Source organism: Coregonus lavaretus (assembly GCF_964263955.1).
Source record: "Coregonus lavaretus genome assembly, chromosome: 4".
NCBI classification, from domain to species: domain Eukaryota; kingdom Metazoa; phylum Chordata; class Actinopteri; order Salmoniformes; family Salmonidae; genus Coregonus; species Coregonus lavaretus.
Genome location: NC_139991.1, coordinates 35,297,722 through 35,369,810, shown reverse-complemented (window position 1 = coordinate 35,369,810; position 72,089 = coordinate 35,297,722). Strand labels below are relative to the sequence as shown.

General features: G+C 44.3%; 2 protein-coding genes across 6 annotated transcripts; one reads left to right on the top strand and one right to left on the bottom strand.

The window, feature by feature from the left end:
* Positions 1–20,354: 20,354 nt before the first annotated feature.
* On the top strand, positions 20,355–43,477 carry nup54 (nucleoporin 54). Of its 5 annotated transcripts, none has more exons than XM_084158961.1 (14): positions 20,355–20,404; positions 30,201–30,302; positions 31,058–31,138; positions 32,964–33,050; positions 33,369–33,524; positions 33,794–34,014; positions 34,309–34,496; positions 34,789–34,985; positions 35,426–35,480; positions 35,595–35,688; positions 36,026–36,133; positions 41,824–41,943; positions 42,308–42,418; positions 42,767–43,477. In XM_084158961.1, the coding sequence occupies exons 1-14, from the start codon at positions 20,365–20,367 to the stop codon at positions 42,872–42,874; spliced, it is 1,668 nt and encodes a 555-aa protein (XP_084015087.1). In that variant the 5' UTR covers positions 20,355–20,364; the 3' UTR covers positions 42,875–43,477. The 5 variants fall into 5 exon arrangements, with proteins under 5 accessions (XP_084015087.1, XP_084015086.1, XP_084015088.1 ...); XM_084158960.1 differs by having other exon boundaries at positions 31,055–31,138; XM_084158962.1 differs by lacking the exon at positions 32,964–33,050 and having other exon boundaries at positions 31,055–31,138.
* Positions 43,478–44,431: 954 nt separating this feature from the next.
* Positions 44,432–52,973, bottom strand: LOC311127412 (serine/threonine-protein phosphatase with EF-hands 2-like; the record flags this gene model as incomplete). Its single annotated transcript, XM_084159260.1, has 15 exons — positions 44,432–44,637; positions 45,444–45,531; positions 45,628–45,791; positions 46,260–46,366; positions 47,241–47,383; positions 47,594–47,779; positions 48,130–48,486; positions 48,835–48,984; positions 49,653–49,689; positions 51,414–51,580; positions 51,704–51,750; positions 51,865–51,979; positions 52,210–52,385; positions 52,638–52,692; positions 52,848–52,973. 15 exons carry the CDS (start codon positions 52,971–52,973, stop codon positions 44,432–44,434), a joined length of 2,124 nt encoding a protein of 707 aa, XP_084015386.1.
* Between the last annotated feature and the right edge of the window lie 19,116 nt (positions 52,974–72,089).

Here is a 72,089-nt window from a genome sequence, read left to right as displayed (position 1 = left end):
ATCTACTGAAGATAATAGCGGACGATATTGCCACTCCTATTTGCCAAATCTTCAATTTAAGACTTGAGTAAAGCCAGAGTGTCTATGTATGCGGATGACTCAACACTATACAAATCAGCTACTACAGCGACTGAAATGACTGCAACACATAACAAAGAGCTGCAGTTAATTTCAGAATGGGTGGCAAGGAATAAGTTAGTCCTACATATTTCAAAAACTAAAATCATTGTATTTGGGACAAATCATTCACTAAACCCTAAACCTCAACTAAATCTTGTAATAAATAAGGTGGAAATTGAGCAAGTTGAGGTGACTAAACTATTTGGAGTAACTGTCATTGTCAAAACATATTGATACAACAATAGCTAAGATGGGGAGAATAATAAAGCACTGCTCTACCTTCTTAAGTGTGTGCCCCCAGTCTTGGAGGGATGCAAAAGTAATTCCGCTACCTAAGAATAGTAAAGCCCCCTTAACTGGCTCAAAAAGCCAACCAAACAGCCTGTTACCAACCAAAAAATGGTGTTTGACCAGGTACAATGCTATTTTACTGTAAACAAATTGGCAACAACCTTTCGGCATGCTTATAGGGAATGGCATTCAACAAGCACAGCACTTACACATGACTGATGATTGGCTGAGAGAAAATTATGATAGAAAGATTGTGGGGGCTGTTTTGTTAGACTTCAGAGTTAAACCCTAAACCTCAACTACATCTTGTAATAAATAATGTGGAAATTTAACAAGTTGAGGTGACTAAACTGCTTGCTGTAACCCTGGATTGTAAGCTGTCATGGTGAAAAAATGTTGATACAACAGTAGCTAAAATGGGTAGAAGTCTGTCCATAATAAAGCGTTACTCTGCCTTTTTAACAACACTATCAACAAGGCAGGTCCTACAGGTTCTAGTATTGTCGCACCTGGACTAATGTTCAGTAGTGTGGTCAGGTGCCACAAAGAGGGACCTCGGAAAATTACAATTGGCTCAGAACAGGGCAGCACGGCTGGCCCTTAAATGTACAGTGGGGAAAAAAAGTATTTAGTCAGCCACCAATTGTGCAAGTTCTACCACTTAAAAAGATGAGAGAGGCCTGTAATTTTCATCATAGGTACACGTCAACTATGACAGACAAATTGAGAAAAAAAAATCCAGAAAATCACATTGTAGGATTTTTAATGAATTTATTTGCAAATTATGGTGGAAAATAAGTATTTGGTCACCTACAAACAAGCAAGATTTCTGGCTCTCACAGACCTGTAACTTCTTCTTTAAGAGGCTCCTCTGTCCTCCACTCGTTACCTGTATTAATGGCACCTGTTTGAACTTGTTATCAGTATAAAAGACACCTGTCCACAACCTCAAACAGTCACACTCCAAACTCTACTATGGCCAAGACCAAAGAGCTGTCAAAGGACACCAGAAACAAAATTGTAGACCTGCACCAGGCTGGGAAGACTGAATCTGCAATAGGTAAGCAGCTTGGTTTGAAGAAATCAACTGTGGGAGCAATTATTAGGAAATGGAAGACATACAAGACCACTGATAATCTCCCTCGATCTGGGGCTCCACGCAAGCCAGTACATGTCCAGGCCCGTCTGAAGTTTGCTAGAGTGCATTTGGATGATCCAGAAGAGGATTGGGAGAATGTCATATGGTCAGATGAAACCAAAATAGAATTCGTCGTGTTTGGAGGACAAAGAATGCTGAGTTGCATCCAAAGAACACCATACCTACTGTGAAGCATGGGGGTGGAAACATCATGCTTTGGGGCTGTTTTTCTGCAAAGGGACCAGGACGACTGATCCGTGTAAAGGAAAGAATTAATGGGGCCATGAATCATGAGATTTTGAGTGAAAACCTCCTTCCATCAGCAAGGGCATTGAAGATGAAACGTGGCTGGGTCTTTCAGCATGACAATGATCCCAAACACACCGCCCGGGCAACGAAGGAGTGGCTTCGTAAGAAGCATTTCAAGGTCCTGGAGTGGCCTAGCCAGTCTCCAGATCTCAACCCCATAGAAAATCTTTGGAGGGAGTTGAAAGTCCGTGTTGCCCAGCGACAGCTCCAAAACATCACTGCTCTAGAGGAGATCTGCATGGAGGAATGGGCCAAAATACCAGCAACAGTGTGTGAAAACCTTGTGAAGACTTACAGAAAACGTTTGACCTGTGTCATTGCCAACAAAGGGTATATAACAAAGTATTGAGAAACTTTTGTTATTGACCAAATACTTATTTTCCACCATAATTTGCAAATAAATTCATTAAAAATCCTACAATGTGATTTTCTGGATTTTTCTTTCTCATTTTGTCTGTCATAGTTGACGTGTACCTATGATGAAAATTACAGGCCTCTCTCATCTTTTTAAGTGGGAGAACTTGCACAATTGGTGGCTGACTAAATACTTTTTTCCCCCACTGTAGATGGAGAGCTAACATTAATAAATCTCTCATGGCTCAAAGTGGAGGAGAGATTGACTTCATCATTACTTGTTTTTGAAAGAAGTGTTGACATGCTGAATGCACCGAGGTGTCTGTTTAAACTACTAGCACACAGATCGGACACCCCTGCATACCCCACAACACATGCCACCAAAGGTCTCTTCACAATCCCCAAGTCAAGAACAGACTATGGGAGGCGCACAGTACTACAAAGAGCCATGGCTACATGGAACTACATTCCACGTCAGGTAACTGATGCAAGATAAACAAACAGATAAAAATGTACCTTATGGAACAGCGAGGACTGTGAAGAGACACAAACTCACAGACACAAACTCACAGACACACATACACATGATAAGACACGCACTCTACACACACGTACACATATATTTTGTATTGTAGATATGTGATAGAAGAGTAGTGGCCTGAGAGAACACAATGTGTTGTGAAAAGTGTTATGAAATGTAATGTCATGTAATATTTTAAATTTTATATAACTGCCTTAATGTTGCGGACCCCAGGAAGAGTAGCTGCTGCAAATACAAATACAACGACTCAGCTGTGAAGTGGTAGGCCACACAAGCTCACAGAACGGGACCGGCGAGTGCTGAAGTGTGCAGCGCGTAAAAATCCTCTGTCCTCGGTTGCAACACTCACTACCGAGTTCCAAATTGCCTTTGGAAGCAACGTCAGCACAAGAAGTGTATTCGTCGGGAGCTTCATGAAATGGGTTTCCATGGCTGAGCAGCCGCACACAAGCCTAAGATCACCTTGCGCAATGCCAAGCGTCGGCTGGAGTGGTGATAAGCTTGCCGCCATTGGACTCTGGAGCAGTTTATAAGCGTTCTCTGGAGTGATGAATCACACTTCACTATCTGGTAGTCCGACGGACAAATCTGGGTTTGGCAGATGCCAGGAGAACGCTACCTGCCCCATAGCATAGTGCCAACTGTAAAGTTTGGTGGAGGAGGAATAATGGTCTGGGGCTGTTTTTCATGGTTTGGGCTAGGCCCCTTAGTTCCAGTGAAGAGAAATCTTAACGCTACAGCATAGAATGATATTCTAGACGATTCTGTGCTTCCAACTTTGTGGCAACAGTTTGGGGAAGGCCCTTTCCTGTTTCAGCATGACAATGCCTCAGTGCACAAAGCGAGGTCCATACAGAAATGGTTTGTCGAGATTGTGTGGAAGAACTTGACTGGCCTGCACAGAGCCCTGACCTCAACCCCATCGAACACCTTTGGGATGAATTGGAATGCCGACTGCGAGCCAGGCCTAATTGCCCAACATCAGTGTCCGCTCTCACTAATGCTCTTGTGGCTGAATAGAAGCAAGTCCCCGCAGCAATGTTCCAACATCTACTGGAAAACCTTGCCAGAAGAGTGGAGGCTGTTATAGCAGAAAGTGGGGACCAACTCCATATTAATGCCCACGATTTTGGAATGAGATGTTCAACGAGCAGGTGTCCACATACTCTTGTCCATGTATTTCCCGGGCCCAGTCTCACAGAAGAAGGTACTAAATGACGAGTCAGTCAAGGAAGGAGAAGTGGACTCATCAATGGTCCCATCTGGCTGAAACCATGCTCCAGACAATACAACTACCAGCATGCATTGCCCATCTGGACTCCTGCTTGGCCGATGTGGACGGAAATGCACTCCCTCTGTCAAGAGAGAAACACTCATTAGTCCAACAATAATCATTTCGACAGTTGTGAGGGTGAGTGAGTGTGAACTGTTATTAAGTTGTGAGGAAGACTATTATCCCAGTCACTGTGGAAAGCAGATAGGATTCTCCACCAAAGAACATCAGTCATGACACAGCACAAACAAGCTTGCAGGAGAGAGAACTTTGGCCACTAGGAACCAATTCAATCCAACTCCACATTTGCTTTAATTTAGGCAGTTGTAGCTTATATTAACTGTTTTAGAGTACATGTAATTAGGGTAGTGCAAGTACAACTTCAAAGAAAAACAAAATCAACTAAATAATTTCAACGACTCATGTTGAAAGAATAAATAACTTACCACAATTTGTCCTGCAGTTAGGTGGGATAGGTGTCCTTTTTGAGGAATTAATGAACCCTGAAACAGTTTATAGATCATCACAAGATGTTTACTAGCATTTACATATCAAATTGATTTAGCTAAAGTACCATTAGCCCTTGATCATGACTCTCAGTTCCATTACATTACATGTAAAGTAATTGGACGAAGGAGTCCTCTGTAGGGGGGTTTTGTTAAGAGCCCCGACACGGAGTCTGAACATTAACTCGCATTGCTTGCAGTACGGTTTTGGAAGGATAAGGACCTTATCTTTCATGTCGGCGAGAAATAACTTTAAAAAACACTAAGGTTAAATGTATACACACCTTTATAGGGTTAGGGTTCCCACATGGACATATTTCCATGTTACAAAGCTTGTTTACGGAAAACAGATGGAAGACAGAGCGAACTACCATCGCTAATTAGCTATCTGCGTCTCCGAACACCTGTGTGTAAATGAAAGACAGACGCCACAAACGTGTTATCACTGAAGAATACTGTAGGCTGCAACTGTGTTAAAACCGGTAAAAACATTTAACAGGAAGTGTGTGTTTTGCATTTGTGAAATTATTTTGATGTGATATGGAAGTATAAGGATTTATGTTTCTAGAACCGTACTGTAATTGAGAATCAATTCACATTTAGATTAAGTATTTGGCTGTTTTGGTTTCCAGAGACAATTTGCCCTATAAACAGAGCATGTAAGGTCCTTGGACTAATGAGTAACGTTAGGCTCCTTTAGTCCAATATTGGGCTAGCGCCTTCCAATATTGGGCTAGCAGCCTTCTTCCGTTACACACAGGAGCAGGCTGGATAGCTAATTAGCCAGGTGGTCCATCTGTCTTCCGTAAACACAAGCTGTAACATGGAGATATGGCCGTGTGGGAACAATAACCCTAACCTTATAAAGGTGTGTATCAATTTAACCATAAAAAAAAAAAAGTTATTTCTCACCGATATGAAAGATAAGGTCCTTATTCTTCCAAAACCGTACCGCAAGCAATGCGTGTTAATGTTCAGGCCGCGCGTCAGGGCTCTTAACAAAACCCCCGTACAGAAGACTCCTACGTCCAATGACTCTTATATGTGTAATGTCATGGTATTGAGAGTCATGATTAAGGGCTAGAAGGCCGCCAGAAACGTATCATCACTGAACAATACTGTCGGCTGCAAAAGCTGGTTAAAACGTGAAAAAGTGTATATTTTGAATTTGTGAAATTATTTTGTTGTGATATGAAAGTAAAGGGCTTTATGTTTCTAGAACCATATCGCAATTGAGAATCGATTCAGGTTTATATGGAGTATTTGGCTGGTTTGGCTGCCAGAGCCAGTCTACTTCTGAAAATAACATATAATGTCCTTGGACCTTAAGGACTAATGGTAGGCTCAAGAATACATCTTGAGCTAAAGTACCATAGGCTACACATGTTGAACTCTGAAGACGCTGGCTTACTATTCTTCTATGGCATGCCGCCACCTGCTGTACAGGTGGTAAACAAAAATATATATACATTGTAGGAAAGGAGGGAAAAAAACGACATAAGAAATACAAAAACATCCCACTCCTTCAGTCACATTCCAATTCAAGTCACATACCTACACAGGCTCAGGGGCCTGTGAGGGCAAAGCATCCTTTGACAGGATTTCTTGCAATGCCTCGGCTGTAAACTCATTGAGTCCCAAAACGCGGCCTGCTGCACTCACAATGATTCCAATTTTCTCTGATTTGTTCTTTGTTTGTGCCGTGCAGTTTATGACTATTGCAATAAATGCTACAAAGTCCACCTTTTTCACATGTAATATATCAGGATCCCTTGATTGCCGATAACCATTCACTGGTGCAATCGCAATTACCATTGCATCTTTAACACAACTCGCTCCTTCCACTCTTCTCACTGCCTCCAGATAGGAGACATGCAGGACAGCCCTTATTCTCGCCACCTCAGTCTCCTTCACCCAACACTGGCTTACTCACCTTTGAACACAATGACAAATCTTCTTCTTCTATAGTATTATGGCGCTCTGCAAACACAAGTTATAGGTGCATGCCGCCACCTAACAATGGTATATCTGCCTCATGGGTCCAATGTATACGGCATCAGGGGTGTATTCATTAGATAGATTCAGTTTCAATGTCAACGGGTGCTGAAGGTGGGTGTGGTGTATGAATCAGGCGCAGGACGCAGAGGCTCAGTCCAAAGGCTTTAGTGCAATATTCACAAAAGACATAAGCACAAGAAGCCCGAAGGCGAATACACGGCGCACACAGGCGACAAAACAAACGGCGCACTAACATGTGCAAAATAACCTCTCCAAAACACTGGAGGGAAAATAGTAGCTCCAACACGAAACAGCAGAGCAATCACACACAAAGACACACACAACCAACGAGAACTAAATAGGACACTAACGAGGACTAACAAGACACAGGTGTACAACATGAAGACAAAACCAAACGAACATGAAACATAGATCAGTGGCAGCTAGTACTCCGGGGACGACGACCGCCGAAGCCTGCCCGAACAGGAGGAGGAGCAGCCTCGGCCGAAACCGTGACAGTACCCCCCCCCTTGACGCGCGGCTCCAGCCGTGCGCCGACCCCGGCCTCGGGGACGACCAGGAGGACGCGGAGCAGGGCGCGCGGGATGGTCCCGGTGGAACTCCGACAGGAGAGATGGGTCTAGGATGTCCCTCCGCGGCACCCAGCACCGCTCCTCCGGGCCGTACCCCTCCCACTCCACGAGATACTGGAGACCCCCCATCCGGCGTCTGGAGTCCAAGATGGACCGAACGGTGTACGCCGGAGCCCCCTCGATGTCCAGTCGGGGCGGAGGAGTCTCTCCTATCTCATTGTCCTGGAGTGGACCAGCTACCACCGGCCTGAGAAGAGACACATGGAACGAGGGGTTAATATTCTTATACTCAACAGGTAGATGTAACCTATAACACACCTCGTTCAATCTTCTCAGGACTTTAAAGGGCCCCACAAACCGCCGACCCAGCTTCCGGCAGGGCAGGCGGAGGGGTAGGTTTCTGGTAGAGAGCCAGACTCGATCTCCGGGTGCGTACACCGGCCCCTCACTGCGGTGGAGATCGGCGCTCGCCTTGTGACGAAGGACGGCCCGCTGCAGGTGGACGTGGGCAGCGTTCCACGTCTCTTCCGAGCGCCTCATCCAATCATCCACCGCAGGGGCCTCGATCTGGCTCTGCTGCCACGGTGCCAGAACCGGCTGGTAACCTAATACACATTGGAAGGGGGTTAGGTTGGTAGAGGAGTGGCGGAGAGAGTTCTGGGCCATCTCGGCCCAGGGGAGGTACCTTGACCACTCCTCAGGCCGGTCCTGGCAATACGACCTCAGAAACCTACCCACATCCTGGTTGACACGTTCTACCTGCCCGTTACTCTCCGGGTGGTACCCTGAGGTAAGGCTAACCGAGACCCCCAAACGCTCCATGAACGCTCTCCAAACACGGGAGGTAAACTGGGGGCCTCGATCAGACACTATATCCTCGGGCACCCCGTAATGCCGGAAGACGTGGGTAAATAGGGCCTCAGCGGTCTGTAGGGCAGTAGGAAGACCCGACATAGGGAGAAGACGACAGGCCTTAGAGAACCGGTCCACAACGACCAGGATGGTGGTATTCCCCTGAGAGAGGGGATGGTCTTGTCACAAAATCCACCGAGAGGTGGGACCATGGTCGTTGTGGAACGGGCAGGGGTTGTAACTTACCCCTGGGCAGATGTCGGGGCGCCTTACACTGGGCGCACACCGAGCAGGAGGAGACATAAACCCTCACATCCCTAGCCAAAGTAGGCCACCAGTATTTAGTGCTAAGGCAATGCACTGTCCGGCCAATACCCGGATGTCCAGAGGAGGGGGACGTGTGAGCCCAGTAAATGAGTCGATCCCGAATCTCGAGCGGAACGTACCTCCGACCCTCAGGACACTGTGGAGGGCTGGGGTCGGTACGCAACGCTCGCTCGATTTCGGCATCGACCTCCCATACCACCGGTGCCACAAGGCAAGACTCCGGTAGTATGGGAGTAGGCTCAACGGACCTCTCCTCCTTGTCATACCGCCGGGACAGCGCATCTGCCTTACCATTCTGGGACCCAGGGATGTACGTGATTTTAAATACGAACCTGGTGAGAAACATACTCCATCGAGCCTGGCGAGGGTTCAGTCTCCTCGCTGCCCGGATGTACTCCAGGTTCCGATGGTCAGTCAAAATGAGGAAAGGGTGTTGAGCCCCCTCAAGCCAATGCCTCCACACCTTAAGGGCTTGAACTACAGCTAACAGCTCCCTGTCCCCAACGTCATAGTTACGCTCCGCCGGGCTGAGCTTTTTAGAATAAAAAGCACAGGGGCGGAGTTTAGGTGGCGTGCCAGACCGTTGAGAGAGAACGGCCCCTATACCTGCCTCAGACGCGTCCACCTCAACCTGAAAGGGTAATGCGGGATCTGGATGCGCCAGCACCGGAGCCGACGTAAACAGGTCCTTCAGTCTCCCAAAGGCCCTGTCCGCATCAGCTGACCACTGCAGGCGCACCGGACCCCCCTTCAGAAGGGACGTGATGGGAGCTGCCACCTGTCCAAAACCCCGGATAAACCTCCGGTAGTAATTCGCAAAGCCCAAGAACTGCTGCACCTCCTTTACAGTAGTTGGGGTTTGCCAATTACGCACAGCGGACACACGATCCACCTCCATTCTCACCCCCGACGCGGACAACCGATAACCCAAAAAGGAGACCGACTCCTGGAAAAACAGACATTTCTCTGCCTTGACATATAGGTCGTGCTCCAACAGCCTCCTCAATACACGACGCACCAGGGTTACATGCTCAGCTCGGGTAGACGAGTACACCAGAATATCATCAATGTACACGACCACCCCTTGTCCCTGCATATCCCGGAAAATGTCATCTACGAAGGATTGGAAGACTGATGGAGCATTCATCAACCCATATGGCATGACCAGATACTCGAAATGACCTGACGTGGTACTAAACGCTGTCTTCCATTCGTCGCCCTCCCTTATGCGCACCAAGTTATACGCGCTCCTGAGATCCAATTTTGTGAAAAACCGCGCTCCATGCAATGACTCCGTCATGGTCGCAATCAGAGGGAGTGGATAACTGTATTTCACAGTAATCTGATTGAGACCACGGTAATCAATGCACGGGCGCAACCCTCCATCTTTCTTCTTCACAAAAAAGAAGCTTGAGGAGGCGGGAGAAGTGGAGGGCCGAATGTATCCCTGTCTCAAAGATTCGGCTATGTAAGTCTCCATAGCTTTTCTCTCCTCTTGAGACAAAGGATACACATGGCTCCGTGGGAGCGCTGCTCCTGCCTGGAGATCAATCGCACAATCCCCCTGTCTATGAGGAGGCAACTGTGTCGCCCTAGTTTTACTAAACACGAGAGCTAAATCCCCATATTCAGGCGGAATGTGCAGTGCGGGCACTTGGTTTGGACTTTCCACCGAAGTCGCCCCCACGGAAACACCCAGACATCGCCCCTCGCACTGAGCAGACCACCCATCGAGAGCCCTCTGTTGCCACGAAATAGCAGGGTTATGGGTGCTTAACCAGGGAATTCCCAGCACCACCGGGTACGCAGGAGAGTCGATCAGATACAGCTGTATAGTCTCTTCATGACCCCCCTGCGCACACATCCTAAGTGGCGCTGTGATCTCCCTAATCAGCCCCGACCCCAACGGGCGGCTATCTAAGGCATGAACGGGAAAAGGGTTTTCAACAGGTAGGAGAGGGATCCCTAAATCTAAACAATACTTCCGATCAACAAAATTCCCAGCTGCGCCTGAATCTACTAGTGCCTTATGCTGGGAATGAGGTGCAACCTGTGGAAAACAAACAGGTATACAAAAGTGCGCAACAGAAAGCTCTGGGTAAGTGGGACGTCTACTCACCTGGGAGGCCCCCCCAGTGCGTGGCCTGTTGTCTTCTCCCCCGGAGAACCCTCCCCAGCACCTGGCCGCAGTGTGCCCTCCACGACCGCACTTGGTGCAGGAGACAGGCCCCCTCGGGCTCCTCCTCCTCCTTTCTCTAGCGCCGGCACCCCCGAGCTCCATAGGGCTCGGCTCGGAGGTGCCGGAGGGCGGAATGGAAGGACCCCCCTCGGGACGTCCACGGGTGGCCAGCAGGGTGTCCAGACGGATGGACATATCGACCAACTGGTCGAAGGTAAGATGGGTATCCCTGCAGGCCAACTCACGTTGAACGTCCTCCCGTAGGCTACATCGAAAATGGTCGATGAGGGCCCGTTCATTCTCTAAAGCAAACGCCTGTGCGCTCCTCCTCCCCTGTCTCAGGTGGACTAGACGCTCCCCCGCCGCTTTGCCCTCAGGTGGATGGTCGAACACGGCCTTGAAGCGACGGGAGAACTCGGCGTAGGAGATGGTGTGGGCGTCCATCTTCCTCCACTCGGCGTTAGCCCACTCCAACGCCTTGCCCGTGAGACAGGAGATGAGGTCGGAAACGCTCTCGTGTCCCGAGGGCACCGGGTGTACAGTGGCCAGGTAGAGCTCCACCTGCAGGAGGAACCCCTGACACCCGGCAGCTGTTCCGTCATCGGGAGCGAGAGCCGAATCCCCCTGGGTTCCGAACCTGGGACTGGTGGACCGGCCGATGGGGTGGGCAGGGTAGGTGGAGGTGTGGGTACCCTGCTGGCCTCCCATCGGTGCAAGGTGTTGATTACGTCCTGTAGAGCGGTCTCCAGTTGTCTTATCTGGCCATCTTGCCCACGGATATGCTCCTCGAGCGACACAGGCGTCACTGCCGATCCTGCTGATTCCATTAAGGTGTGTGATTCTGTCAACGGGTGCTGAAGGTGGGTGTGGTGTATGAATCAGGCGCAGGACGCAGAGGCTCAGTCCAAAGGCTTTAGTGCAATATTCACAAAAGACATAAGCACAAGAAGCCCGAAGGCGAATACACGGCGCACACAGGCGACAAAACAAACGGCGCACTAACATGTGCAAAATAACCTCTCCAAAACACTGGAGGGAAAATAGTAGCTCCAACACGAAACAGCAGAGCAATCACACACAAAGACACACACAACCAACGAGAACTAAATAGGACACTAACGAGGACTAACAAGACACAGGTGTACAACATCAAGACAAAACCAAACGAACATGAAACATAGATCGGTGGCAGCTAGTACTCCGGGACGACGACCGCCGAAGCCTGCCCGAACCAGGAGGAGGAGCAGCCTCGGCCGAAACCGTGACATTCAAAACGTTCGTTTGTTGCAAAACATTTTGCAACGGAAAACGTTTATTCCAAACAGAAAACATTCTGCAACGAAAATTAGTTTATATTGGACAAATTCAGGTAGGTTCCTCCCCATCTCGTTCCGTTTGCTCTGTTTGCTTCTGTTTGGTTTCTACATTAAATGGTAAACGGTATCCATTGCAAAACATTTTGCAACAGACCAAATGATTTGCAACAGAATCTGACAAATTAACGTTGTCTAGATGGCATACAGCATTTACTTTTCATAGCAGGTTAGGAGAACTTACGCAGCAGGTTAGGATAATTAACGTAGCAGGTTAGGATAATTAAGTTAAGGTAAGGGGTAGGGTTAGCTAAAATGCAAAACAAAAGCTGTATCCCTTCTAGACATGACCACTAATGAATACACCCCAGGTGAGGTGTAGAAGATGTGGCTTTTTAATTGACCAAGAGATAGTGTAGCCTATGTTTTATGATGATGCAATCTAGATGTTCAATTTCAAATATTGAAATTATAGCATTGAATTGATGTCTGATAAAAACTAGATGTTAAAACTATCTAAACTGAACATTTAATTCACAGGGGAGATTGTGACAGCTGGTTAAATGGCGTCCCTTGAGAAGGCAAGCACAAGATGTTGTCACGAATGTCAGTGTAATGCGATGGAAGAAGTCAGGCGCAGGACACAGAACTCTAAGAAACGTACTTTACTAAACGAAGTAAAGAACACAGAAAACCTCCACACAGGGAGGAACTAACCCGCTCACCAACGACACACGTAACAATAAACAATAACACACAAATTCCAAATGAGAGACAGGGGTAAATATAGGGAATACAATCAAACATAATGGGGAACAGGTGTAAACAATAAAGACTAAACTAGACAAACACCGAAACATCGAGCGGCAGCAGCTAGTACTCCGGGGACGACGAACGCCGAAGCCTGCCCGAGCAAGGAGGAGGAGCAGCCTCGGCTGAATCCGTGACAGTACCCCCCCCCCCCCCCCCTTGACGCGCGGCTCCAGCCGTGCGCTGACCACGGCCTCGGGGACGGCCAGGAGGACGCGGAGCAGGGCGAGTCGGATGACTCCGGTGGAAATCCCTCAACAGGGAGGGATCTAGGATGTCCCTCCTAGGGACCCAGCACCGTTCCTCCGGACCGTACCCCTCCCACTCCACGAGATACTGCAGACCCCCATCCGACGCCTCGAATCCACGATGGAACGGACTGAGTACGCCGGAGCCCCCTCGATGTCTAGTGGGGGCAGAGGAGCCTCTCGTATCTCATTCTCCTGGAGTGGACCAGCTACCACCGGCCTGAGGAGAGACACATGGAACGAGGGGTTAATGTGGTAATTAATGGGCAGTTGTAACCTATAACACACCTCGTTCAATCTCCTCAGGACTTTAAATGGCACCACAAACCGCCGACCCAGCTTCCGGCAGGGCAGGCGAAGGGGCAGGTTTCGGGTCGAGAGCCAGACCCGATCTCACGGTGCATAAACCGGACCCTCACTGCGGTGGCGATCGGCGCTCGCCTTTTGCCGTCTGATAGCCCGCTGCAGATGGACATGCGCAGTGTTCCATGTTTCCTCCGAGCGCCGAAACCACTCATCCACCGCAGGAGCTTCGATCTGGCTCTGATGCCAGGGTGCCAGGACCGGCTGATAACCCAACACACACTGAAAAGGCGTAAGATTAGTAGAGGAGTGGCGGAGTGAGTTTTGGGCTATCTCTGCCCAGGGGATATACCCCGACCACTCCTCCTGCCGGTCCTGGCAATAGGACCTCAAAAACCTACCCACATCCTGGTTTACTCTCTCCACCTGCCCATTACTCTCAGGGTGAAAACCTGAGGTAAGGCTAATCGAGACCCCCAAATGTTCCATAAACGCCCTCCAAACTCTAGAGGTGAACTGCGGACCCCGATCAGACACTATGTCCTCAGGCACCCCGTAGTGCCGGAAAACGTGAGTAAACAGGGCGTCAGCCGTTTGTAGGGCTGTAGGAAGACCTGGCATAGGAATTAGACGGCAGGCCTTAGAAAACCGATCCACAACGACCAAGATCGTGGTATTCCCCTGGGAGGGGGGAAGGTCCGTGACAAAATCCACCGATAGGTGAGACCACGGCCGTTGTGGAACGGGTAGAGGTTGTAACTTCCCTCTGGGCAGGTGTCTAGGCGCCTTACACTGGGCGCACACCGAGCAGGAAGAAACGTAAACCCTCACGTCCCTAGCTAAGGTGGGCCACCAGTACTTCCCGCTAAGGCAGTGCACCGTCCGACCAATACCAGGATGACCAGAGGAGGGTGATATGTGAGCCCAATATATCAGTCGATCATGGACCTCGAGCGGCACGTACCTCCGCCCCTCTGGACACTCTGGGGGAGTAGGGTCGGCACGTAACGCCCGCTCGATTTCCGCATCGACCTCCCACACCACCGGTGCCACTAGACAAGACTCCGGAAGTATGGGAGTGGGCTCAATGGACCTCTCCTCTGTGTCATATCGTCGGGACAGGGCGTCTGCCTTAGCGTTCTGTGACCCTGGTATATAAGTGAGGTTAAATACAAACCGGGCAAGAAACATGGCCCACCTAGCCTGACGAGGGTTCAGTCTCCTCACTGCCCGGATGTACTCCAGGTTACGATGGTCAGTCAGAATGAGAAAAGGGTGTTTAGCCCCCTCAAGCCAATGTCTCCACACCTTCAGGGCTTGAACCACTGCTAGCAGCTCCCTGTCCCCCACGTCATAATTGCGTTCCGCCGGACTGAGCTTCTTAGAATAGAAAGCACAGGGGCGGAGTTTTGGAGGCGTGCCCGAGCGCTGAGACAGTATAGCACCGATCTCCGCCTCGGACGCATCCACCTCAACTTGGAACGCCAAAGAGGGATCCGGATGTGCCAGCACCGGAACCGAGGTGAACAGGTCCTTCAGATGTCTAAACGCCCTGTCCGCCTCAGCCGACCACTGCAAATGCACCGGGCCCCCCTTTAGCAGGGAGGTGATGGGAGCTGCTACCTGTCCAAAACCCCGGATAAACCTCCGGTAGTAATTGGCAAAACCCAAAAACCGCTGCACCTCCTTCACCGTAGTGGGAGTCTACCAATTACGCACGGCTGAAACGCGGTCAATCTCCATCTCCACCCCTGACGCGGAAAACCGATGTCCCAGGAAGGAGATGGACTCCTGGAAAAACAGACATTTCTCCGCCTTCACATACAGGTCATGCTCCAACAGTCTACCCAGCACCCGACGTACCAGGGACACATGCTCGGTTCGTGTAGCGGAGTATATTAGAATGTCATCAATATACACCACTACACCCTGTCCATGCAAATCCCGGAAAATCTCGTCCACAAATGATTGGAAGACTGAAGGAGCATTCATTAAGCCGTATGGCATGACGAGGTACTCATAGTGACCCGAGGTGGTACTGAATGCTGTCTTCCACTCATCTCCTTCCCTAATGCGCACCAGGTTGTAAGCGCTCCTGAGATCCAGTTTTGTGAAGAATCGCGCCCCGTGTAATGACTCCGTCATACTAGCAATCAGAGGGAGAGGATAGCTGTATTTAATTGTAATCTGATTGAGACCACGGTAATCAATACCCCCATCCTTCTTCTTCACAAAAAAGAAACTTGAGGACGCAGGGGAAGTGGACGGCCGTATGTATCCCTGTCTCAGAGATTCGGTGACGTATGTCTCCATAGCTGCCGTCTCCTCCTGAGACAGAGGATACACATGACTACGAGGAAGCGCAGCGCCTACCTGGAGGTCTATCGCACAATCCCCCTGTCGATGAGGTGGTAATTGAGTCGCCTTCTTTTTACAGAAGGCGAGTGCCAAATCGGCATACTCAGGAGGAATGTGCATTGTGGGAATTTGGTTCGGACTTTCCACCGTCGTTGCCCCTACGGAAACACCTACACACCGATCAGACCATCCCTTGAGAGCCCTCTGTTGCCATGAAATGTTGGGGTCATGAGATGTTAACCAGGGAAGCCCCAACACCACGGGAAACGCAGGAGAGTCAATCAAATACAACTGTATAATCTCCTCATGGCCCTTCTGCGTCTTCATCTTAAGTGGTGCTGTGACCTCCCTAATCAATCCCAACCCCAAAGGGCGGCTATCTAAAGGTATGGATGGGGAAGGGCACATCAACTGGTACAATAGGGATCCCTAACTTATATGTGAACCGGCGATCGATAAAATTCCCAGCTGCGCCTGAATCTACTAGCGCCTTATGCTGGGAGTGAGAAGAAACCTCGGGAAACACAACTTTAATACACATATGTACAACAGAAAGCTCTGGGTGAGTTGGGTGCTTACTCACCTGGAATGACTCATCAGTGCATTGCCTACTGCCTCGATTCCTAGGAGACCCTCCCCAGCACCGAACCGCAGTGTGTCCTCTGCTGCCACAGTTGGTGCAGGGGACGGCCTCTCTCCTGGTCTCTCTCTTAGTCTCCCTAGCACCAGCACCCCCAAGCTCCATAGGGCTCGACTCGGAAGTGCTGGGGGATGGAATGGACGGCCCCAACTCTGGACGCCCGCGGGTAGCCAACAGGGTATCTAGGCGAATCAACATGTCCACCAGCTGATCGAAACTTAGGTTGGTGTCCCTGCAGGCCAACTCTCGACGAACATCCTCCCTTAGGCTGCACCTGTAGTGGTCGATGAGGGCCTTCTCATTCCATCCCGCATTGGCAGCCAGAGTCCGGAAGTCCAGTGCGAACTCCTGCGCGCTCCTCTTCCCCTGTCTGAGGTGGAACAGACGCTCACCCGCCGCCTTCCCCTCTGGGGGATGATCGAACACCGCCCTGAAGTGGCGGGTGAACTCTGCATAGTTTACTGTAGCGGCATCTATTCCCCCCCACTCGGCGTTGGCCCACTCCAGTGCCTTGCCGGACAGACAGGAGATGAGGGCGGACACGCTCTCGTATCCCGAGGGCGCCGGGTGGATGGTTGCCAGGTAGAGTTCCACTTGGAGCAGGAAACCCTGACACCCGGCCGCCGTGCCATCATAAGCCCTCGGGAGCGAGAGCCGAATCCCACTGGACTCCAGAGGTGAAACGATGGGTATGGCTGATGGTGGTGGTATCGTTGGAGGAGGTGTGGGCAAACCTCCTCTTTCCCATCGCCTCAAAGTGTTCATCACCCCTTCCATGGCGGTGCCAAGATCCTGGATCATAGCCGCCTGTTGTAAAACGCGCTCCTCCAGTGATCCCGTTGGCACCGCCGCTCCTGCTGACGCCATGTCGTGGTGTGTTATTCTGTCACGAATGTCAGTTTAATGCGGTGGAAGAAGTCAGGCGCAGGACACAGAACTCTAAGAAACGTGCTTTACTAAACGATGTAAAGAACACAGAAAACCTCCACACAGGGAGGAACTAACCCGCTCACCAACGACACACGTAACAATGAACAATAACACACAAATTCCAAATGAGAGACAGGGGTAAATATAGGGAATACAATCAAACATAATGGGGAACAGGTGTAAACAATAAAGACTAAACTAGACAAACACCGAAACATCGATCGGCAGCAGCTAGTACCCCGGGGACGATGAACGCTGAAGCCTGCCCGAGCAAGGAGGAGGAGCAGCCTCGGCTGAATCCGTGACAGATGTACGTCAGAAGAAGTGCAGTATTATCATAAGGAGACGTGTACTTGGAATACGGAGGAGGAATGGAGGGAAAAAGAGAGGCAGAGGAGGTCTAAGAGAGAGAGGGAGGAAGAGGGTGAGCTTGAGTCGGTTAAAAATGGCGGAAAAAAGGGAGATGGTTTGTTAAAGAAGAATGGTAGAAAGTGTAAGCAGAGTGAGCCGAAGACAGGGGGAGAAATGGAAGTGAATGAGGGCGAAGTATCTGAGGTGGTAGATGTGGTGAAGTTCTCGGAGGCCGAGAGTTGCCTTTTGGCTGATCCATTTGTGGTTTCAGGGTGGGTGAAAACAGAGTTGGGTGCGGTGAGAGTAACCAGAAGTGGTCTTGTGGTAATTGTTTGTGTTTCTGCTGGTCAGAAGGAGCAGGCGCTCCGCGTTGAACGAATGGGGGCAAGAGATGTGAATTATTTTGCTCTCAAGAAAAGGGCGCCATTGAAAGGAGTGATTACTGGGGTAGCGGTAAATGTAAACGCTGACCAACTGAAGGGGAAGATTCCCGGTGTTTGTGATGCTCGTCGTTTAGTGCGACGCAAACAGGTTGGCGTGAGTGGTGAAACAGAAGAGTTGTTGTCTGTTCTTTTGAGTTTCGATGTTGAGTCTTTGCCCGACAATATGATGTTAGGATATATAAGTTATCTTGTACGAGCTTTTATTGCCGAATACATTATGTGTGTAGGAGGGAGGTTCCTAGGTGTGAGAAGTGTGCAGAAGGGCATGAGACAAAGGAATGTGTAGCATTGGGGAAAGTAGTGGTATGTGTTAATTGTAGGGGTGCCCATGGGGCTGGGGATCAGAAATGTCCCATGCTAGAGAGGCAGGTTGAGGTTTCCAGGGTTAGAGTAGTGCAGAAGTTGTCATATGCTGAGGCAGTGAAGTAGATCTGTACCAGTACAGAGGGATAAACCAACAAGTGATATATGTTTCAGTAAGATTGGATTTTTTGCATTAATAGCAATGTTTATCAACTGTACTGCAGGGATGGAAGGTAAGTCACAGAAAATGTAGGTTGTGGTGGCAGCTGCAGAGAGGTATTTGGGTGTGTGAGACTTGACGTCAGAAGAGTTACAGGGTGTGTTAAGTGGTGGTGTCACATCCTTTCTGGCTGTTGGCCTGAAGTAGGACTAAATAGATTTAAATAGTGGAGTATAGTGTTTTTTTTTTTGTGTGAGTGTAGTGTGAGATGGTAGGGTATTTATTATATTTTTTTCAACCAAAGTATAAGGGAGTTATACTCCAGTCTAGTAGGTTGCGGTAATGCAACATTTATTGGATGCCAACCGCCGTTAAACCTCATCAAAGAAGAAGAAGAAGAATAATTTAATTTGGGGTGTTAGGGTGCATGGAGGAGTTTTCTTTTTGACAGCTTCACGGAAGATGGCGGAAGCGGATGATGAAGTGGAATCTGAATACAATGGTGGTAGAATCAAGGAGAATTGGAGTATTGTTCAAAAGAATGGAAAACGGAGCAAAGTAGGGTACAGTGATGAGAATGACCCTTCGTATCTAGTAGGAGTACGGTTTGTTAATAAGGAGCAGCTGAGCAGAGTACCAATCTTGAAGAAACCATTTGAGTTATCCAAACTGGTGGAGAGAGTGCTGGGTAAAGTGAAGGATGTGAGGATCACAAAAGGCGGGCTTGTTTTGATCTTTTGTGATTCTGCGGAACATAATTATTTTATTTTTTTTGAAGGAACGTGTATTGTGTCTTAATCGATTTGATAAGTTTGAAGTGTTGTGTGTGTCGCTTTGGAACAGGGCACCGCTTAAGGGGGTTATATCTAGCGTTTTGTGGGAAGTTGATTTGGAAGAGATTCCTGGAGTGATTGAAGCACGTCAGAGGAATGGGGTAAAAGTGAAGAGTTCTGTTCTTTGAAATGGAGTCTCTCCCTAATGAAGTGCGGTTAGGGTATATTAACTACAGAGTTAGAGCATTTATTACATTTACATTTTAGTCATTTAGCAGACGCTCTTATCCAGAGCGACTCACAGTTAGTGAGTGCATACATTTTCCATACTGGCCCCCCGTGGGAATCGAACCCACAACCCTGGCGTTGCAAGCGCCATGCTCTACCAACTGAGTTACAGGAGGCCATTTATCCCAAGAACAATGCAGTGTGAACATTGTAAAGCTTTTGGTCATGTAGAAAGTGTTTGCAGAAGGGAGAAGCCGAGATGTACAAGATGTGGAAAAGATCATATTATGTTTTATAAAAGTGAAGAAAATGTGACATGTAATTGCGGTGGGAATCATGAAGCCACATCTTCTGAATGCCCCACAAGGGTAAAGGAGAATGAGGTGGCCAAAGTCAGGGTTGTACAGAGCATTTCATATGCAGAAGTTGTGAAAAGGGTTGAGGGTTTGAATGTTGCGCCAGAAGAGTCCATGGTAGTGGATAGGCCTTCACTGCAGTCTGCAGGGGTTGTCTTACACCAAGAGGATCCTGACATTTTAAAGGTTAAATAGGTGGACTTTGTGGCCTTTATCGCAATTGTGATAAATGGTACTGCCAAGGTGGAGAAAAGATCTAGGAAGATTGAAATCATTGTGATTCAGGCGGAGCGGTTCCTGGGGCTGAAAGATTTCACAGCAAAGGAGTTACATGGAATATTAGCAAAAGCCGTACCACTATCTCAGGTCCTAGAGCCTGAGAAGGGAGATATGGAGAACTAAAAGAAGGAAGAAGTGGGAGTTTTGTTTGTTTTGGCAATGTACTATTTTTATTAGGGTGGATTGTTAGAATCACTATTAAGGATGGATTTATTTATTTTAAAAAAAAGTATTAAAAAAAGGTTTCAAACAGTCCAGTTGGTTGCGGCAATACAATTTTTGGATGTAGTCCGCCATAAAACCCACAGAAGAAGAATTTAATTCACGGAACTATACAATTAAACGACACTTTCTGCACGGACCCAATTTGCTGTGAACAGGAGGAATCATGGCGTTCAACTTTGGCGGCGCTGCCACCAACCCCGCAAGTAAGGAGATATTTCCATCTAGTAATATCGAATTTATTAGAAAACACTTTATTTTACTATCATTAGCGGAGATTGCGCTGGACCGATGGATATGATTTCATTTAATTTACGTGCGCTACAGCTAACGAAACCACAAAATTAAAAAAAGGCGGCCTGGACTGCAGGTCTAGCCAGCTAGCTAACTAGAATGTTCATACACTAGTTAGCTAGTCAGGTTGTATTAACTATTCTCACATAAATGGAGAATAATCGATTTAAGTCAGATAGCTTGCTATTTAAACTGCCAGTTGTAAGTTTTCAAATATAGCTAACTAGCAAAGCTAACTACACTAGCTACCTAGTCGTCAGCAACATTCTGTTGAATCCCTTATGTTGCGGACGAAGCTAGTGTAGGGACGTCAAACATTCAGCCTTCTGCACAGACGCTTTAGTCTAGAGCGCCTGGTTAAATTGTGTTTAGGATACTTATTTAATCTCTAAAAACGAGTGAAGAATATAGCTATGTGATTTAAAAAATCTGAGTTTGCTTCATTTACTATTACCCTAAATTAAGATATTGAATTATTTTACCATATCTATATTACGCTACTTTCCATGATGTTGAGATTATGTGTTACTACATTACACAAACTGACGTTTTGACCTCATTGAATTAGGGGGAATTACACGTCCTTTTTACCTCGGATTGGTGATGTTAGTATGAACGTCTTTAGTCAACACAATGACCCTATCAATTGCTTAAAACAGATCAATATCTTTGGTTTTGTATGTTGATTTTGTCATGTGCTGGGGTTTGCAGGACTTTCTCCAATGGCACGCATAAATTTAGCCTCGTCCCGCAACTAGACATTTAAATTACCATTTATATTAACAATTTTGACTTTTAATGTTACAGATGGCTAGTTGCAGAAAGATCCCTAGCTGTAAACTATTTGGATTCACATTTTTTATTTTATTTTACGTCAGAGGCATTTCCATCATCTCTAGGAACACTACTTACCCATCGTCGGGTTGATTGTGTCCCTCGCTGTCAAATAAGTGTTAAAAACACGTTTTATATCCAGGGTGTTCCATTCCTACGATTAGTATTCACATTTTCCACCGGAAACACTCTTCTACATCTAGTGGCTGCAAAAAGAGAGACCCCGTAGAACGGTCTCAGTTCTGCCACCGATGGTCGACAAAAAACTGTCAATGTACTGCTTGAAGGCATGCGACACAGACACACTGTCCCTAAAAAAAAGTGTTTTTCATTCAATGATGTCATAGGCCAGTACAATTTAGAGGCTAGTGTTTTTCCATCACTTAACGAAAAACCATGGAGGACATAGACACCATATTAGACGGCCTTGCGAAACATCCACTTAAAGAAGGGCAGAGGAGAGCATTAAAGACCCTCGCATTAGGGAGAAATGTCTTTGCTGTTCTCCGTACAGGATTTGGCAAACGTGCCTGCTTTGGACTGTTTGGAGATTTGATGGACAAGGTAAACTGAATCACTTTTGAGAATTCCTTAATGTCAGGAATATAAAATACCAATTAATTTAGTGTTAACCTACATCTATTTAAAACATGTATTACACCGTCTACTAATAAAGTAGAGTACAGTTTAAATACTATTTTTAATGCCAATGTAGTAGCAGATTTAGTTGGATTTAGTTTTGTTTTTATATAATAATGCATGTCTAATACATTTGTATTGATTTTAATATCTGATTAACTCATGCAATTACGTCTTCATCCAGGAAAAAAACATTTTGTGATTGTCGTAATTCCCTTGAAAGCACTGACAACGGAAACCAAAGTATGTTGTATAAAATAAATACATATTAAGATGTTAAACACAAACAATTTATATTACAGGACTCTCTCATACTATTATTTTCCTCCAGATATCCTTGATGGAGAGGTCACTCTTGTCTACATGTCCCCAGAAAGCATGTTCCTGCTGACATGGTGGTACTGGTTTAAATCTATAAAGGAGAGAATGTATTTTAGCAGTGCATGAAGTCCATTGTATGATCACATGGTATGTATGCAATGATTACAATTATTTATTCTATTCACAAAACAATTTTGCTAGAGCAAACCCTCACTCAGCCCTTTCAAACTCTGTGTGATTCCTCCTGACCAGAGTGTACAGTAGGGGGTTGTAAACTCGCCACTTCAAATTTCTTGCACTTGTCAAACTGAATAATGTTAGGGGCCCTCTGAGTGTGCAAATCACACACTCCCAGTAACTTCAAGAGTGAGCGGGATTCAAACAATAGTGATTTAAACTACATAGGCTTAGAAACAGACTTAACACATTTTCTTCTCGTCTACATTTAAAGGGGATCAACATTCGGAGAAGTATACAGCTAGGTTCCACACATTCTCTGCATCCTGACTGCACCAGTGTTGCTGTTGATAGCAACAGAATAACTAGTTTCAGATGTATTACACTACACAGACTGCATATGATGAGAATCTGTGGAAATGATCACTGAACTACCCAACCGGTAATACCATACGTCTCTCTGCAGTACAATAGTATTCAAGAAAAAGCAGTTTTATGAGTATAGATTCCATGCACACAAATTTGGTATTGCATGACGTTGGTTTCATTTCCTAATTCCACAGGCCAAACATTCATATCTCAATCAATAAGTGTAATAATAATATGCCATTTAGCAGACACTTTTATCCAAAGCGACTTACAGTAAATATGTCTAAATAGTGTTAGTCACTATACTTTTATTTTAATATGTTTACAACGCTGTAGATTAATTCTTTTTTGAAAATATTTATTTCATGTGTGCATGACTATCACATCTGTAACCAGAGTTTACGGCAAGCTGATGAAAGAACTGGGAGATGGGGCTTGGATCGATAATAATTGCATACAGGAGAACAAGCTTGTCGACATGCACCACATCCATACGGACGCACGCACTCAGCAGATGATGGTGTCTACATTTGCCAGGCAAGACTGCACCATCCGCTGTTTTATTGCTACAGTGGCTTTTGGACTTGTCGTACAGGTTTAAGGAAAGTGATGCGCTGGGGGCCATCCAAAGACCTTATGAATTAGAGATGGGCAACCGGGAAAGGCCTCAATGTACATCTACCCCTACTCGGTCCAAACAAAACAGATACAGAAGAACATGATAGACCTGATCAACAACGCTTCGCAGGACATCTATTTGAGGAAGACGATACGGCAGTATTTTTTTCTGTCAGACATGGGGAGAGAAGCGTTAGTATCAGCATATGACTAACCGTATTGTTGCTGTGTGTGATGCCAGAGGTCAGTAATATTTTGCTCAGTTCGTTTTGGGGTATCGTTACTGTTATTCATTTAGGAAATTAAAGAGGCAGTTATGACTGTTTTATCCTGCTGTATTAAGGTCACGCCAGTGGTCCGTCTCACCTCCAAGGCTCCTCGTCATCTAGCAAATTTTCTGTGGATTCCTGATACTTCTTGTGATGTTGAACTTGTTATTTTCGTGTTCTAACGATAACTTCATTCTATTTTGCAGTGCACACACTTGTGGAGATGGTAGGATGATGAAAGGAGGAACGTCCACAGCCATTTAGGCCACCGTCGAAGATGACGGAAGTTCACCTTGCTGTAATGGGCAAATCTAAGTGCCAACAGGAGGAACTTGTTTCAATGCTCCTGACTGATGTGTATGTGCTTCATCTGGAAATGCATGTTGCTGATTGTTACGAAGAGAATGCATACATGTTGATATCTACAAAGTCTTGTGGCTGTAGTTTAATCCTCAGTTAACAATAAATGGATTGGTTAGTATGAAATTACATTAAAAGCTGTATTTACTGTTTAATGTCCATTCATTATGTGTAATGGATTAATAGTGACTATTGACAGTGAAACATTTAGGTCTGTCACCCGACAATTTTTTAAAATTGGTGACCGAAAGTCGTCTGTTCGATTGCTCTAAATTTTTAAACGTGTATTCTTCCAAATACAGACACACCCTACAGTGGGGGGAAAAAGTATTTAGTCAGCCACTAATTGTGCAAGTTCTCCCACTTAAAAAGATGAGAGAGGCCTGTAATTTTCATCATAGGTACACGTCAACTATGACAGACAAAATGAGGAAAATAAATCCAGAAAATCACATTGTAGGATTTTTTATGAATTTATTTGCAAATTATGGTGGAAAATAAGTATTTGGTCAATAACAAAAGTTTTTCAATACTTTGTTATATACCCTTTGTTGGCAATGACACAGGTGAAATGTTTTCTGTAAGTCTTCACAAGGTTTTCACACACTGTTGCTGGTATTTTGGCCCATTCCTCCATGCAGATCTCCTCTAGAGCAGTGATGTTTTGGGGCTGTCGCTGGGCAACACGGACTTTCAACTCCCTCCAAAGATTTTCTATGGGGTTGAGATCTGGAGACTGGCTAGGCCACTCCAGGACCTTGAAATGCTTCTTACGAAGCCACTCCTTCGTTGCCCGGGCGGTGTGTTTGGGATCATTGTCATGCTGAAAGACCCAGCCACGTTTCATCTTCAATGCCCTTGCTGATGGAAGGAGGTTTTCACTCAAAATCTCACGATACATGGCCCCATTCATTCTTTCCTTTACACGGATCAGTCGTCCTGGTCCCTTTGCAGAAAAACAGCCCCAAAGTATGATGTTTCCACCCCCATGCTTCACAGTAGGTATGGTGTTCTTTGGATGCAACTCAGCATTCTTTGTCCTCCAAACACGACGAGTTGAGTTTTTACCAAAAAGTTATATTTTGGTTTCATCTGACCATATGACATTCTCCCAATCCTCTTCTGGATCATCCAAATGCACTCTAGCAAACTTCAGACAGGCCTGGACATGTACTGGCTTAAGCAGGGGGACACGTCTGGCACTGCAGGATTTGAGTCCCTGGCGGCGTAGTGTGTTACTGATGGTAGGCTTTGTTACTTTGGTCCCAGCTCTCTGCAGGTCATTCACTAGGTCCCCCCGTGTGGTTCTGGGATTTTTGCTCACCGTTCTTGTGATCATTTTGACCCCACGGGGTGAGATCTTGCGTGGAGCCCCAGATCGAGGGAGATTATCAGTGGTCTTGTATGTCTTCCATTTCCTAATAATTGCTCCCACAGTTGATTTTCTTCAAACCAAGCTGCTTACCTATTGCAGATTCAGTCTTCCCAGCCTGGTGCAGGTCTACAATTTTGTTTCTGGTGTCCTTTGACAGCTCTTTGGTCTTGGCCATAGTGGAGTTTGGAGTGTGACTGTTTGAGGTTGTGGACAGGTGTCTTTTATACTGATAAGTTCAAACAGGTGCCATTAATACAGATGCCAATTTACCTTACCATTTCTACCGATCTGCGTGCCAGATATGGTTTTCATATGCACATTTTTGTAAAAGTTTCATTTAATTTATATCTTCATATCTCAATCATTTGTATTTATGAAGGATCCCCACACTTCCTGGGGTCCAGCAAAATTAAGGCAGTTATAATTTCTTTTAAACATTACAATACATTCACAGATTTCACAACACACTGTGCCCTCAGTCCCCTACTCCACCACTACCACATATCTACAATACAAAATCCATGTCTATGCGTGTGTATAGTGCGTATGTTATCGTGTGTATGCATGTGTCTCTGCCTATGTTTGTGTTGCTTCACAGTCCTCGCTGTTAAAAATGTATACATACATTTTTTTAGATCTATCTTTACTGCTTGCATCAGTTACTTAATGTGGAATAGAGTTCCATGTAGTCATGGCTCTATGTAGTACTGTGTGCCTCCCATAGTCTGTTCTGGATTTGGGCATTGTGAAGAGACCTCTTGTGGGGTATGCATGGATGTCAGTAGTTTAAACAGACAGCTCGGTCATGTCAATACCTCTCACAAATACAAGTATTGATGAAGTCAATCACTCCTCTTTGAGCTAGGATTGACATGCATATTATTGTTAGCTGTCTGTACATCCAAGGGCCAGCCATGCTGCCCTGTCCTGAGCCAATTGCAATTTTCCTAAATCCCTTTTTGTGGCACCTGACCACATGACTGAACAGTAGTCCAGGTGCGACAACTAGGGCCTGTAGGACCTGCCTTGTTGATAGTGCTGTTAAGAAGGTAGATCAGCGCTTTATTATGGACAGACTTCTCCCAATCTTTTTAACTTTTTAACAAAGTGTGGAAAAAGTAAAGGGGTCTGAATACTTTCCGAAGGCACTGTGTGTGTGTGTGTGTGTGTGTGTGTGTGTGTGTGTTTGTATGTATGTATGTGTACAGTACCAGTCAAGTTTGGACAACTACTCATTTGAGGGTTTTCTTTATTTTTACTATTTTCTACATTGTAGAATAATAGTGAAGACATCGAAACTATGCAATAACACATATGGAATCATGTAGTAACCAAAGAAATGCTAAACAAATCAAAATATATTTGATATCAAAGTAGCCACCCTTTTGCCTTGATGACAGCTTTGCACACTCAACTAGTTTCATGAGGTAGTCACCTGGAATGCATTTAAATTAACAGGTGTGCCTTGGAAGTTAATTTGTGGAATTTCTTTCCTTAATGCGTTTGAGCCAATCAGTTGTGTTGTGAAAAGGTAGGGGTGGTATACAGAAGATTAGCCCTATTTGGTAAAATACCAAGTCCATAATATGGCAAGAACAGCTCAAATAAGGAAAGAGAAACGACAGTCAATCATTATTTTAAGATGTAGGTCAGTAAATCCGGAAAATATCAAGAACATTGAAAGTTTCTTCAAATGCAGTCGCAAAAACCATCCAGCGCAAAATGAAACTGGCTCTCATGAGGACCACCACAGGAAAGGAAGACCCAGAGTTACCTCTGCTTTAGAGGATAAGTTCATTGGAGTTACCAGCCTGAATAAATACTTCACAGAGTTCAAGTAACAGACACATCTCAACATCAGCTGTTCAGAAGAGACTGCGTGAATCAGGCCTTCATGGTCGAATTGCTGCAAAGAAGCCTCTGCTAAAGGACACATAAGAAGAAGAGACTTGCTTAGGCCAAGAAACACGAGCATTGGTCATTAGACCGGTGGAAATCTGTCCTTTTGTTCAAATGTGAGATTTTTGGTTCCAACCGCCGTGTCTTTGTGAGATGCAGAGTAAGTGAATGGATGATCTCCGCATGTGTGGTTCCCACCGTGAAGCATGGAGCAGGAAGTGTGATTGTGTAGGGGTGCTTTTGCTGGTGACCCTGTTGGTAATTTCTTTAGAATTCAAGGCACACTTAACCATCATGGCTTCTGCAGCGATATGCCATCCCATCTGGTTTGGGCTTAGCGGGACTCATTTGTTTTTCTACAGGACAATGACCCAACACACCTTTTATTTTTATTTATTTATTTTTAAATTTTTTTATTTTTTTGGGTTGAGGTGTCATTTAGCAGACGCTCTTATCCAGAGCGACTTACATGAGCAATTAGGGTTAAGTGCCTTGCTTAAGGGCACATCGACAGATTATTCACCTAGTCGGCTCGGGGATTAGAACCAGCGACCTTTCGGTTACTGGCACAACGCTCTTACCCACTAAGCTACCTGCCGCCCCGGCTGTGTAAGGCCTATTTGACCAAGAAGGAGAGTGATGGAGTGCTGCATCAGATGTCCTGGCCTCCACAATCCCCCGACCTCAACCCAAGTGAGATGGTTTGGGATGTGTTGGACGGCAGAGTGAAGGAAAAGCAGCCAACAAGTGCTCAGCATGTGTGAACTCCTTCAAGACTGTTGGAAATGCATTCCAGGTGGAGCTGGTTGAGAGAATGCCAAGAGTGTGCAAAGCTGTCATCAAGGCAAAGGGTGGCTACTTTGAAGAGTATAAAATGTATTTTGATTTTAACACTTTTTTGGTTACTACATGATTACATGTGTGTTATTTCATAGTTTTGATGTCTTCACTGTCATTCTACAATGTAGGAAATAGTAAAAATAAAGAAAAACCCTTGAATGAGTAGGTGTGTCCAGACTTTTGATTGGTGCTGTATATACAAATGCTAATCCTTTATTCATTGTGTTGAGTGGACTTGTAGTTACACACGTACGTCCTCTCTCCATCTCTTGACCAGTTGTTAATGGTCCACAAGCATTCTGTCAACAAAGCTAGTGAAACGGCTTAATGGAAAATAGTAATTAGTAAATGTTTTCTTTCTCAATGTCAAATTGGTGAAAAATCTATATAATTACCTTTGCCTTTTAATATTATTATTATAATAAATAATCATATAAATAACAATTAAAATACATTTTAGTTTAGAACAGTACCAATGTAACACAAGCTGTTTCCATTTTTAGTAGCTCTCTTAATGCATATACATATTTGTATTGCACTAATAAATCCTGCGCTTTGACTAAAGGACCAACATGTCAGGTCCTTGTTTTCCCCCCCTCTATGTACTGTTTGTTGATTGAGAACTAAGGCAAAGATGGCACAAAAAAATCCTTTGGATCATTTAGCTTTCTTCACAAATTCTTCTTCGCAATTATAACAATGACTTGTCCCCAACATCTCTAATCTATACCGTCATTGTTGACAATGGACAAAATGGCACGAAAACAGCCTTGCATGACATCGAGTCAAACAAAATGTATTAGGGACATTGTGTTGGTGTCGCATGCCTTCAAGCAGTACATTGACAGTGTTTAAACACCAATTCGTTTTAATTTTATTTTTACTATTGGTGAAAACTGAGCCCGTTTTCTACGGGGTCTCTGCTTTTCGCAGCCACTAGATAGATGTAGAAGAAGCGAGTGTTTTCTGGTGGAAAATGTCAATACTAATCATAGCAATGGAACACCCTGGATAAAATGTGTTTAACTCTTATTTAGCGAGGGACACGTTCAACATGACGATTGGTAAATAGTGTTCCTAGAGGTTATGGAAATGCCTCTTGACAGTATTTTTGTGAATCTGAATAGTTTACAGTTGGTTAATCAATGACTCCATGCTAGAGACCTTTCCGCAAGTAGCCATCTTTAACATTAAAAGTCAAAGTCAAAATTGCAAATATAAATGATAATTTAAATGACTAGTTGCGAGATTAAGTTAGGATAATTTGGGTGGTCTTTCTATAAAAGTCGCTGGCCACACACCAATACACGGATTTGAAAGTTAACCAACCTATCACATAAATAGCAGCCAACCATTGTCACTGTTGAAATCCTATGGCGGGTCGTGATTCGTTATCTAACAGAAAGTTGTTTGTTCCCTTTTCCGTGATTGAAGCCTCCCAAAATTAACATCCGCCATTCCAAACTAAAGATGGACGCTTTCAACAAATTCGCATCTAACCAACCATGTATAGGTTATTCCAAGTTTCTGTGTGGCCTTTGAATAGTGTTAATTTAAACAGCGTTACACCCCAAACGTTTGCCCCCTGTTCTATTGATTTCAGCGTGATCTCGATGGAAGTGATTAACCCACTTGAAACAAAAAACAACGTTTTTGAAGTGTTGCAATCTGTCTTCTACAAATTATCTTTTAACCAGTGACGTACACATTATTCCCAGAATCCGTGTGGTTTTTGAGCTGTTCGTTTTAACAGGACATGCAACCTCATATCCCCCCTCTCACGCAATTGATTTCAACGTGATAATCGATAGGAGTGATGCACAAAGCAGTGTTGCATTTCTCTTTCTGTATTGGTGACCCCCCGTATAAAAATGCAACATTCCAAAATGTAGCAAACTGTTCTGCAGGTTGTCCTTTAACTCAGATGCAGTTGCCCATGGCGGCATCAACTTTATCCACTCCTCATAACATTCCACTGTCTGACTACATATTTTGTTGTTGGTCAAGGCACTTCCGGATTATCATTTGGTTCATTTGCTGCCAAAACAACAGCACCCTCAGCTTTTGGCTTTGCCATGACCACCACCAGTGCCTCATCAGGATTTGGTAGTAAGTTCATACCTCTGCTCATTTTCAAGGCACAGCTGCTTCCCCATTCCCCAAAACGCATTCTCATCACTCAGAATAAGAGTAATCTGCTAACTAGCTAGGCTACTTGCTTGAAAATGTAGACTGGTGTAGAGGTTTCTCAAATAATCCCAGGCTGAGTAAACAGTAGCTCAACCAAGTTCAGCACAGTCCATAGGAGCAATATAATACTTATGCTGCAATTTCCTAAACCTATGCTGAATAAAGGAGGGTGCTTTATCCAACAAAGATCTACTTTTGTAGTCTAGCTATTAATGACCTTTATGATTGCAAATAAAGCAGATCACTCTGCCAGCACCCCACAAAAGACTTGATGATAAAACGGTAACAGGACCTTGAGAAATGTGGTGGAGCATGATAAATAATTTCCCTCCTTATCTAGTTGGCAAGAATGATGAGACAAGGTTCACTGGCAGTATTCTAAAACCACTGTTTAGGCCCTGGGGACTGTCTTGTGTCTTGATTGGGGCTCTGTGAAATACATGGGTGGCGAAAGGGAATAGAATTCTGGCAAAGCAAAGGAAGACTTAAAATGTTCTGACTCAACAGCAGTAAACACATTGCAATGGCCCTGGCTCTGGCCCCACAGACCTTCACTGATTCATGTAGGTGAAGGGGCATTTTAAACTGCTCTTTCTCCTCTCCCTGGTGAGTTTGTTGTGGTTCTTCTTCCCAATTTGTAAAGACATAAAGCATTGTCTTCCTGGGTACAGCAGGTCTTGCAGCCCCTGGTTTCGGGACCACCACCACTGCTGCGGCACCCGCTGGCTTCGGCGGCTTCGGCACCACCACCACAGGTAAGATTGGGACACTCACTATCCACTACATCAGTGTTTGACACAGTTACGCCGACTAGGCTAACTAACCAGCCAACTAGCCTTGTCCCAGATCTGTTTGTGCTCTTGCGTACTCCGTTGTCATTGACAAGCCAAATATGGCATGATGATGTTTGGCATGACAATTCCATAAAGAGTTTAGTCTTTTTAGACAAACTGGTTGCCTCCCACAGTATACAAATGTTCCAGCTTAACATGTCTGTACATGTACAATGTCAGTTTGGCATAGAGGAAAGGTCAGAGTTGGGACATTCAGCTTTCTTAACGTCACTGCTTTATCTGCTTGTTGCCCTAGCGTAAACATCTCCCGGACACAAAATAGTAGCTAGCAAGATGGAGATCACGGAGGTTATTTTTAATGCATTTTACTAGTTTGCGTCAACTACCTTCACTGAAACAACTGCATAGGTTTTGCCTGCAAACTTTGGTTTCGAATTGCGACATTCTGGCATATCTGCCTATGGTACGTTTTTCATGAGCTCAATTCCTGCCTACATTTTAAGCCCAGTCTACCCAAACTCGTGATTTGTTGGGAGAGTTGTCTGTTTTTGAAGAGAACCCACCCAGGGAATTTTTCTGTTTTCGTTTTCGACGTTGCCAAGAGAATACGTAATGTTTCACAGACCTAGTGCTGTTGCTGCCCTTGGTCTGGGATTTCTGAGACTATAAGGAGTTGGCAAGAGAGTAGAAACAGACTGGCACCCAGTCTACCAGTCAACCACATAAGTGTGTGAAATGTGGTTACTACTAAATAACCAGCCAACTACACCAGTGTATTCAACATACTACTAGTAGCCTACTAAGTAACTGACTGACTAACCGAGCAGGGAGTTGAGGTTTGCGGCTGTTAATTAGTTTCAGTTGCATCTCCTAGGCTTAGTAATTCCTTCAACTGAAAACATCACTGTTGGGGCTCGTCTATTATGAAGCTACCGGGCATTCTCTTGTACATACAATGTGTTTTAAGCTTTATCCCACTGTGGTACTGTCGCTGTGCTCTTCTCTACACTAACCCTCCTCTGCACCCCTCTCTCTCTCTCTCGCTGCCTGCCTGCTGGCTGCAGGATTTGGGGGGCTGGGAGCCGGGAGCACCACGTCTGGTGGGTTTAGTTCTGGGGGGTTTGGATTAAATGCAGCAGCTCCCAACGCGGCTGCAGTCAGCTTTAATGTTGGGGGCTTTGGTGCAGCTACCACAGCAGCCACTGTGTTCAATTTTGGTAATAGCCTGGCTAGCGCAGGTAGATGCCTTTCTAAAATTAATCAGTCAATCCGTCCAGTATGTCCACAGCACACATTTGTCCTCTCCATTTCTCCCAACACGATTGTCTTATTTTGGTGTGGTGTTTTTGTATATCTCCATCTCACCCTATGCATATGTTAAATGATCATCTAAAGATGTTAATCTTCAGATGTTTTGCATGTTGCCTGTTTTGGATACATCCGCTATCCACTACAACAGCCTTTGTCAGCACAGTCCCTGTGTCAAACTGGTGGGGCCTAATTATGGAGTTGGGAAAGGCTGTGCTTGATTATGTTTTGTGGAATATATTATGTGTTTCTTTCTTATCACATTTGCCTGAATCTGTTAGGCCACTGTTTGCCTGGCAGACACATGACATGTTCTGTGTTATTTATCCGGAGTATTTATCCTCTCCACTCTGAAAAAGCATTAGGGACCCTCTCCCATAGAGAAATCGATTGATCTCTATGCCCTCTCATCTTCCTTTCCATTATCCATCCATCCATGCTTTGTTACCTCTCTGATGGTGTGGTTTGTGTTGCTCAGGTGCTTTTGGGGGTTTTGGGACAACCACTACATCCGCTGCTGCGCCTGGGTCCACTTTCAGCTTCGCCGCTCCTGCAAGCACAACAGGTCAGGACTATGGAACTCGCCTGATGCCTGGCCCTGGGCTGGGGTTGGGCTGGGTACAGACGGAGAGAGCCAGGGCAGGAACTGCCTTGTCCCACTCTGCTTGCTCTTCTGCTATTCTGCATGGCAACTACTAGATGGTGCATTCTACCATAACATTTTATCTCGTCGCCATAGCCTCTCCCGATACTAGCATTCCATTCTCAAATTACCAACACACTATAACCCTAACCTAAGATTCTTACTAAGCCTCTCCAAAATACTCAGCAAATCCTTATATTTTCCATTTAATGATTTTATTGATATTCTTTCTGCTTCCAGGAGGACTGTTTGGTAATACCCAGAATAAGGGATTTGGGTTCTCCTCTGGGCTGGGCACTGGTACTACCACTGCAGCTGGGTTTGGAACAGGTCTGGGGACAACTCTAGGAGGTGGATTTGGTGGCTTCAATATCCAGCCACAGCAGCAACAGCAAGGTAAGAGGTCGTGTACATAAATAGTTGTAGTTCCTCTGGCTAAGAGCAGGGGTGAATCTCAAAAGTCCTTCCTCAATTCCTATGGTCCTCTCCTCGCCTCCTTAACCTTAGAGGGAACAGAAGATCCAATGATTTGAGACTGAGACGAGGAGAGAGAACGCAAGGAGGAATCAAGGAAAGATTATTGCGATTGACCCCTGGTGTATGCAAACCAAACAAGTTATGTTTTGTTAGGATAGCTAAGTTTTCTTTTGTCTTGCGCTATGTAGGAAGCTTTTTTGGGCAGCAGGCCCAAGCCCCGGCCCAGTCTAATCAGCTCGTCCACACAGCTAACGCCCTGTCTGCCCCCACCCTGCTGGGGGACGAGAGAGATGCCATCCTGGCCAAGTGGAATCAGCTCCAGGCCTTCTGGGGAACAGGCAAGGGCTACTTCAACAACCAACTGCCCCCTGTAGACTTCACACAGGAGAACCCTTTCTGCAGGTTCAAGGTAATGCCTCGTATGACCATTTTGCAGGCATATTTTGACATATTAAGTGTTTTGTATTATGTTAATAAAGCAAATTGCTGTTTAATCTTGAAAACTAGTTATCACATGTTAACCAGGTTCTGTGTACTATTCCTTTGTTCTTACGGTCTTCAGGTAACTGCAGTGGTGCAGACCAATCTTTCGGAGTTCAATTAACTGTCACAAATAGGCCTGCTAAAGAGAGACCAGCAAAGTTCTGTCTAGAGAATACAAAGGACATAAAGTGCTAGTTTATCATATCTGTGTGTCTTCCAGGCGGTGGGCTACAGCTGTATCCCAGGCAGTAAGGATGAGGATGGTCTGGTTGTCCTGGCCCTCAATAAGAAGGAGGCTGATGTCCGTAGCCAACAGCAGCAGCTGGTTGAGTCTCTACACAAGGTGCTGGGAGGGAACCAGACTCTCACCGTCAATGTAGAGGGAGTCAAAGCCCTGCCTGATGACCAGTGAGTAGTAGTAGACACTACCAGACAGTCTATGGGTACACAACAGAGAATGTACAGTATGTACAATGGTTAAATCTATCATGTTGACCTCATGAACTGTCAGTCCTTGCATCCATTGCTCAATCTATGAACCTATTGACAGTGGTTACATTTCTCCAACCCCATTACTCACTTTTATAGCAAACCAAGTGGCAGGGTTGCCATTTTCTTGTTTTTCAAATTAGTGCGCATTTAGAAGCCCTCTGTAAGTTTGTCTGTGTAAGACTGAATACCTGTCTTTGTCTCTTTCTAGGACGGAGGTGGTGATCTATGTGGTGGAGCGTTCTCCTAACGGCACATCTAAGAGGATCCCAGCTACAACACTGTACAGCTATGTAGAGCAGGCTAACACCAAGGCCCAGCTCACACAGCTAGCAGTTTTCATGTCTGTTACACGCACTGAGCTCTCACCAGCACAGCTCAAACAGCTGCTGGCGAATGCACCAGCAGGTATGTTTGATTGTGTGTGTCCTCCCCATACTCTCTGCTCTCAGCTCCATCACAACTAAGTTAATTGAGTCGTTTTGTTGAGAGCATGGTCGTGTTCCCCGGCTCAGATATTGCTGACGCATGCCAGATTGTACAATGCCTGAATACGTATTTTCCGTATCAGCTAACCACATGTTATAGCAATCTAGAGCCCGACGGCACAGTCGACGATCTGACACGCGACCATTGGTTGACGCATGCAACGTCTGAGCAGGGGAACAAGACCCATGTCTTTTAGATGTCCAACCAGATGTCTATTGTACAACAGCTGTGGCTTCATGGATTTCAGTTTGGTTTCATTTAATAGTTTATTGAAACACCAGCATATGGACTATTTGGTCCACATGTAGCACTAAGAATGTAACTGTTGTATATGACTCATTTTTGTTACTTGTTTTCAGGTGTGGATCCCATCATTTGGGAACAGGCAAAAGTAGATAACCCTGATGCTGACAAGTAAGTTGTTCAATGTGAATCAAGGTTCTTAAGAGCTTGTAATCATTACCTCTTCTGAGCTAGACGATAATTTTGAAACTGTATATGGAACTGATGATATTCGTAATCCTACAGGTTGATCCCCGTCCCCATGGTTGGTTTCAAAGAACTGCTCCGCAGACTGAAAATTCAGGACCAGATGACCAAACAGCACCAGTCCAGAGTAGACGTGAGTCCTGCCTCTACAATTGCCCTGCTTACCCGTACACATATGCGGCCTGCTTCTAAAAGTGTTATAAAAGAGGGTAGATGGATATGGAATTTGAAGGACCATAACATGAATAAAGAAACCTTAGGTTGCTGGTTCTTATCCAGCTTGAAGGACCGTGCAAAGGAGACTGGTAGACTGATCTGGCTACTAAGACCAATCCAGGAGGGGAGCTGTGTGATGCTGGCCTTCATTACACCTTTACTGTACTGCCTCACACTTCTCAGTAGCCTCCTTTATGCTATTGGAGGGTTCCTCCAATTTAGTTATGTACATGTTTCCTGTGGTCTTTCACCAGATCATCTCCAATGACATCAGTGAATTGCAGAAGAACCAGGCAACAACAGTGGCTAAGATCGCTCAATACAAGAGGAAGCTGATGGATCTCTCTCACAGAGTACTACAGGTACGTGACATACATAATAATGAAGTCAAGTCATCTGGCTGTTGTTAGTTGGTACAGCGGTATGCGTGTGTGAACATGCCAACAGAATATCATGAAGTAAACCTTTATCTTGATAAAATGAACTATTTAGCTATGTGTGTGTGTATAATAGGGCTGACGCCAATTAGTCGATTGTTTGGTCGTTAGGCTGTTGGTCGACCAAGATTTGTTTTAGTCGAGCAGTTATATACAGTGTGTGTGTGTGTGTGTATACACTGCTCAAAAAAATAAAGGGAACACTAAAATAACACATCCTAGATCTGAATGAATGAAATAATCTTATTAAACTTTTTTCTTTACATAGTTGAATGTGCTGACAACAAAATCACACACAAATTATCAATGGAAATCAAATTTATCAACCCATGGAGGTCTGGATTTGGAGTCACCCTCAAAATTAAAGTGGAAAACCACACTACAGGCTGATCCAACTTTGATGTAATGTCCTTAAAACAAGTCAAAATGAGGCTCAGTAGTGTGTGTGGCCTCAACATGCCTGTATGACCTCCCTACAACGCCTGGGCATGCTCCTGATGAGGTGGCGGATGGTCTCCTGAGGGATCTCCTCCCAGACCTGGACTAAAGCATCCAACTCCTGGACAGTCTGTGGTGCAACGTGGCGTTGGTGGATGGAGCGAGACATGATGTCCCAGATGTGCTCAATTGGATTCAGGTCTGGGGAACGGGCGGGCCAGTCCATAGCATCAATGCCTTCCTCTTGCAGGAACTGCTGACACACTCCAGCCACATGAGGTCTAGCATTGTCTTGCATTAGGAGGAACCCAGGGCCAACCGCACCAGCATATGGTCTCACAAGGGGTCTGAGAATCTCATCTCGGTACCTAATGGCAGTCAGGCTACCTCTGGCGAGCACATGGAGGGCTGTGCGGCCCCCCAAAGAAATGCCACCCCACACCATGACTGACCCGCGCCAAACCGGTCATGCTGGAGGATGTTGCAGGCAGCAGAACATTCTCCACGGCGTCTCCAGACTGTTACGTCTGTCACGTGCTCAGTGTGAACCTGCTTTCATCTGTGAAGAGCACAGGGCGCCAGTGGCGAATTTGCCAATCTTGTTGTTCTCTGGCAAATGCCAAACGTCCTGCACGGTGTTGGGCTGAAAGCACAACCCCCACCTGTGGACGTCGGGCCCTCATACCACCCTCATGGAGTCTGTTTCTGACCGTTTGAGCAGACACATGCACATTTGTGGCCTGCTGGAGGTCATTTTGCAGGACTCTGGCAGTGCTCCTCCTGCTCCTCCTTGCACAAAGGCGGAGGTAGCGGTCCTGCTGCTGGGTTGTTGCCCTCCTACGGCCTCCTCCACGTCTCCTGATGTACTGGCCTGTCTCCAGGTAGCGCCTCCATGCTCTGGACACTACGCTGACAGACACGGCAAACCTTCTTGCCACAGCTCGCATTGATGTGCCATCCTGGATGAGCTGCACTACCTGAGCCACTTGTGTGGGTTGTAGACTCTGTCTCATGCTACCACTAGAGTGAAAGCACCGCCAGCATTCAAAAGTGACCAAAACATCAGCCAGGAAGCATAGGAACTGAGAAGTGGTCTGTGGTCACCACCTGCAAAACCAGTCCTTTATTGGGGGTGTCTTGCTAATTGCCTATAATTTCCACCTGTTGTCTATTCCATTTGCACAACAGCATGTGAAATGTATTGTCAATCAGTGTTGCTTCCTAAGTGGACAGTTTGATTTCACAGAAGTGTGATTGACTTGGAGTTACATTGTGTTGTTTAAGTGTTCCCTTTATTTTTTTGAGCAGTGTATGTATATATATGTGTGTGTGTGTATATGTATATGTGTATGTATATATATATATATATATATACACACACACACACAGTGAGGGGGAAAAAGTATTTGATCCCCTGCTGATTTTGTACGTTTGCCCACTGACAAAGACATGATCAGTCTATAATTTTAATGGTAGGTTTATTTGAACAGTGAGAGACAGAATAACAACAAAAAAATCCAGAAAAACGCATGTCAAAAATGTTATGAATTGATTTGCATTTTAATGAGGGAAATAAGTATTTGACCCCTCTGCAAAACATGACTTAGTACTTGGTGGCAAAACCATTGTTGGCAATCACAGAGGTCAGACGTTTCTTGTAGTTGGCCACCAGGTTTGCACACATCTCAGGAGGGATTTTGTTCCAATCCTCTTTGCAGATCTTCTCCAAGTCATTAAGGTTTCGAGGCTGACGTTTGGCAACTCGAACCTTCAGCTCCCTCCACAGATTTTCTATGTGATTAAGGTCTGGAGACAGGCTAGGCCACTCCAAGACCTTAATGTGCTTCTTCTTGAGCCACTCCTTTGTTGCCTTGGCCGTGTGTTTTGGGTCATTGTCATGCTGGAATACCCATCCACGACCCATTTTCAATGCCCTGGCTGAGGGAAGGAGGTTCTCACCCAAGATTTGACAGTAGATGGCCCTGTCTATCGTCCCTTTAATGCGGTGAAGTTGTCCTGTCCCCTTAGCAGAAAAACACCCCCAAAGCATAATGTTTCCACCTCCACGTTTGACGGTGGGGATGGTGGTGTTGGGGTCATAGGCAGCATTCCTCCTCCTCCAAACACGGCGAGTTGAGTTGATGCCAAAGAGCTCGATTTTGGTCTCATCTGACCACAACTCTTTCACCCAGTTCTCCTCTGAATCATTCAGATGTTCATTGGCAAACTTCAGACGGCCCTGTATATGTGCTTTCTTGAGCAGGGGAACCTTGCGGGCGCTGCAGGATTTCAGTCCTTCACGGCGTAGTGTGTTACCAATTGTTTTCTTGGTGACTATGGTCCCAGCTGCCTTGAGATCATTGACAAGATCCTCCCGTGTAGTTCTGGGATGATTCCTCACCATTCTCATGATCATTGCAACTCCACGAGGTGAGGTCTTGCATGGAGCCTCAGGCTGAGGGAGACTGACAGGTCTTTTGTGTTTCTTCTATTTGCGAATAATTGCACCAACTGTTGTCACTTTCTCACCAAGCTGCTTGGTGATGGTCTTGTAGCCCATTCCATCCTTGTGTAGGTCTACAATCTTGTCCCTGACATCCTTGGAGAGGTCTTTGGTCTTGGCCATGGTGGAAAGTTTGGAATCTGATTGATTGATTGCTTCTGTGGACAGGTGTCTTTTATACAGGTAACAAGCTGAGATTAGGAGCACTCCCTTTAAGAGTGTGCTCCTAATCTCAGCTCGTTACCTGTATAAAAGACACCTGGGAGCCAGAAATCTTTCTGATTCAGATGGGGTCAAATACTTATTTCCCTCATTTAAAATGCAAATCAATTTATTAAAATGTTTGTGTTTTTCTGGATTTTTTTGTTTTTATTCGGTTTCTCACTGTTCAAATAAACCTACCATTAAAATTATAGACTGATCATTTCTTTGTCAGTGGGCAAACGTACAAAATCAGCAGGGGATCAAATACTTTTTTCCCCTCACTGTGTATATATATATATATATATGAGAGAGTGATCTAGATATAGATATATAGATGCGCCCAACACAGTGAACTAATCCATTGTGGAGGCCTCGACTAAAAGCCTTTTTAATCAATTTATGCTTGATTCGAAAATGTGGTCGGAGGCTCCATATGGAGGGTGTGACGCAATTGCGGAGCCTCCAGAGGCATGCAGAGGCCAAATTGTGCTCTGTACCGCATCGCCATGCGCCTCCCAAATTTTGTAACAATGCAGAGAGCTCTGTATAGCTCCGCATTGACATGATTGGTTGACGGTCGGTGGGGGCGGTACATCCTGTATGAACACAAACTCACTTCCTTGACAACAGCTCTGCACTGCTCCGCAAAGTGCAAGAAGTATGAATGCCCTGACTTCTGCTGAGGCCATTCTTGCCCTGACCTCTACTGAGGCCATATCACTGTAAATGCTGCATGGCCAATGCAGACGTCAGATTGACCATGCGCCCAGATGCACAATGCACTTCTCTCTCAAGAATGCGCTCTCTACCGCCAATTTGTGCACATTCATTGTTTCATAACTTCATTGTGCGAATTGTTTGGGTTTATAATATAATATGCCATTTAGCAGACGCTTTTATCCAAAGCGTATATCAATTCACCATTACATATATCACCAGTAGTACATTTACCGTTAATTTCTAATCTACAATGGTTGTTACTTTGGTTACGGTCATTTCTTTTAATGCATTCAATATTATTATTCCAGTTTTCCTGTTCTCATTGTTGGAGTGGACACATTGTTTGCGGAGTGCACAACCTATGCTACACTTGTGAGAAATAAGTTTTGGTTTATTGAATCTGTCTTTTGTTTGGAGCACTCTTGTCAATGTTGAGTAAGGACGCGCACGCATAGAAGTATGTAGGCATATAAATGTGCCCATTTGGGGATCTGATAGTATTTCTGATTGGCTTAACGCACCACCACTAATAGAATTTCTCTAAGTAATGTTTTCTTCACCTCAAAATACCAAGCAAACTAAGTCTGTTTTTACATCCATTGGGAATTGCAATAGTCCCTCAATGTATTGGAAAAATCTTTCTAACTCCTTCCCTTTCGATAACCACTCGGCGTGAAAGGGAAAAATGTAATGCTCTGATCCAGTGGAAACCTCATAAAATAGGCTTCTTATCAGTGCTTGACTTGGACTGAAATAGGTTCCGGTACTCATTTTGGGTGCTGGTACTGTTTTATATTTAGGTGCAGGAGCTCCTCAATACTTTTGAGCTAATATTCTATGAGAGGAACAGGAGCTCAAGCAGTAGAATATTTGAGGTGCCGGTACTCCGCTAAGGTGAGGTCCTGCCCAAGTCAAGCACTGCTTCTTATCCCTTGTGCAAATAGCCTACAGCTGTGTCTGTCCCGAGCTCACTGGCGTGGGAAACTCCCTCAGGACAGCGGAGTCACTGACCACCTTCCGGAGACACTTGAAACCCTACCTCTTTAAGGAATACCTGGGATAGTATAAAAGTAATCCTTCTACCCCACCCCCACAAAAAAAAGTGTGTGTGTGTGTGTATATATATATATATATATATATATATATATATATATATATACATACACATACATATAGGCTGCAATGTTTTTATTTGTTGTCAATAGAAGTTACTTTTTAGGTCTGTATCACTTTCATTTAGATTTGGATAGAATTTTGATTAACCACATGATTTTGAGATGAAGACGTTATTATAAATTAAATTAAACTGTTTCACGAAAATGTGCATATTAAAACCATAACTGGCCCGTAGAGTGGTAAGAAATTGGCATTCCACATGAGAAAGGTTGCCGACTCCTCTGGTAGCCTATTACCGGCAACTTCAGGAGAGTAATGGCAGAATCTGCGAGAGCCAGCAGGAGCGGGAGGAGAATAGTTGGGTCAGGTTAAGGTTTCTTTCTTCTGGTTATCTAGAGCTCTGGCGCCCTCTTCAGGCATCAAACCGTAAGCTTAAACCATCAGACAAGGTCAATGCACATAGTTGATTTTATTAAACACATGGGTGTGTCTATAATGGAAGAATACATGTTTAAACATTTTGAGCATTCGTTTGGTCGAAAGAACAGATGACTTTCGGTCTACCAATTTTTTGGGGGGTCGGGGACTGCTTTAGTGTATAAACGGTATGTGTGTGTATAATGTCTGTGTTTAGGTGCTGATCAAGCAGGAGATTCAGAGGAAGAGTGGCTATGCCATCCAGGTGGATGAGGAGCACCTAAGAGTGCAGCTGGACACCATCCAGTCTGAACTCAATGCCCCCACGCAGTTCAAGGTAAGTTCACTTCAACATCTGATTATTCCATACAGATGCTGGCACTCCGCCATGCCCTACGTGACTATACTAAAAGCAGACTTTTAACTGCCACTCTGGGCACCCCACATATTTACATTTTGGTCATTTAGCAGACGCGCTTATCCAAAGCGACTTACAGGTGCAATTAGGGTTAAGTGCCTTGCTCAAGGGCACATTGACATATTTTTCACCTAGTGGCCCGATGCTGGCCAGATGCTCTTAACTGCTAGGCTACCTGTCACCTCTCACTGATTCAGATTTGATGACCCTGCTCTTATTGGATGTACAGTAATTTGAAGACCATGTCTATGAAAGTAACTTTAAATGGTTATTGCTCTATTAGGGGCGTCTGAACGAGCTGATGTCTCAGATCCGGATGCAGAACCACTTTGGCGCGGTGCGCTCAGAGGAACGATATAGTGTGGACGGAGACCTTCTCAGAGAGATCAGACAGGTGAGACTTAAAATTATATTCTATGGGCGAGACAAACTACTGCATGTATATGTATATGCATATTATGGGAGTGTGAGTGTGTTCAGAAGTGCTTTGTCTGTCTGCTTACAGTAATGTGTAGGTGTGTTGTCTGCCGTTAGTCCGTCAGTAGTGCTAACTGTCTAGTTTATATGTGTGGTTGGTCAGTAGTGCTAACTGTCTTTAGTTTATATAGGTGGTTGGTCAGTAGTGCTAACTGTCTTTAGTTTATATGGGTGGTTGGTCTGTAGTGCTAACTGTCTTTAGTTTAGTTTATATGTGTGGTTGGTCAGTAGTGGTAACTGGGTGTCTCTCTTCTCCTCTCCACAGCACCTGAAGCAGCAGCAGGAGGGTCTGAGTCAGCTGATCATTGTGATCAAAGACGACGTGGAAGACATCAAACTGATAGAACATGGCCTCCTGGACAGACTCGGCTGACCTCAAAGTGCCTCCCAGGCCCCACGTGGCCCTGAATTCTCTCTCACTGCTGACAAACATTAAAGGGACATGCCTCTTCTTAGCAAGGCATATATATATATATATATATATGTGTATATGTATATGTATATATATGTATGTGTGTATATATATATATATATATATATATATATGTATATGTATGTATGTGTGTGTCTGTTCAAAGGTCTGTCTCCTACTCAGAGGTGCTTTCTCACACAGATTAACCCTTGTCCTGGACTAAAAAGCAAGCTCAATGGTGAATCTCAATCAAAAATGCTTTTTAGTCCAGACTACGCATAATCTGTGTCTGGGAAACTGCTCCTAAAACCCCCATCCATCTAAACTGGAACAAGACCGCCTTAGAAAAACCGCCTGACCGTCTGGTGGACACTGTCTGGTTGACAGCCAGTAAAATGTGACTGTTTGAGATTTGGGGTGATATTCAAGTGCGATATTCAACACATTGTATATAATTACGCCTTTTATTATTGCTTTAGTCATATTTTATATGATGGAATAAGAATTATACACAAGCCCAACATGGTTTAATAAAATGTCATTGAGGAGTGTTTTTCAACATTACTCTCCTGTGTTTGGATCTCTTTCTTACCCAAGTGTAACCGGCATCACAGTGCTAGCTTAGCAGCTTTGCTTCCTCCCTCAATCTGCCTCTTGACTGGGCTTGAACCAGGGTCCTCTGTCTCCCATGACCTCCCGCTTGACAACATACAAACCAGTTGTGCCACTGAAAAGGATCTGATTCAATGGCACCATTGACGACATTTTAAGCTGTGGGTGAGTTTATCCGGTACAATCTTAATCCGTTACACAAGCAATAGGTGCCATGCATGCACCTCACATCCGTACAATTTCTAAAACGAATGCTTTGCAAATCCATATCCTGTTCTGTCTGGCTCTCTCGCTTATATAATGACTAGGCAATGGCTGTACTGTTTATCTATAGAAGCAATATTCCCTTTGGTCATAATGTTATTTTGGTCACCTATAGAGGCCTGTATGAATAGTCAAGTAAGCCCCCAAATCTTTTCAATCTTTTTCTGACGATGTTGCATCTTTTCTCAGTGGCTCTCAGTATCTGTCCTTTTGGAGATGCTGGAAATGGGTCCATTGATTTGAATTAGATTCCCTGTTTTATAGTATATTTTCTCTAGAAGTGGGTATCAAGAGTGGTTCATCCCCCTCCTTTCACTAGCATTCATGTTGTCCCTCCCCACAGAGCATGGTGGAGCACCATGAGGCTGGCAAGCAAGACTACTGTTCATGTATCAGCAGGTCGGCTGGAAGCCCTTGTCCGATCATACTGTTGACCCTCTCCAGGGCTAGGCCATTGATTTGAATGGGTAGATTCCAGTTGGTAGTAATATACTGTATTTCCTCTTGAAGTGCTTTATCAGTGGGTCGTCATCTCCCTTGTTGCAGTAGGTCGGCTGGAAGCCCTCCTATGGTACTGTTGACCATTGATTTTAATGAGTAGATTCCAGTTTGTAGTAATATATTTCCTGTTTAAGTTGTGTGTCAGTGGGGGTCACCACCTTCATTCTGCAGCAGGTCTCCTCCCACTAGCCGGAAGGCCTCCATGAACTCGTTGATGTCTATGCTGCCGTCTTTGTTGAAGTCGATGGAGACGGCCAGGTCACTGATGGCCTCGTCACTGATCTCTGTCTGCAGATGAGAGCTCAGCAGCTTCCACGTCTGACGGAACTCTTCAAACGAGATCAGACCTGGGAGACAATTAAATAGAATTGTGCTTTATATTTTAGATCATGGGCTCTATTCAATCCGCATCACGGAAGTGCAGCTTTAAAGCGTGATTGAAATGTAAATGCAATGTTCCCGCGGAGACTGCATTCACGGTAAACACTGCATATGTCGACTCAATCTGGAGTGACCTTTACATTTCTATTGTGGAATCTGTGGTCACTTCAGTTTCACAGGTTGAATAGAAATGTGTCCTTTTGCTCTGAAACCTGGCTTCTTATGATTTGTACTCAATCGGATAGGTTTATTTAACATGTAAGATACATAGCCCACAGATCAGACAAGAAAAATAAAGTCCATCAGGTCTATGTGTTCTGATGTGTGCCTGTGTAACAAAGTTGGATTTGTAACCTCACTCCCCAGCTTGAAATGTCTCCAGTTGCCGTATCGATTCTCTAGCTTTTCTATAGTGTAATTGGTCAAGGGATGCGATCACTAGTGTTTGCGCAAGGCAGAGGATCTGAGATCGAGTACCAGCAGTGTGGGCTTGTGTGGAAAGAAAATATAACCTACTGTTAAGCAAGCACAACGTCTGTTACACCTGTGTGTCTGTTGTCCCTGTAGGTGTCCTATGCTGGTGACACATCCAATTTTCCCTCTGGGGATCAATGTTCAATTACTCTTTGTTTTCAATGGAACATCATATTGAGCTTGTTAGTAATAAGCTCTCTATATGTTATGACAGAGGGGCCTGAGAGGCTTGAGAAAGGTAATGTACGTAAAACACAACAGGGCAGGTATCTGGGCCAAGCTGATTATTATTACTCACCTGAGTTGTCTGTGTCTATGATCCTGAAGATGGTCTCCAGGTTGGAGTGGTGCTTATACATGGTCTCAAGCAGACTGGCATTCGAGAGCTGGTCGATAAAAGGCAGCGACCAGGAATTTTGTTAGGTGCTTGTTTACTCTTTTTTTTATTTGTGTGTTTACGTTTGTGTGTTAGTCAACCTCACCTCTGTGTTGGGCTCGGTGATGGCCAGTTCTCTGAACCAGAGCTGGTAGTCCAGCATGCCATCCAGAGTGTCTCCCACTAGCTGAGACCGCAGCACCCTCCAGGGTAGACCCAGCCTCAACACAGCCTCCATGGCACAGGCCCAGTGGCCCAGAGAGATCAGCCCTGAGAGACCACACCACACAGCCATGACAGAGACCATGCAGCAGTCACAGTCAGTCTCAAACTGCTACACTAACCCTAACCCTTCAGGGTAAACCCAGCCTTAACACAGCCACAGAGAAATCAGCCCCGGGAGAGAGACCAGGCCATGCAGTGATCACACAGATAAACACATAACACTGACAGACTTTACAGCATAGAGAAGTTTTATCTATATGCTATACTGGGCCATAAAGACACTTAATCATCACTGAGAGCGATGCAATAAAACATTATTTGATGTTGACACACCATTCAGTGTCCATTGTGAACCTTTATGTTTTTAAGACTGCTAAATATACTGTTGCCATTAAAGCCACTAGATGGTGATGAATAGACAACATGCTATAATGTATTCATAAAGTACTAAGGGGGAACAGAGGTTCCTGGTAGTTGTGATATGAGTGAAACGGTGAGTGCGTGGTTCAGTACCTGTATTTTCCGGGTCGTACTCCTGAAAGGAACTGATAAGGTCTGACTTGTGTGCAAACAGCTTCTCCCTCAAAGCCCTGAGAGCTGAACGCTCAGTCCGCCCAACACTGAAAACACAAGGCATCAACCACATCACACATAGTGGATAACATGTCTGAGGTATACAAGGAATTAATTGCATGGTTTTTAGTGAAGTACAGTATGTGTGAGATATCAATTATCAGACATATCACACACATCTGAGTTAATCTTCTTTTAGTCTGATATTCAATTGTTCAGAGTACCGTGAAATGCTTACTTACAAGCCCTTAACCAACAATGCAGTTCAAGACATAGAGGTAAGAAAAAATTTACTAAATGTTATTTTTTTTACACAATAAAAGAATGAGGCTATATACAGGGGGTACTGGTACCGAGTCAATGTGCGGGGGTACAGGTTAGTCGAGGTAATTTGGGTAAAGTGACTATGCATAGATAATAAACAGCGAGTAGCAGCAGTATAAAAACAAAGGGGGTCAATGTAAATAGTCCGGGTGGCCATTTGATTAATTGTTCAGCAGTCTTATGGCTTGGGGGTAGAAGCCGTTAAGGAGCCTTTTGGTCCTAGACTTGGTGATCTGGTACCGCTTGCCGTGCAGTAGCAGAGAGAACAGTCTATGACTTGGGTGACTGGAGTCTTTGACAAGTATTTGGGCCTTCCTCTGACACTGCCTAGTATATAGGTCCTGGACAGCAGGAAGCTTGGCCCCAGTGATGTACTGGGCCGTACGCACTACCCTCTGTAGCGCCTTACGGTCGGATGCCGAGCAGTTGCCATACCAGGCGGTGACACAATGGTTGCGTTTACACAGGCAGTCCAATTCTGATCTTTTTCCCAATTATTGGCAAAGAGCTGATCTGATTGGTCAAAATACCAATGGAGAAAAAGTGGAGAAAAATATCAGAATTGGGCTGCCTGTGTCCCAGAGTCCCCTATGTTACCTTTGTCTCAGTGTGAGCTCCCTGGTAGCCCTGTTGGCCTGGTACTGGATGAAGTGAGGCACCAGGTCAGGACCCATCCTGATGTACGCTCCTCTGTTGCTTCCCACCTCATAGTAGTTAGATGCAGAAAATATGGTTAGGACCTAGAGAAAGAGAAAGAACAAGCATTATTGAAAGGTTAGATTTTGCTTTATATCTCAAAGCTATTTTGCCTACTCTTAGAGGATTTGATCAAACACTCACAGTTTGTATTCCTTTTTCAAATAGATGGCGGCAATAATTATTTTTGCTACAGTTTACTGCATATTTAATTCCCTTTTGATTGTGCTCTGTCTATCTGTGGCCTTCCTCACCCTGCGGTTGTGGCAGAACTCGTAGCCCTCCTGCTTGCACTCATGTGAGCGTATGAGCAGCGTGAGGTTGTGACGTCGCAGGACCTCTTCTGTCACGTCAGGACCCCAGTAACATCCTCCACCTCGCACCTCGTTGGGGACACAGCCATCCTGGGGCATGGGGTCGCTCCACAGCATGTCTACAATCTGCAGCCCAGACAGACAACACCAGGGTGCAGTTTCTAGTTAATACCACCACTAGGGGGATGGCCTTCCACTGTAGGCTTTCACTGGTTCTGTAGACTAACAATGTCCACCCAAATCAGTCTATTTATTGCTTTCAATCATCTTGGCTATTCTTCAAATAAAGGTAGAACTCAAATCAATTCCACCCCAGTATATAAACAAAAGTCAGCATTTAACTCCATCAGCTCCTGCTATCCTAATCCTTTCAGTCCAATATGGATCATCCTCCTAAAACATCACCAACTGTTATTTTGCCTTTAATCCTACTCTAACAAATAGATGTGACGTAAATGGTGTCTAATCTCAGTTACCTGTTTCCACTCGTTCCCGTACGACTCCAGCAGCTCTCCAGAGTCTGGGTCAGAGTCAGGGTCAGAGTTAGCCAGGGAGTTACGGAGGTCTCTGTAGGACTGGCTGAGTCCGGCCTGCCTGCGTCGCTCCTTCAGCTCCTCTTCTACAGAGCAGGTCACCCTGTTGTTCAGGCCCTGCAGGGAGCGACGCTGGACCTCGTGCCTGGTCCCTGTGCTGCTGCTGTGGGTCAGGGAGCGGACCCGGCGCCTGCTGCTGTCCACAGGCTTGGAGGTTGGGTCATCGTCTTCTAGATTGGAGTCCGTCATACCTGACCTGCTCTGCCTCTTCCTCTTGGGAGGCCGGAGAGCTGAAACATACTACAGACACAAGTATTGTCATGATCCATTCTACAATGAGCAATGCTGTACAAACATGATTAAACAATGAGCAAAGTGATCTGGGCATGCAATCAACTTAAGCTTCTCAACCAAGGAGACCCACTATATATTTAGGTTTAGGGATATTTAGGGATCCACTATTTTGGGGTTTTCATTACACCTATCTATACTAAGGCTAGAATAGACTAAGAGGATTCATCAATAAGTGTCTAATTGATGCTCAGCTACATTTAAGTAATGTGGGTGAACTAAAGAGAATGGTTCTGTGAGGTCATACTTTGCTACAGGTCAACTATTCCTTTAAGCGAGGGGTTAGTGAGGTTTTACTTTGTGTCTGTCCACCCTGGATATGAGGTGAAGGTCCGTGGTGTCTGAGATACCGCCGTGCAGAACCAACACCTTGTGGTCAATTACTGTCGCCAGGGGCAACCAGCTAAAGATCTTCTGGAGAAGCTTTAGAATCTTCTTGCCATGAAGCTAAGCACAAACCAAGCGACAGCAATGTCGATCAGAATATTTCTTATTATGCATACGTTAATATAAGATTCAACATGTCAGCGTCAGTGATTATATTGAAAACTATGAGGCCTATGCAGTGCTATTTCTTTCCTTTTGGGATACACACTATTCCCACATCAAATACAGTAGGTCTTAAATCAAGAACTGAGTGGATGTGGATGGTGTTATCTACCAACAGTTAATCCATTGGCTACTGTAACCATGTAACCTAAAACAAACAGGTCTTCCTGACTAACTGGGTCAGTGTGCTGGCTATTTAAGACTGACTGACTGACACACGTACACAAAGATAGAGAGAGAGGAAGAGAGAGTCACGAAGAGTCACACAGTTGACGGAGAGGAAAATCCTGTAATCTCCTTAGACAAGAGGGAGAGTGACCCACATTACACACTGACATAGATAGGCTTGATATAAGTGGACTCTGATCACTGGTAAACGTAATACTCAGGAAGATGACATGATTCTGATTAGCAGAATAAACTACCTATGGTGAGGTTAATCTAGGTCAAATAATTGGACTGCTCTGGGAAAATTATAGTTTTTTAAAACACTTGGTTTGGGGTTGTGAGGCAAAGCAATTTGAACAGTTATCCAATGTTATAGAATGACACAAGGTGAGACCTACCCTGTATTTTCCAAGCACCTCTTTGGTGAAGCCATATCTGGGGGAAAATAAAAGTGTGTTGAATTATGTTTCTACTGGGGAGTACCAGAGAAGAAGAGATTTTTTATTATTATTATTATTCCAGCAACATAAGACACTTCCAGTACATACAGTTTAAAATACTACATGACATTACATTTCATAACACCTTACCCAACACATTCAGGCCACCACTCCATCATCCATCACCACATACACTACCATTCAAAAGTTTGGGGTCACTTAGACATTTCCTTGTCCTTCTTGAGACTAGTTGAGTATCTGGAGCATCAGCAATTGTGGGTTCGATTACAGGCTCAAAATGGCCAGAAACAAAGAACTTTCTTCTGAAACTCGTCAGGTCCTCAACTGGCAGCTTCATTAAATAGTACTCGCAAAACACCAGTCTCAACTTCAACAGTGAAGAGGTGGCTCCGGGATTCTGACCTAGGCAGAGTTGCAAAGAAAAAGTCTGGTGTCTGTGTTCTTTTGCCCATCTTAATCATTTTTTTTTTTTGGCCAGTCTGAGATATGGCCTTTTCTTTGCAACTCTGCCTAGGTCAGCATCCCGGAGCCACCTCTTCACTGTTTTTAGTTGAGACTGGTGTTTTGCGGGTACTATTTAATGAAGCTGCCAGTTGAGGACCTGTGAGGTGCCTGTTTCTCAAACTAGACACTCTAATGTATTTGTCCTCTTGCTCAGTTGTGCACCGGGGCCTCCCACTCCTCTTTCTATTCTGGTTAGAGCCAGTTTGCGCTGTTCTGTGAAGGGAGTAGTACACAGCGTTGTACGAGATCTTCAGTTTCTTGGCAATTTCTCGCATAGAATAGCCTTCATTTCTCAGAACAAGAATAGACTAACGAGTTTCAGAAGAAAGTTCTTTGTTTCTGGCTATTTTGAGCCTGTAATCGAACCCACAATTGCTGATGCTCTAGATACTCAACTAGTCTCAAGAAGGCCAGTTTTATTGCTTCTTTAATCAGCACAACAGTTTTCAGCTGGGATTGCAAAAGGGTTTTCTAATGATCAATTAGCCTTTTAAAATGATAAACTTGGATTAGCAAACACAATGTGCCATTGGAACACAGGACTGATGGTGGCTGATAATGGGCCTCTGTACGCCTATGTAGATATTCCATTAAAAATAAGCCGTTTCCAGCTACAATAGCCATTTACACCATTAACAATGTCTACACTGTATTTCTGACTTGATGTTATTTTAATGGACAAAAAATTGCTTTTCTTTCAAAAACAAGGACATTTCTAAGTGACCCCAAACTTTTGAACGGTAGTGTACCTCTCTGTTGATATCACATACATTATCAAGCATGTTATCCAGATACTGACTGTTAGCACTTGGTTGTCTATAGCAGCTTCCCACCAGAATGGGCTTTAGGTGAGGCAGATGAATCTGTAGCCATATTACTTCAACAGTATTTAACACGAGATCCACTCTAAGTTTTACAGGAATGTGGTTCTAAATATAAACGGCAACACCTCCATCTTTGGCATTTCCGTCTTTTCTGTAGATGTTATAACTATGTATTGCTACCACTGTATCATCAAAGGTATTATCTAAGTGAGTTTCAGAGAACTTTGTTGACGTGGGCTATCTTTAGCACTTTTCTGGGATGCTTGACTGTTTTCATTGCTTTACTGGGATGCTTAGCAGAAGTAGACATGCTTATGTTATGTATGTTAGTGCAGGGATTATACTGTACATACAGTATGTCTGATAGTACCTTAGGTTAACGATGTGGTCCTCGTGGTTGCCTCTGTTCAGATGGACATCATTAGGATAGACCAGGAGGAAGGAAAACAGGATGAGGAGGATCTCCATGGAATTTTTTCCTCGATCCACAAAGTCTCCATTGAAGACATAAGGCTTCTCAGACGATGGTAAACCATTCTGATCAGGATAGGTAAGTACATGTCAAATACTTCTTAAAGAAAGCTTAAATTAGTTTGCATTCATTATGAATGAGATGTCATGTGAATTGTGGTGGTGCATTGACAAAAAAGTGGCATCCACCTTGTAGAAGACCAACAAAAGATCCTCAAGATGCCCATGTAAGTCTCCTGTTGGGAGGGAGAGGGTTTACCAGTGAGTGACAAGTTGGTAAAACATAAGAAGCAATAAAGCTATACAACCAGTGAATTGTTTAAAAGCCTTATGTGTCATTATGTTTCTACCACAGATGGTGATCTCCTTGCTGTGGCAGGTGGAGATCTGACTGATGTTGGGGAGGATCCTCAGCAGCCTCCAGGTCTCCCCAAGGAGCTGAAGGACATAGCGAGAATGGAGCTGCTACTGGGAAAAACAGACAGGGAAGAACAGAACGCTTGAGGGAAAACGAGAAGTGAGAGGGAAGTTTATTAGTAGAAAGTCAACAGAAGAGGGCAGTCAGCAGAGAAAACTACCATGGTGGCAAGCCTCTGCCCAACAGTTGGTGGTAGAATGGAGGTTTGGCACATGGAGGCTGCTGATGGCCCTCACTACGGTTGCTTGCTGGATCACTTGTGAGTAGGAATACCTACTTGTTTGTTCTTGAAGGCCTCCACCAGCTCAGCTGCGTTGGAAAATGTTATGGGGAAAGAGAGGTGGGGACCAGAGTACAGCTCTGGTACCTCAATGCTCTTGTAGCAGAAGTACCTCTCCCAATCTACATTACGGCAGATGTTGTTCTCACGGAAGATGTGTGAGATCAGGTTCCCTAAGATGGAGATAGGACACAGGTTTTTCAGAGGAGGTACTGTAGGCTATTAGTCAAATGAGCTAATGGGAGGAAAGCTAGGTTGCATCCCCAATGGCAACCGAGTATTCACTTTGTAGTTCACTACTTTTGACAAGGGTCCATAGGTAATGCACTATATGGACAATAGTGTGCCATTTGGGATGCATCCCTAATCTCATACACCTGACTTCTTCGGCTATAGCCTGGGGATGAAGTGAGAGGATTGCTTACTCTCACTGCTGGCTGGAGTGAAGTGATCCATGAGGTAGCCAAAGAAGTTGTAGAGCTGAGATAAAGAAGTAGAAGAAGAAGAAATAGAAGAAGAATAAAATAAATAATTCATTAAATCCTATTTGGAGAAAAAAAACTAAAAGAATCACATGGTGTCATATGAATGTGTAGTGTTCCCGCAATGCTGGGTATGTGTGTCTGGTGTCCCACCTTAATCTGATCCTGCTCTCCTGCATATTCGATGGACTGGAAGATGTTCCAGGTGCACCTGCGTCTCATCTCCAGCCGTGCCACGTACTGACGGTACCAACGTTGGATCAGGAGAGCTGCCCTCATGGCTGGAGGAATGAGTAGCGGGGGGAGAGAGCATATTACAACACATAGGCACTTACAGTATGTGATCCCTGTGGGAGTTGAACTCACAACCCTCTTGTTGCTATCGCGATCCCATTAACAAAAGAACACACAGGTTTACCGTGCAAATCTAGCTAGCTATCATTATTGGACCCACTGTATCTTTAGTTGTTTCACTTCAGTTATTTCTGAAAAGCAGTATTACAGCTATTTGTAGCTTGTCTGAATGTCTGATACCCATCTGAGGAGTAATACAGCTATTCTTAGCTTGTCTGATGATATGGTTAACAGTAACTACTGGAACACTCAGTCATAGATTACAGATTCAGATCCTCCAATACCCCATAATGATCTGTAGTGATTTAGTCCTCGAGCGGAAGATTGACTGACTCACCTGTGGCAGCTTCACATCACGTTGCAGGAAACAAAGACACATAAACAAAGTACAAGTGTTAATCTTAGTTAATCAAGTGTTAATCTTGCACAGTATGTGATGATGATAATAACATCAATGTTAATTTTGAAAACAAAGTTGAATTAAACAAATGTTGAATTGTAAGACTTTACCTGGGACTAAGAGGCTGGCTGTAGGTAACAGAAAAACAAGACAGAGAAGATGAGTTCATTATTCTCTAGGCTAATCCAAACTGGTTTATAATGGTTTAATGGTTTATAGAGGTGGTAATACATGAGAAAAGCGTTTACTTCCTCTGTCGCGTTTCTTCAGCTGGTCTGATTTTGCAAAGCCACATCCCATGACCCTGTGTGAGGTACAATTGTAGTTATATATATTTTTTAAAATAGATGTGCATCTTTTCATTGAATAAGTTTACAAGCATTATTTCCGTGATTCAAAGGTGCATTTAATTAACTGCTCTGTGATTGATTAAGATTTGGACATAGACAATTGGCCTGGCAAGAATAGCTTGACATTATTGTCAACCAACAAAGCCATTAATTATCATATTTTACAACAATCTTCTCTATTTCAAGCAGTCAAATCCCCTCATCATACTAGAAAACTGCACCACAATTGCAAAATCCATCTTACCTGGCCAGGTTGCCTCTCCACGATGAGGTCTCTCCCTCAGTATTTTAGCACATCAGCAGCAAAGAGCTTATTCTTGTAACTCTTTACTGTCCTGTCAGCCTCAAGAACACGTTGAGAGAAGAGACAGGGATGTTTGAAGGATGTTTCAGATATATTTATTCCAACAGGAGACAGCCTGTTCCAGTTGTTTTTGTGATGATGGGTGGTACCTCTAGGTTGGTACACACAGGGCCTCGGTCATGCTCCAGGTATAGTATAGCTGGTAGTGAGTATCACCAAGTGTCTTCTTGGCCAAGCCCCGTGACCACTTAATCAAAACAACAAACCACAAGTGGATTAGGATTAAGCCTCACAGTCACTATGGCTGGCCTCTATACTGAATATATGGATGAAGGATCTGATAAAGGGCAAAAAATGGCAGAAATAAATATACAGTGCCTTCAGAATGTATTCATACCCCTTGACCTATTCCACATTTTGTTGTGTTACAGCCTGAATTCAAAATATATATATATATATTTTTCACACATCTACACACAATACCCCATAATGACAAAGTAAAAACATGTTTTTAGAAATGTTTGCACCTTTATTGAAAATGAAATAAATAAATATCTAATTTACATACAGTACGTATTCACACCCCTGAGTCAATGCATGTTAGAATCACCTTTGGCAGCGATTACAGCTGTGAGTCTTTCTGGGAAAGTCTCTAAGAACTTTGCACACCCGCAATGAATTCAAATCAAATCAAATGTATTGGTCACATACACATGGTTAGCAGATGTTATTGCGAGTGTAGCAAAATGCTTGTGCTTCTAGTTCCGACAGTGCAGCAATATCTAGCAAGTAATATCTAACAGTTCCACAACAAATATCTAATACACACAAATTTAAGTAAAGGAATGAAATAAGAATATATAAATATATGGATGAGCAATGTCATTGTCAGAGCGGCATAGGCTAAGATGCAATAGATAGTATACAATACAGTATACAGTGGGGAGAACAAGTATTTGATACACTGCCGATTTTGCAGGTTTTCCTACTTACAAAGCATGTAGAGGTCTGTAATTTTTATCATAGGTACACTTCAACTGTGAGAGACGGAATCCAGATTTTCCAAAAATCCAGAAAATCACAATGTATGAGTTTTAAATAATTTATTTGCATTTTATTGCATGACATAAGTATTTGATCACCTATCAACCAGTACGAATTGCAGCTCTCACAGACCTGTTGGTTTTTCTTTAAGAAGCCCTCCTGTTCTCCACTCATTACCTGTATTTACTGCACCTGTTTGAACTCGTTACCTGTATAAAAGACACCTGTCCACACACTCAATCAAACAGACTCCAACCTCTCCACAATGGCCAAGACCAGAGAGCTGTGTAAGGACATCAGGGATACAATTGTAGACCTGCACAAGGCTGGGATGGGCTACAGGACAATAGGCAAGCAGCTTGGTGAGAAGGTAACAACTGTTGGCGCAATTATTAGAAAATGGAAGAAGTTCAAGATGACGGTCAATCATCCTCGGTCTGGGGCTCCATGCAAGATCTCACCTCGTGGGGCATCAATGATCATGACGAAGGTGAAGGATCAGCCCAGAACTACACGGCAGGACCTGGTTAATGACCTGAAGAGAGCTGGGACCACAGTCTCAAAGAAAACCATTAGTAACACACTACGCCGTCATGGATTAAAATCCTGCAGCGCACGCAAGGTCCCCCTGCTCAAGCCAGCACATGTCCAGGCCCGTCTGAAGTTTGCCAATGACCATCTGGATGATCCAGAGGAGGAATGGGAGAAGGTCATGTGGTCTGATGAGACAAAAATAGAGCTTTTTGGTCTAAACTCCACTCACCATGTTTGGAGGAAGAAGAAGGATGAGTACAACCCCAAGAACACCATCCCAACCGTGAAGCATGGAGGTGGAAACATCATTCTTTGGGGATGCTTTTCTGCAAAGGGGACAGGACGACTGCACCGTATTGAGGGGAGGGAGGATGGGGCCATGTATCGCGAGATCTTGGCCAACAACCTCCTTCCCTCAGTAAGAGCATTGAAGATGGGTCGTGGCTGGGTCTTCCAGCATGACAACGACCCGAAACACACAGCCAGGGCAACTAAGGAGTGGCTCCGTAAGAAGCATCTCAAGGTCCTGGAGTGGCCTAGCCAGTCTCCAGACCTGAACCCAATAGAAAATCTTTGGAGGGAGCTGAAAGTCCGTATTGCCCAGCGACAGCCCTGAAACCTGAAGGATCTGGAGAAGGTCTGTATGGAGGAGTGGGCCAAAATCCCTGCTGCAGTGTGTGCAAACCTGGTCCAGACCTGCAGGAAACGTATGATCTCTGTAATTGCAAACAAATGTTTCTGTACCAAATATTAAGTTCTGCTTTTCTGATGTATTTTGCCCATGGCAAAAGTGTCCTCTGGGCATCCCCTGAAACCCACTGCCCTCTAACGGCAGCCCAAACCTTACTATTCCTGTTTTGGGGTGGGTCATTCCTTCTACCGCTCTGGCCACGTCCTCTGTGTTCTTGGCCTGTCTGCTAAATGGCATATTATTATTATTACTGTATACATCTAAGGTTGCTGTGGCCCCTTTCATTCCCCGCCAATAGATTAGGTAAGGCTATCAGTGGGTACTGGCCCCCTCCTACTCTCTCTCTCTCTCTCTCTCTCTCTCTCTCACTGCTTATTTCTCCTTTACACACCTTATGTATCTGTTTAAGCATGGATTCGAGTTTATCTGCGTCTAGATGTCCCTCAAAACCATACCTCTCCCTCCACCTGGTTACATAATGGAGATTTCTTCTATCCCTGGATTCCATTTTAATTACATCAAGTATTTCTCGTCCCCAGTAAATTCTGGGACCGCTTGTGAGGATTTGCCCCCCATGGTTGATACTGTTAAAAATCCCTTAGCCACCTCTTCTATATAACAAGTCAATTTAACAAGTAATTCAAAACAGCTTCACACAACAACACCTTGAATCACCCCTTCCTGTATATGTAATATTGACTAGTCCCCCAGAATTATCTCATACTTTACGGAGGATTACATCCCCACAATGTAATCTTGATAATTCCTGACAGTCTCATACAACAGGAATGGGTTCTCCCTCCTCTATACAACCACCTGGAATTATTCATAGATCTGACTTTTGAGCAAACATTAGGTCTCACACGTATACAACCTTACATGATTATTGGTTAACACCATCGGTAACCCGGAGTTTCTAAGGCTCCAGAACGGAAAGAGTTACAGCAAAATCTACAGTTGTTTGTGACTTTTGACTTTACTAATATTCTATTTCTCACACATGCTATTTTAATTCCTTCTGGTGTAGTTTTTGTATTTGTTTAACCCGGATTATTTGTTGACTGTTCTATAATCTCTTACAGGTTACATCCCATAGGTGTACTTTTAATAGTTCCTTCTATTTCAACACCAGGTAGTTTCTTTTGGTAATGGCCTATTACCGTGAATCGTTACGGACCCACCAACATTTCACTTAAAATGGCTACGCATTGATCAATTTGCTACTTTTCAATATTTTAGCAAGTTCTCAAATCAATTTCACCAAGTAATGAATAAAGACTGCTGACCTTATCCTTGCAGCCGAGATTCAATGTAGGTTTGGATTCCGTCACCGTCTCTGTCATTAATCAGGTGTCCTCTGGCCTGTTTTAACCCTTAATGTCAAAGGGCAGGACTTTCTATTTATGAATGTATCATTCGCCCGTCGACGGTTTTCAGAGTTACCTGGAATGACAGAAACAGGGTATTGGAGTCTGGCTCAGAAGGACCAAGCTGTTACGTGAATTATTTAACAAACTATTTCAGTGTCTCTGTGCGTCTCCCAAAAGGTTGTAAGTCTTTTGTGATTTAAGTAACGGCCAGAGTCCCGGTCTGCATAGTCAGAGATATTTATTCATTGAGAATTCTGCCATCACAATTTCAATGTCCATATTTTATACTCATACGTCATACAAAAGAAATCCCTCCCCTCTGTAGGCGGGCTGTAGTTTTCCACTCTAAAACTGCTCTACTGACCATCAGTTCACACACACACACATATACACACATGCATACACACATACACACACACACACACACACACACACACACACACACACACACACACACACACACATATCATACTCCCTGCATTACTCAGTTATTGCCGTTCTCACAATATTCTGCACCATGTTTTCATAACAGTTTCTCCCCTCCCTAAATTGGGAGGCCTCTTTATCTTAGTTTCTCACTTGTCTTTGTTGTCTGGCCTAACTCTTACTCACATTGCTAAATAGTGGCTCAATTCCATAGCCTTTACTGGTCCTACACTCACACATTTCTAACACATTATACACAGTTTCAGGGTGTAATAATTAGTCATTAATAATTAATCTATCAGAGTTACAGGCTTTTATGGCCAAGACTGGTCAAAGTGTGCATGTGACAACAATATCCCAAGAACTCCAGCAATCTGGCATGTATTGTAAGGTGGCAAGAAGGAAGCCATTACTCAAGAAAGTCCACCTTGAATCCCGTTTGAAGTGTGCAAGAAATCACTCAAGAGATTCTGTAGTCATGTGGAAAAAAGTTTTGTGGTCTGACAAAACTAAAATTGAACTTTTGGGCCTAAATGCAAACCCAACACGGCACATCACACAAAGAACACCATCCCTACTGTGAAGCATGGTGGCGGCAGCATCATGTTATGGGGATGTTTCTCATCGTCAGGGACTGGGGAAATTATCAGGATAGAAGGGAAAATGAACGGAGCAATGTACAGTAAAATCCTTGAGGAAAACCTTCTGCCCTCTGCAAGAAAGCTGAACCTGGGACGGAAGTTCACCTTTCAGCATGGCAACGACCCGAAGCAGACAGCCAAAGTTACAGTGGAGTGGCTAAGGAATAAAAAGGTAAATGTCCTTAAGTGGCCCAGTCAGAGCACCGACCTTAATCCAATTGAAAATTTGTGGAATGACTTAAAGATTGCTGTCAATCAACGCTCCCCAAACCCTACCCTAACCCGGACGACGCTGGGCCAATTGTGCACCACCCAATGGGACTCCCGATCACAGCCATATTGAAAAACCTAGGTGTGCAAAATTGGTAGAGACCTATCCCAACAGACTCACATCTGTAATTGCTGCCAAAGGTGCTTCCACCAAGTATTAACTCAGGGGGGAGACTGATATTTAAAAAAAAAACGGATATTTCAGTTTTATATTTTTAATATATAATTTCCTTCACAATAAAAAAAACAACCTGTGGAAGTGTGGAGTATGGTGTGTAGATAAGTGTTCTTTAATGGAAGTGTTCTTTAATGGAAGCCTCTCCAACATAATCCAGGTAGAATCAGGAATTCCCCAGGGCAGCTGTCTAGGCTCCTTACTTTTTTCAATCTTTACTAATGACTTGCCACTGGCTTTGAGTAAAGCCAGTGTGGCTATGTATGCGGATGACTCAACACTATACATGTCAGCTACTACAGCGACTGAAATGACTGCAACACTTAACAAAGAGCTGCAGTTAGTTTCAGAGTGGGTGGCAAGGAATAAGTTAGTCCTAAATATTTATAAAACTAAAAGCATTGTATTTGGGACAAATCATTCACTAAACCCTAAACCTCAACTAAATCTTGTAATAAATCATTTGAAAATGGAGGAAGTTGAGGGTACTAAAGTGCTTGGAGTAACCCTGGATTGTAAACTATCATGGTCAAAACATATTGATACAACAGTAGCTAAAATGGGGAGAAGTCTGTCCATAATAAAGCGCTGCACTACCTTCTTAACAGCACTATCAACAAGGCAGGTCCTACAGGCTCTAGTTTTGTCACACCTGGACTGCTGTTCAGTAGTGTGGTCAGGTGCCACAAAAAGGGACTTACAGTGCCTTGCAAAAGTATTCATCCCCCTTGGCGTTTTTTTTATTTTTATTTATTTTGTTGCATTACAACCTGTAATTTAAATGGATTTTTATTTGGATTTCATGTAATGGACATACACAAAATAGTCCAAATTGGTGAAGTGAAATGAAAAAAATAACTTGTTTAAAAAAATTGTAAAAAATAAATAATGGTAAAATGGTGCGTGCATATGTATTCACCCCCTTTGCTATCAAGCCCCTAAATAAGACCTGGTGCAACCAATTACCTTCAGAAGTCACATAATTAGTTAAATAAAGTCCACCTGTGTGCAATCTAAGTGCCACATGATCTCAGTATATATACACCTGTTCTGAAAGGCCCCAGAGTCTGCAACACCACTAAGCAAGGGGCACCACCAAGCAAGCGGCACCATGAAGACCAAGGAGCTCTCCAAACAGGTCAGGGACAAAGTTGTGGAGAAGTACAGATCAGGATTGGGTTATAAAAAAATATCTGAAACTTTGAACATCCCACGGAGCACCATTAAATCCATTATTAAAAAATGTAAAGATTATGGCACCACAACAAACTTGCCAAGAGAGGGCCACCCACCAAAACTCACGGACCAGGCAAGGAGGGCATTAATCAGAGAGGCAACAAAGAGACCAAAGATAACCCTGAAGGAGCTGCAAAGGTCCACAGCTGAGATTGGAGTATCTGTCCATAGGACCACTTTAAGCCATACACTCCACAGAGCTGGGCTTTACGGAAGAGTGGCCAGAAAAAAGCCATTGCTTAAAGAAAAAAATTCGCCAAAAGGCATGAGGGAGACTCCCCAAACATATGAAAGAAGGTACTCTGGTGAGATGAGACTAAAATTGAGCTTTTTGGCCTACAAGGAAAACGCTATGTCTGGCGCAAACCCAACACTTCTCATAACCCAGACAACACCATCCCGATGTTTTTTTTTTTTTTCACCTTTATTTAACCAGGTAAACCAGTTGAGAACAAGTTCTCATTTACAACTGCGACCTGGCCAAGATAAAGCAAAGCAGTGCGATAAAAATAACAACACAGAGTTACATATGGGGTAAAACAAAACAAAGTCAAAAATACAACAGCAATACATATAATATACAGTGTGTGCAAATTTAGCAAGTTATGGAGGTAAGGCAATAAAATAGGCTATAGTGCAAAATAATTACAATTAGTATTAACACTGGAATGATAGATGTGCAAGAGATGATGTGCAAATAGAGATACTGGGGTACAAATGAGCAAAATAAATAACAATATAGGGATGAGGTAGTTGGGCGGGCTAATTTCAGATGGGCTGTGTACAGGTGCAGTGATCGGTAAGGTGCTCTGACAACTGATGCTTAAAGTTAGTGAGGGAGATAAGTGTCTCCAGCTTCAGAGATTTTTGCAATTTGTTCCAGTCATTGGCAGCAGAGAACTGGAAGGAATTGCGGCCAAAGGAGGTGTTGGCTTTGGGGATGACCAGTGAGATATACCCGCTGGAGCGCAGACTACGGGTGGGTGTTGCTATGGTGACCAATGAGCTAAGATAAGGCTGGGATTTGCCTAGCAGTGATTTATAGATGGCCTGGAGCCAGTGGGTTTGGCGACGAATATGTAGTGAGGACCAGCCAACAAGAGCGTACAGGTCACAGTGGTGGGTATTATATGGGGCTTTGGAGACAAAACGGATGGCACTGTGATAGACTACATCCAATTTGCTGAGTAGAGTGTTGGAGGCTATTTTGTAAATGACATCGCCGAAGTCAAGGATCGGTAGGATAGTCAGTTTTACGAGGGCATGTTTGGCAGCATGAGTGAAGGAGGCTTTGTTGCGAAATAGGAAACCGATTCTAGATTTAACTTTGGATTGGAGATTCTTAATGTGAGTCTGGAAGGAGAGTTTACAGTCTAACCAGACACCTAGATATTTGTAGTTGTCCACATACTCTAGGTCAGACCCGTCGAGAGTAGTGATTCTAGTCGGGTGGGCGGGTGCAAGCAGCGTTCGGTTGAAGAGCATGCATTTAGTTTTACTAGTGTTCAAGAGCAGTTGGAGGCTACTGAAGGAGTGTTGTATGGAATTGAAGCTCGTTTGGAGGTTTGTTAACACAGTGTCCAATGAAGGGCCAGATGTATACAAAATGGTGTCGTCTGCGTAGAGGTGGATCTGAGAGTCACCAGCAGCAAGAGCGACGTCATTGATATACACAGAGAAAAGAGTCGGCCCAAGAATTGAACCCTGTGGCACCCCCATAGAGACTGCCATAGGTCCAGACAACAGGCCCTCCGATTTGACACATTGAACTCTATCTGAGAAGTAGTTGGTGAACCAGGCGAGGCAGTCATTTGAGAAACCAAGGCTATTTAGTCTGCCAATAAGAATGCGGTGGTTGAAGGAATGATGGATGGCGCTAAATACAGGGAAATTATCCAGAGTCTTCCAGAGATTTGAGACTAGGACGGCGGTTCACCTTCCAGCAGGACAATGACCCTAAGCATACTGCTAAAACAACACTTGAGTGGTTTAAGGGGAAACATTTAAATGTCTTGGAATGGCCTAGTCAAAGTCCAGACCTCAATCCAATTGAGAATCTGTGGTATGACTTAAAGATTTCTGTACACCAGCGGAACCCATCCAACTTGAAGGAGCTGGAGCAGTTTTGCCTTGAAGAATGGGCAAAAATCCCAGTGCCAAGCTTATAGAGGCATACCCCAAGAGACTTGCAGCTGTAATTGCTGCAAAAGGTGGCTCTACAAAGTATTGACTTTGCGGGGGGGTTGGTGAATAGTTATGCACGCTCAGGTTTTCCGTTTTTTTGTCTTATTTCTTGTTTTTTTTCACAAGAAAAAATATTTTGCATCTTCAAAGTGGTAGGCATGTTGTGTAAATCAAGTGATACAACCCCCCAAAAAATCAATTTTAATTCCAGGTTGTAAGGCAACAAAAGAAAGTTAATACTTTCACAAGCCACTGTAGGAAAATTGCAATTGGCTCAGAACAAGGCAGCGCGGCTAACATTAATATGGCTCAAAGTGGAGGAGAGATTGACTTCATCACTACTTGTATTTCTGAGAGGTATTGACATGTTGAATGCACCGAGCTGTCTGTTTGAACTACTGACGCACAGCTCGGACACCCATGCATACCCCACAAGACATGCCACAAGAGGTCTCTTCACAGTCCCCAAGTCGAGAACAAAATATGGGAGGAGCACAGTACTACATAGAGCCATGACTACGTGGAACTCTATTCCACATCAAGTAACTGATGCAAGCAGTACAATTAGATTTAAAAAACAGATAGAAATACACCTTATGGAACAGCGGGGACTGTGAAGCAACACAAACATAGGCACAGACACATGCATACACACACACGATAACATACGCATTATACACACACGTACACATGGATTTTGTAATGTAGATATGTGGTAGCGGTGGAGTAGGGGCCTGAGGGCACACAGCGTTTTGTGACATCTGTGAATGTATTTTAATGTTTTTAAAATTGTATAAACTGCCTTAATTTTGCTGGACCCAAGGAAGAGTAGCTGCTGACTTGGCAGGCCATGAAGGGTGATTCTGCTGTTGTGTGTAGCAAGTGGTTAATGCTTACAGTTTTCTGCGTCGGGCCTGTGTCTGGGGCGGGAAGGCCACTTTGAAAGTAACATGCTTAGAATCATAATGATGTCTGAGATTGAATTCTTTGCAAACAGCGACATTTTCGTCGCAAATAAGTCACACTGGCTTGGCATTGGAGAGAGATATAAGATGAATGCATATATCGCTGTCCATGCTTCCCTGAAACTTCGATTTTCATTGTCTACCTTTCTTTTGATACTTTTTGAGAGCGACATCTTGCTAGCAAGCTAACTGTTCTGAACTAATGTTGACGTAAAAAAACAAGTAGAGTAGACCTGTTTTTCTCCACCAATCAAAGCACAGAGAAATAGACAAAATTAATAATTTAATAGAGACTTCGTTGATTTTATGAGTGTAATCAGATCGAAATTATTAGGTAATTGTCATTGAATTATATACTAATCAGATGTGTTAAAAATGTTGTTCAATTTGTAGTGTAGGCCGAAATATGTACTGTATACTGTAACTTGTAAGTGGAACCATGAGGATCCTCCCAATATCACTCAATGGATTAATGAGGTCAGTTCTTGTATGCCACTAGAAAAAAGTACATATGACATGCGAGGTAGTGCACAGTCCTTTCATAAGACTTGGGATCCCTGGATAGAATACATCAAGTCATTATAAACATGTGATCATGGTTGTGTGTATGGTGTGTGATTTGAGGTAACATCTAGAATGGTTTGTTGGTATAATTATATGCAGCTGTTATTGTATTGTATGGTATAATACATACAGTATGTGCGATGTGCCTTCAGAAAGTATTCACACCCCACATTTTGTTGTGTTACAGCCTGAATTTAAAATTTATTAAATTGAGATTTCTTCTCGCTGGCCTACACACAATACCCCATAATGTCAAATTGGAATTAGGTTTTTAGAAATGTTTTGAAATTAATAAAAAATGAAAAGCTGAAATGTCTTGAGTGAATAAGTATTCAACCCCTTTGTTATGGAAAGCCTAAATAAGTTCAGGAGTAAAAATGTGCTTAACAAGTCACGTAATAAGTTGCATGGACTCACTCTATGTGCAATAACGGTGTTTAACATGACTTTTGAATGACTACCTCATCTCTGTATCCCACACATACAATGATCTGTAAGGTCCCTCAGTCGAGCAGTGAATTTCAAACACAGATTCAACCACAAAGACCAGGGAGGTTTTCCAAAGCCTCGCAAAGGGCACCTATTGGTAGATATGTAAAAAAAATAAAAAAAAGCAGACATTGAATATCCCTTTGAACATGGTGAAGTTATTAATTACACATTGGATGGTTTATCAATACACCCAGTCACAACAAGGATACAGTTGCCGGAGAGGACGGAAACCGCTCAGGGATTTCACCATGAGGCCAATGGCGACTTTAAAACAGTTATAATACAAATATTCCAAAACATGCATGGCACTAAAGTAATACTGCTAAGAATGTGGCAAAGCAATTCACTTTTTGTCCTGAATACAAAGTGTCATTTTTAGGGCAAATCCAATACAACACATTACGGAGTACCACTCTCCATATTTTCAAGCATACTGGGGCTGCATCATGTTATGGTTATGCTTGTAATCGTTAAGGACTGGGGAGTTTTTCAGGATAAAAAAGAAACGGAATGAAGCTAAGCACAAGCAAAATCCTAGAGGAAAACCTGGCTCAGTCTGCATTCCACCAGACACTGGGAGATGAATTCGCCTTTCAGCTGGAAAATAACCTAAAACACAAGGCCACATCTACACTGGAGTTGCTTACCAAGAAGACAGTGAATGTTCCTGAGTGGCAGAGTTACAGTTTTGACTTAAATCTACTTGAAAATCTATGGCAAGACCTGAAAATGGTTGTCGAGCAATGATCAACAACCAATTTGACAGAGCTTGAATAATTTTTGAAAGAATAATGGGCAAATGTTGCACAATCCAAGTGTGGAAAGCTCTTAAAGACTCACAGCTGTAATCGCTGCCATAGGTGCTTCTACAAAGTATTGACTCAGGGGGGTGAATACTTATGAGATATTTCTGTATTTCATTTTCAATACATTTGCACAAAAAAAATCTAAAAACATGTTTTCATTTTGTCATTATGGAGTATTGTGTAAGAAATATTTCATGTGACGGTCAATAATTCAATTTTACAAGCACAGCAAATAAAAAAACTGAAAAACAAACAAAAACATATAGCAGAAAGTATCCACACCCCTTGACTTATTTCACATTTTGTTGTTTTACAGCCTGAATTCAAAATTGATTAAATCGATTTTTTTTCTCACCCATCTACACACCATGATTCATGAGCGGAAATAAAAGATCCCAGAAATGTTCCATACTCAGAAAAAGCTTAATCCTTTGCCAAGATAATCCATCCACCTGACAGGTGTGGCATACAGTGCATTCTGAAAGTATTCAGACCCCTTCCACATTTTGTTACGTTACAGCCTTATTCTAAAATGGATTAAATAAATTGTTTTCCTCATCAATCTACACACAATACCCATAATGACTAAGCAAAAACAGGTTTTCATTTTTTGTGTGCAAATGTATTAAAAATAAAAAAACAGAAATACCTTATTTACATAAGTATTCAGACCCTTGCTATGAGACTCGAAATTTAGCTCAGGTGCATCCTGTTTCCATTGATCATCCTTGAGATGTTTCTACAACTTGATTGGAGTCCACCTGTGGTAAATTCAATTGATTGGATATGATTTGGAAAGGCACACGCCTGGAAAGTATTCAGACCCCTTGACTTTTTCCACATTTTGTAACATTACAGCCTTATTCTAAAATTGATTAAATTGATTTTTTTCCTCTTCAATCTACACACAATACCCCACAATGACAAAGTAAAAAAATATTTTTAGAAATGTTTGCTACTTAATTACAAATAAAAAACTGAAATATCACATTTACGTAAGTATTCAGACCCTTTACTCTGTTGAAGCACCTTTGGCAGTGATTACAGCCTCGAGTCTTCTTGGGTATGACGCTACAAGCTTGGCACAGCTGTATTTGGGGAGTTTCTCCCATTCTTCTTTGCAGATCCTCTCAGGCTCTGTCAGGTTGGATGGGGAGCTTTGCTGCACAGCTATTTTCAGGTCTCTCCAGAGATGTTCCATCGGGTTCAACTCCAGGCTCTGGCTGGGCCACTCAAGGACATTCAGAGACTTGTCCCGAAGCCACTCCTGCATTGTCTTGGCTGTGTGCTTAGGGTTGTTGTCCTGTTGGAATGTGAACCTTCGCCCCAGTCTGAGGTCCTGAGCGCTCTGGAGCAGGTTTTCATCAAGGATCTCACTGTGCTTTGCTCCGTTCATCTTTCCCTCGATCCTTACTAGTCTCCCAGTCCCTGCTGCTGAATAACATCCCCACAGCATGATTCTGCCACCCCCATGCTTCACCGTAGGGATGGTGCCATGTTTCCTCCAGACGTGACGCTTGGCATTCAGGCTAAAGAGTTCAATCTTGGTTTCATTAGTCCAGAGAATCTTGTTTCTCATGGTCAGAGTCCTTTAGGTGCCTTTTGGCAAACTCCAAGTGGGCTGTCATGTGCCTTTTACTGAGGAGTGGCTTCCATCTGGCCACTCTACCATAAAGGCCTGACTGGTGGAGTGCTGCAGAGATGGTTGTCCTTCTGGAAGGTTCTCCCATCTCCACAGAGGAACTCTAGAGCTCTGTCAGAGTGACCATCAGGTTATTGGTCACCTCCCTGATCAAGGCCCTTCTCCCCTGATTGCTCAGTTTGGCCGGGCGGCCAGCTCTAGGAAGAGTCTTGGTGGTTCTAAACTTCTTCCATTTAAGAATGATGGAGGCCACTGTATTCTTGGGGATCTTCAATGCGCTGTTTTTGCTCTGACATGCACCGTCAACTGTGGGACCACCAATCAGGCCTTTATGGGAGAGTGGCCAGACGGAAGACACTCCTCAGTAAAAGGCACATGACAGCCTTTGGTCTGATGAAACCAAGATTGAACTCTTTGGCCTGAATGCCAAGCGTCACGTCTGGAGGAAACCTGGCACCATCCCTATGGTGAAGCATGTTGGTGGCAACATCATGCTGTGGGGATTTTTTTCAGCGGCAGGGACTGGGAGACTAGTCAGGATCGAGGGAAAGATGAACGGAGCAAAGTACAGAGAGATCCTTGATGAAAATCTGCTCCAGAGCGCTCAGGACCTCAGACTCGGGTGAAGGTTCACCTTTCAACAGGACAATGACCCGAGGCACACAGGCTTGGGTCATTGTCCTAGCTGAAGCTATCTAGCAAAAAAATAGTTACCTAGTTTTTTTTAGCTAGGTAGCTTCAACTAGCGCTAGTCGGCTGTACCTGCTCCAAAGCTCTGGTATTTTTAATTATATCGCTTGTTCTCCATCTTCTTTTTAAATAGTGAGCCAACATGTTTTCAGCACTTTTATTTCCATGACTGATCAAAACTCATTTTCTCATGCTCTCTCTTGTCTCTCTGCCGCAGTCATATAGAGAGCAATATGTTTGGAAGATCAAATCACAATAAAATTGCAGTATTGAATCACAATACATATAGAATCATGAGAATCGCAATACATATCGTATCGGCACATAAGTATCGTGATAATATTGTATCCTGAGGTCCCTGGCAATTCCCAGCCCTACTTCTTTCAGTATTTATTCAATGCTACAGTAGATCACTAAAGGCCTTCCTTCCCACACTATACATCGGATTCAGTCTTTTACGAGTATTACATGTCACACTGTGCGATGTTAACAAATTCATATCTTTGATATCAACCTGGTCAGATTGTACGATTTGCTTCAGTTTTGTAGTCACATTCTGCGATTGGCTTTCGAAGCTATGTCAGCCGACGTAGGCTACATCAACTGCAATGGTGTATTTGAACTGCGCATGTGCCAGTGCCAGCAGCGCAAGCCTCCCTCTATGCTTATCCACAAATTAAGTGAGTTTGGAAAAATGGAAAGTATGCATCTTAGAAATAGTTTTCAAACACAAACTTTATGTCCGAATTCAGAATCAAATAGGCTTCCCAAAAATAACATGGTCGCTTTGATTGCCGATTTTGTGCATTTATCAAAATACCATCAGTTAGCCTGATTTCAGATGTGTCATGTAACAAGATTATTAAGGAAATCGTTCTTCTTGCATCAGCATGTAAACGTTTAAATCAAACTGTTATATTAATGTGACTATTCACAATAATCGTATAATTGTGTGCATACTCAGTGCCGGCCGTGTTCCTATTGGTCAGTCACCGGTATCGTCTCGTAACACCAGCCACACTACACGATAAAGGCTCAACATTTCTGACACTGCCAGTACTTTGTCGGAGCCTATGACTGCACATAGTGATACTAAAAAGTTAAGTATTTGGTCCCATAGTCATAGCACACAATGACTACATCAAGCTTGTGACTCTACAATTTAGTTGGATGCATTTTCTCTTTGTTTTGGCTGTGTTTCAGATTATTTAGAAATGAATGCTAAATAATGTAGTGTCATTTTGGAGTCACTTGTATTGTAAATAAGAATATAATATGTTTTTAAACACTTCTACATTAATGTGGATGTTACCATCAGTGGGCCTCCTGTAGCTCAGTTGGTAGAGCATGGCACTGGCAACGCCAGGGTTGTGGGTTCGATTTCCACGGGAGGCCAGAATGAAAAAATGTATGCACTCACTAACTGTAAGTCGCTCTGGATAAGAGTGTCTGCTAAATGACTAAAATGTAAATTACAGATAATCCTGAATAAATTGTGAATAATGATGAGTGAGATAGTCACAGACGTACAAATATCATACCCCAAGACATGCTTAACCTTTCACCATTACGATAACATGGGAAGTTAGCATTTTTTGGGGGGGGGGTATGATATTTGTGCGTTTGTAACTTTCTCACTCATCATTATTCACGATTCATTCAGGATTATCTGTAATTTACATTTTAGTCATTTAGCAGACACTCTTATCCAGAGCGACTTACAGTTAGTGAGTGCATACATTTTTCATACTGGCCTCCCTAATCATGGTAGCATCCACATTCATGTATAAGTGTTTAGAAACATATTCTATTCTTATTTACAATAAAGGTGACTCCAAAATGACACAATACATTATTTACCATTAATTTATTATTAGTCACAAGCATGATGTATACTTAACTTTTTACTACTTTAATACATATAAGTTCATTTGTCCCAATACTTTTGCTCCCCTAAAATGGAGGGACTATGTACAAAAAGTGCTGTAATGTCTAAACGGTTCACCCAATATGGATGAAAATACCCTCAAATTAAAGCTGACAGTCTGTACTTTACATTGTTTGATTTCAAATCCAAACTTTTGAAGTTTGGATTTGGTTTTCGCAATATTTCACTGTTTTCCGTTGAAAGATACAGACAGATGCAGAAGATCGCAATTAGCAATAAAAACAGGAAATACGATGTAAAGACTCCTACAGACAATCTTGCAAATCTAAATGTGTGTAGTAAGCACTTCATCGACGATGATGGGAACAAAACACAGAAGAAAACTCAAAGACACAGCTGTACCTTCTGTATTCACATAGATTGGATCTGGTGACGTGCCAAAATACAGAGGCGGTTTGAGAATAGAAAGCATCAAAGCGAGCGTGTGGAGGTGTGTAAACTAATCATTGCAGTTCGAGTTTATCTTATTGTGTTGTAGCCTAGGTGCTCTACCGGTTAGCATATGTTGAGGAGATAGATAATAGTGTCAATAATAATTTTGTCACCTTACATTGTAATAGACAGTAAATGTGTCATCTTACATTGCAGAATAGCCAGAATATAAATTAAAGGTCTTGTTACATTTTAATTACTTAGGATCAGGTCTACTCGCTTTTTTTCATAATCATAATCTCCCATGTCTGATGTGTTGGCTAACCATGGTTTATTTGCATGGCAACATTTCATGCTTTTAACAACTGTATAGCCTTGCGTGAAATACTATGTCCGGAGGAACCACCTGGGGTAGGCCTATTTGGTTTCATGTAGTCTGGTCTATTGTGTATTCGTAACCCCCACCTCCCCCTGAAGATAGTTGTCACGGTTTCGGCCGAGGCTGCCTCTCTTCCTTGTTCGGGTAGGCTTCGGCGTTCGTTGTCTCCGGAATACTAGCTGCCACCGTTGTATGTTTCATGTTCGTTTGCTTTTGTCTGATTGTTTTCACACCTGTTATCATTTAGTGTCATTAGTGTCCTATTTAGTTCTCGTTGTGTTTGTCAGGTGTTGTGTGTTATTGTTTCGTGTACTGTCGTATTTGCTGGTCGTTTGACTATTTCGCTCGGTTGAGCTTACTACTCCACTGCGCTGGAGCGTATTTACGCACCTGTTTTCGTGCGCCTTTCTTTTGGTCGCCTACGTGCGTCGTTCCGCCTTCGGGCGAGTTTTCCTGTTTGCCTTATTGGTATTTTGACTAAAGTCTTTTGGATTATTGACTTCGGTGTCCTTGCGCTTGATTCCACCCATACACCCACCTACAGCCAACCTTGACAGAATAACACACCCACAGTATGGAATCAGCAGGAGCCGCTGCAGCCCAGGCGACGCTGGAGGACAGGGTCCTCCAACAAGGCGACCAGATCCAGCAGATGGGGACCACACTGCAGGAGGTGATCACTACCATCAGAGGCTGGGGAACGCCGCCACCACCACCCTCCCTGCCAGCACCATCGGCCAGTCAGCCCATTCCCGCACCGGAACCTCGAGGAGTCCGACTCTCGCTCCCGAGGGCTTACGATGGGACCGTGGCCGGGTGCCAGGGTTTCCTTCTCCAGGTGGAGCTGTACCTGGCCACCGTGCACCCGGCGCCCTCGGGACATGAGAGCGTGTCCGCCCTGATCTCCTGCCTGTCCGGGAAGGCGTTGGCATGGGCCAACGCGGAGTGGAGGAGGATAGACGCGGACACTATAACCTACGACGAGTTCTCCCGCCGCTTCAAGGCGGTGTTTGACCATCCCCCGGAGGGGAAAGCGGCGGGGGAGCGTCTGGTCTTCCTCCGGCAGGGGAGGAGGAGTGCCCAGGAGTTCGCTCTCGAATTTCGTACTCTAGCGGCGGATGCAGGGTGGAATGATCGGGCTCTCGTCGATCACTACAGATGTAGTCTACGAGAGGACGTCCGTCGGGAGCTGGCCTGTAGGGACACCAGCCTCACGTTCGACCAGTTGGTCGACATGTCCATCAGGCTGGATAACCTGCTAGCTACCCGCGGACGTCCCGAGGGGGGTCCGTCCATTTCACCCTCCAGCGCCTCCGAGCCGTGCCCCATGGAGCTCGGGGGCGCTGGCGCTAGAGAGAGGAGGGGTCGGCTTACTAGGGGGTCCATCCCCTGCACCAACTGTGGTCGGGGAGGACACACCGCGGCTAGGTGCTGGGGATGGCCTCCTAAGGGAGAGGACGACAGGTCCCGCACTGGGATTCCTTCCAGGTGAGTAGGCGCCCCACTCACCCAGAGCTCTCTGCTACACATTTCTGTATGCCTGTGAGTTTTCCACAGG

Bases quoted from the DNA above. Each gene is read 5' to 3' on its own strand.
- nup54 (XM_084158960.1), top strand. From the start codon at position 20,365: ATGGCGTTCAACTTTGGCGGCGCTGCCACCAACCCCGCAA. The intron at 30,303-31,054 runs GTAAGTTCATAC...TCCTGGGTACAG, and splicing joins TGCCTCATCAGGATTTGGTA to CAGGTCTTGCAGCCCCTGGT. The intron at 42,419-42,766 runs GTGAGACTTAAA...TCCTCTCCACAG, and splicing joins TTCTCAGAGAGATCAGACAG to CACCTGAAGCAGCAGCAGGA.